Here is a 71681-nt window from a genome sequence, read left to right as displayed (position 1 = left end):
CACTTATTTCATTAAGTCAAATGAAATCTACTGACCATAAGCCTAACCTTTTACATTGGTGAAACACGTTAGTAAAAAAAAACTGAATATAAAGTCCAAGCAGGAAGGTCAGAGCTATGGTTCTAATCCACCACTTGAGTGTGAGGCTGTTGTGCTCCCAGCAGCCTGAACTGCACTTTTTTCTGTTGTACTTGTTGCTGGTACGAAGGTTGACTCAACCTCTAACTTTTCAGAGTTAAAAAAAAATTCCAATTATAAAAATTTTTGATCACACTATAATCATCAACTATAATTATAGTGATTCGATCTACTTAGGATATAAATTGAGCCCCAGAAAACCTCTAGGAACAGTGGAATGCTCAAACCCCTCTTGCATGATGACAGCTCAGGAAGGAATAGATCACATTTGTGATGGAAAATGTTTTGGAATTAATTTGATATATTTTCACATAAAAACCTAGCAGTTGAAAAAGGATATTTAGACTTTTTTGGTTTTTAAAATGCATTCATCCTAATATTGTTGAAATACCAAATACTGATCTATAAAATAAATAGCAGAGTTTATTTGTGAGTTTGTGTGCTGTCTTTTTTACATTAAGCATTGACTACTTTTGTTTTTGTTTTATAATATTTTTCTCTTTTGGGGTTTTGAACAGTCCTGTGGGAACTGTGTCTCATGATCTCCAATAGGTATAAAATAAATGGACCTCTTAAAATTGAAAAAATCTCAAACTGCTTTTTTAGACACTCGTTCCAGAACAAGCAATTCCATATTGCATTAATAAAATGATTCAGAATTTACATTAACTGAAACTAGCTGCTTAGGATTCCATTGGGTTGCTGCAATAAAGACATATCCTCATCTGGAGTGATCTCAGGAGTGATTGTCTCCACTGTTCACGTCATCATCCAGGTGCCATCTACACTGTCACGTCACAAGAGTGTTAGGACAAAGCGGGAAAGAACAGAGTTAAGACAAAAGAAACTTCCAGGACATACTTGGGCGTGGGGGCCAACACATCTTTCCCATGAGTGGATCAGCTCCACCATGGACATTACCTGGCTTGTGTCAAGGTTCTGTACAAGATTCCGGAAGGCTGAAAATCCATGGGCATATACTAACCAGAACTCTTACCCATTGGAAATGATTGGCTGAGATTCTTCAAATCGGTGTAAGCGTGTTCTAGTTCCTGCAACTACATCGTCATTCCATTCCGCAGGCCACACTCGACCAATTCATCAATTGCATGCAATGGAAATGGGTTTTACTCAGTGAGAGAGACAGATGGTGATCCCACCAGAAACACACACACACACACACACACACGCACCCACACACACAGGGAGGGAGACAGCGAGAGAGATATTAGGCATGAACCGACTTGTTGACATGCAGCTAAAAGAAACAAAAATGTGGCTACACTATGTGGGTGTTATTTTAACACATCTTATATAAATGTCTATTCATCTTGTTTCTTTCCCACGCAAACCATTGTGTTTTCATCTTATTTTACAACGGAGTAGTTGTAGGTGTAACCTACATTTAACACAAAGTATGCCCTGACATTCTGACACACTTGGATGGGGTTTGTGTGCATGTGTGTGCGTGTGTGTGTGCGCGTGTGTGTGCATGTGCGCGTGTATGCCTGTGTGCGTGTGCGCGCGTGCGTGTGTGTGTGTGTGTGTGCGTGCGCGCGTGTGTAGGTTTATGTGTGTGCGTGTATGTGTGTGAGTGTGTGCGTGTCGGTTTGCAGTAGAATGTGGGCTTGGCTGAACGCTGTTGAATTATAGACACAGTAACTTGATCCAAGTGAATCAATGGTTCTCTTAGCTAACATACTGCACACGAGCACAGCTGTTCCACTTCAACATGTCTACCCTACAACCGTCCCCATACAATTCTATTGTTCCCACACAATGTTCAAATAAACAACAATAGAGTCCATCACGGCCAAATTTAAACGAACAAAAACTGCAGTGTTGCAAGGTCATGGATGTGAATATTTGTTTTGTCGCAGGTTTACAGTGCACAAATACTACTCCAGCCATTTTTGTAGCATTGAGACATGGGCCCTGGCAGAACCAATTACTTGTACTAAGTTCATCTTGTTTTTTCTTGTTTTTCCTTTTTTCAATCATTTCACTGGTTTCTTTTATATCAAACAAATTATTTTAGATTCATTACCTGACATGTTTCGGCGGTTTCTTTGGCCTGCGAGAAGGGGGCAGGGCGGGGCGGGCTTTCGCCCGACACCCGCCGCAGACCCCGCGACCCACCGCCCGCCCGGGAGGACGACGAGAAAGCACCGGCGCCTGGACCCCCACCTGATGAAGGCGGAAGAAACCGCCGAAACATGTCAGGTAATGAACCTAAAATAATTTTTTTGATATAAAAGAAACCAGTGAAGAAAAAGAACCAATTACTATGAAGCTACACAGCCAGTATTTTTTCATTTTGAGAATTTTGACCTTGACAGAACAGATTACCCAGATTTATATTAGAATGAAAGTTTCAATGTTCTTGTTATACCCCTCCAATGCTGAGAGATAGCACGTTAAAGAAACCACTGGTGTAAAAAATACTAAGCATTGTAAAATATAAAGTCTATGTATTTTGTAGTGAACGGTATATGTAAACAATAAAATAGTGGTAATAAATCCACTAGTGCTCATAATTGTTTATCAATCCTAATTTCAGGGATGCCTCCTTAATTTATAGTTATTACTTTGCTCCCCTCATCACTATTCATTTTAAACTCCTCTTCCCCAATGATTTCTGGTTTTGATACATTAAAAACGGCATGTTTTTGAATAAAGAATTATTGCCCACGTACAGGATCAATTCAGGGTGTGTCTATGTGGAGCAGAATAGCATCTGTTTCCTCTCAAGTATTGATCTGACTGAGTGCTAATGCCGCAGTCTTCTGACAAATGCTGAGTCATAAGAAGTACCTCCACTTCAACATGGCAGTGTAGAGACATCTTCTTTACTGAAAGGATACCCAGCAGATGATGAGCTTCATCCTGGTTTTGTTCATTCATTAAGAATGTCTTCATTCTTTTGATTGACTATTGAACAGACATGCATTAAAGTAGACCAAAATCTTAGACTGGCAACAATTGATCAGTTATGGTTAAAATAAAATGCATAAAAGGTGCAGGCAAAAAATGGCTTATACAGAAAGATTTGTGCTGGAGGCGCTGAGATCCAAGGTCAGAACAAGAGGCTTGTTAGTGGGCATACTCCTTGGACTAATATTTTCAATTCACAGAAATTGTTTTTCTTGTTTGAATTTGAATAGCAAATTAAAGTTGCTTCAAACAGATGGGGTCAAACGTCAGATTAGTACATACACATTCTACAAGAAACTGAAAAATAAAACACTCCATCACTGTTGTGAATGTTGTTTAGCACAGTGGTTTGTATTGAAAAATGTAAAACATTTATAAATGTTTGCAGTTTCGGTAGCTGGTGGAAGTTGTTCATGGAGAAAAAAAGAATAACTTGTACCCAAAAGTATTTTAGTATTCAACACAGCAATTGTAATCATTGCCATGTTGAAACCTGAATCACGTTTGGTTTCAATGGAAGATATCAGAAAATGGTGGGTCTTGTGTTTCAAATTTTAAACTTGCACTCCCATAATGCAAAATATGCTTGTTTAAAAAGAGTAAAGTATGTACTATATAAGAGCTAACTGCACCTGAGAGACATACATATTACAGCTCATTCTCTCAGTGACATTGTCATGGAGAAAGCAGGTCTTTGTGTGTCACATTACACACAACAGAAGCAAGAAGCATGACCTACATAACATGTATGGTGTAAGTGTAAAGAAACACACTCAGACAGACATATAGATTTTTAATATTCGTACAGTCCTATATGTAGTGTACCAATCCAAGTTGATTTAAGTCAATACTTTGCAACAGTTTAAGATCGAGTGATAATGTATGGCATGCATAAATACTGTCCTAAATGCTGCAATGTCTGTATGGAAAGCTCATACTGCTGGTTTTATGCATATAATTCTTCCAATCCAGTGTAGAAAAATCATCGTCATAGCGACAAGCCGTCAACCTGAGAGAAATCTCCTCCCATCCCCCCTCGGTCCTTGGAAACTGACTATAGCAACATACGTAGCATTAGTAAATGCCACATGTTCTCGAATCTAAAGCAAACTAACGATTTAAAATGAAATTTGGCTATAGTGACATTGTTCGACGGAAATGTTAAATATTCTTTTCTCCGGCCATGTTGTATTTGGGTCAGCGGTTTGATTTTGTTTATCCCATCATATCCCATCCCATTTTAACTTGTTTCTATGTTAAATGATACAATATTAAACAGACTAAGACAGCCCACAATTTAAAGATACATTTCGTATAGCTTGACGGTTTTGTTCAATTTTGCCATCTCATCATGGTTGCAGTCGCCTGACTTCTCCACGCACGCAAGCCGGTGAAACTTGGAGAAGAATGATTGCGAGAAATCTGTCCAATGGAGTAAAGCCTAGATTAAATTTCATTGGTTAAGATTAGTGACTGTCAAGATTTTTTTTCAGAATTGTCCAATCAACCATTGACGACTGGTTTTAAGGGCGGGTCTTAACTCTTATAAATAGGGGTGTTCCGCCATTGTACGCGCACTTTCAACAAGCCGAAGAGCAGTTTAGCAGTGTACTTTCTAAATTTGACAAAATGAGGGAAATTGTGCATCTTCAGGCTGGCCAATGTGGAAACCAGATTGGTGCTAAGGTGAGTGACCATTTTCCGGGACTGAAGGCTTGAATTTGTTTTTAAAGTGCCGTTAAAACAGCGTTTCTTCTCCTGTAATTGTTGCTTTGTGCCTGTTGGTGTCCTAGAAACCACACCCTAGGATTATCAACGTGTCCTACTTCTGAGTATTTCTGTATAACGGTAACTAGCTGTCCTCTGAAAATCGCAATGATTTTATTTTTATTAATAAAAACCTAGTCCGATTATATTTCGACGGTATATATATTTTTTCAGTTTCTCCTTACCACCACCCTCCTCCTAGAGACACACGCATACTTTATAAATTTTAAATGGGACAGTTAAATATCGATTAAGATCACTTACGACGTAAACTTTTTCTTGAACAATATATTACACTTTTACCACTCCAACGGAGGAAGAAATAAAATTAGGATGTGCGTTAGCACACCATGTTTTCAGTCGATGAATGTGACTAAACGTTTTGCAAATTAATAAATTCGCGTTTGCAACGTGCATATTTTCTAGGATTATTTCTTGAAGCTCGATGAGGCCTACACCGCATTGCGTCTCGAGCTGGGCCCGGCATTTGCTGGGAGTGGGCTTTCTGGCGGTTGATGACGTAATGCCATATTTTAAAATGGGGTGTCAGCCAATAAGGACCCAGGGCGCGCGCGCGTTCAAGTCCATGGCGGGAAAAGAAGTTATAGCTATTTTATTTTATTTTGACGTGATCTCATTTAATTAATTTCTCCATTAGTGAATTATAGAAACTACTTTTTCAGTTTTAGTGCAAATGTGTATGTGGGTATTTTGGAACTAGAGGTTTATTTTTATTGCCAAATATGTGCAATTAACTGTTAGTTAACCTTTTCCTTTTTTTAGTTCTGGGAGGTGATTAGTGATGAGCATGGCATCGACCCAACTGGTACTTACCATGGTGACAGTGATCTTCAACTGGACAGGATCAATGTCTACTACAATGAAGCTTCAGGTAAGATCTAATATACTTATCTTGTGGTAATAACTGCCAATATATTTATATAAATCACTGCTTTCATAGGTGGAAAATATGTTCCCCGGGCTGTGCTTGTTGACCTGGAGCCAGGCACAATGGACTCTGTGAGGTCTGGACCTTTTGGTCAGGTCTTCAGACCAGACAATTTTGTCTTTGGTAAGATATTGGAACTGGTTCACGCTAACTATTTTTGTGTGTTCTGGCAGTCATAAGTATCGAGCGTTTATTTTCATTTATTTTACAACTCCCCCACCCCTTTTACAGGTCAGAGTGGTGCTGGTAACAACTGGGCTAAGGGTCATTACACAGAAGGTGCAGAGCTGGTGGACTCTGTCTTGGATGTAGTGAGGAAGGAGGCTGAGAGCTGTGACTGCCTGCAGGGTTTCCAGCTCACACATTCATTGGGTGGTGGTACCGGCTCCGGAATGGGCACTCTGCTCATAAGCAAAATCCGTGAAGAGTACCCAGACCGCATCATGAACACCTTCAGCGTGGTGCCTTCTCCCAAAGTATCAGACACAGTGGTTGAGCCCTACAACGCAACGCTGTCGGTCCACCAGTTGGTAGAGAACACAGATGAGACCTACTGCATCGACAATGAGGCTCTGTATGATATCTGCTTCCGTACCCTCAAGCTCACCACTCCCTCCTACGGTGACCTTAACCACCTGGTCTCTGCCACCATGAGCGGCGTCACCACCTGCCTCAGGTTCCCCGGACAGCTCAACGCTGATCTGCGCAAACTGGCTGTCAACATGGTGCCCTTCCCCCGTCTGCACTTCTTCATGCCAGGCTTTGCACCCCTAACAAGCAGAGGCAGCCAGCAGTATAGGTCCCTCACTGTGCCTGAGCTCACCCAGCAGATGTTTGATGCGAAAAACATGATGGCCGCCTGTGACCCACGCCACGGGCGCTACCTGACCGTTGCTGCCATCTTCCGTGGCCGCATGTCCATGAAGGAGGTGGATGAGCAGATGCTCAACGTGCAGAACAAAAACAGCAGCTACTTTGTCGAATGGATCCCCAACAACGTCAAGACCGCAGTGTGTGACATTCCGCCTCGTGGCCTCAAGATGGCCGCCACCTTCATTGGCAACAGCACAGCCATCCAAGAGCTGTTCAAGCGCATCTCTGAGCAATTTACAGCCATGTTCAGGCGCAAAGCTTTCCTCCACTGGTACACAGGCGAGGGCATGGATGAGATGGAGTTCACAGAGGCCGAGAGCAACATGAATGACCTGGTGTCAGAGTATCAGCAGTACCAGGATGCTACTGCTGAGGAGGAGGGAGAATTTGGTGAGGATGAGGAAGAAGAGATGCCCTAATTCCCTCTCCACCCCTTTCTTGCATTTCTTTTGAAAGCTCAATTTCCAATTCCTACTGTTCAAAATCTGTTCCAGTTTTCAGTGTTTTGTCTGCTGTCAATAAAGGTTCTTGTGCATACTCCCAAATGATTTTTGTTGTTGCTTTTGTTCATATTAGTAGGTCTTGGTAATGTGGTTAAAGTAAACTATATGAACAAATTCTATCAGTTAAATTTTACTTTAACTTAAAAACGTGCACCTGATGAAACAAAGGCATAATAAAACTTTATGAATACCAAGCAGATTAACAGTGTAAATTCAAATTGTACTTTGTACTAATGTTTCTGTTTTGTACTGTTTGGCATTTCCTGATTGCATTATGTACACATTTCATAGTGCAATTTTTATAGAGTCAATTAGGGATAAAATGTAAATTCATTAAAAAAAAAACTAAAGAAAAACGTTCTAAGTATCAGACCATAAATTGCTCTTTGGTCCTTGCAATTTTAACACGTCTTGGCCATGGATACAGTAGTTTATGCTTGCAGTACAGTACAAGGAATGATGTCTGTGTTTGCTTCCAGAATTATTCCTCTGTCATTGAGTTATTTCAACTGATGTTCAACAGCTGCATGTGGGCAGTTTACATTGAATTATTTCCCAACTCAAGTGAGAAATAATAGTTTGTTCTCTCCTGCTTGGTAGAATGCATATGGTATTAAAAATAGGAGTAGCATGTGATAGTAGCTGTCGGGTTTTGGTCACTAGGTGGCAGCGTAGGTCAAATTGTCCTAAAATAGTATGTGCCGACATACCTTATTGGCCCGAATGTAAGACGACCCTGATTATAAGACGATCCCCTCTTTTTCAAGACTCAAGTTTGAAAAAAGACTATTTGAACACCAAATTTAATTTTTATACAGAAAATAATTACAGTACATCCGAAGCAAATGATTATAACAATATATTCGAGAGAAAAAGCACGTTATTTTGCCTCATTTAAATCATGCAAAAACTGTCTATCACGTCTTAATATCTGAACATTTAAATATGTAAACTAAAGTGCAATTACATTTGTAAATGAATGGCTTCTGGTTTTTGAAATGTAAATAAATCAATCTACTGTGATAAAACAACAAAATTGCAATAACTGCATTTACCATCAAAGTGAAGTCTAACTGTAACTGTAGTCTTGAAACAAATCTGAATAAAGAAAAGCATTGCAGTAAAATAATGCAAATGGCTACCGCTATTGTTGGGGAGCCTGAGGACTGTATAGGGCAGGCGTTGGGAACCTATGGCTCGCGAGCCAGCTCTTTTGGTGACGTTATTAAAAAGAATACATTAGTACACTCAAAGTATCTTTGGTCTCAATTAAAATACATTTAATTGTTTCTAGCCTATTTTTTTTTTTTTAAATGGTATGGCTCTCACGGGAAATTATTTGTAAAAAATGGGCTTGTATGGCTCTGTCCGCCAAAAAGTTTCCCGACCCCTGGTATAGGGGGTTGGCTCGGACGGTTATGCTCTTTTCGGCCCCGGGTGTCGGTCATAACATAGGAGGGAAGACGTGGTTCACTTTTGATTGCTTTACTGAATTATTGGCAAAAAAGTAACAGGCACTGTGGCTCATAGGGGCATACAGGCAAACTGGCAAAAGGGTATAGGCATATGTTTGGTCGTAAGGATGTGAGAGCAGGTGTGTGTAGTGTACATAGGTGAGTCTTTGGGTGTGTGAATGTGATTCTTGTGTGTGTGATTATTGTATGAAGCATGTGAAGGGTGTGTGGGGTGTATGTGTGTGGTGTGTGAATCTGCAACAGACAAAAATAAAGCACGTAAGTCAACGCTCAACTTCTAAGGTCACGCAGCACTAGTAAACGGCACACTTTACATAACTAACTGCGCGTAACGGTTCCGCTATACTAAATAACCATAAATGAAATACTCTCGGCAACACACCAAACTTAAGTCATCGGGAAAACAAAATACATTTGCTGGTGACCCTTAGTCGCCGTGCCGGTACGTAATGGCTACTCGTATGATGCGAGAAAAACTTAAAGGAGCGCACCGAAACTATCAATCAAACGGCGCATACACGAAACAAACCGTGATCAAACAAACGGCACAACAGTAGAAAGTAGTAATGAAATGTATATGCTCACTTTGTGTTAAAGACACACACGATCACAGCAACATACTCAGTCTATACCAGCAACCTTTAACTTACCTCTGCGCACAACTCCAACAATCGCGATAAGCTGCGAGACTTAAGGCACGGTGATGTAATTTTCCAACATTTTAACATCAACATAGGAACCTTTCTAACAGTTATTTTTATTTCTCTTCTTTGTGACAGGGGTTCGCTTTGGCCTGGGGAGTTAAAGGGCTAGAGACACCGGTATATGTATAAATCGGTTTTAGTTAGCGTATAGGCTTATAAATATAAATTGACGCTCGAAACAACAAAAAGGAAGCTGTTGCTCTGAAAAATATAATTTAAATTTGCCGCACAGACGAGTTTGACTGCACCGAGCCGCCAGCCGGAAGTGACGTCTCATGACGTCTCAAGTTGTACGCGTTTAGCTTCAGTGAATGTAAACAAAAAGAGAAGAGGGGCCAGCGCGGAGACGTCGGGCCAGGTTTGCGGCCAACCCAGCTCGCCTAGCCGTGCCTTCCATTATCCTGGCGTACGTTCGTTCGCGGGACGACAAGATGGGTTGAGTTCGCCTGATAGGATCCACGAACCGGACAGTGCGTGCCTGCTGTGTGCTCGTGTTCACAGTGGCCTGGTTGACTGTCATCTTTCCGGACTCTGCTGTGCATCGGGAGCGGCTTGCGTGCTATCACTCTTATTGTTCATCTTCTTGTTTTAATTTTCCTGTGTTGTTTACTTGTATGTGCGTTGTGAACTCTGTCTTGTCACCCTGGGATAGTGAGAAACGTCATTTCGATCTCTGTGTGTGTCTTGACATGCGGAGGAATTGACAATAAAGGAGACTTTGAGACTTTGACTTTGAAAAGTATGTCGAAGCGTGACGGGAGGGGCACAATTCAAAAAACGTGCTCAGTTCGTCGAAAAAATGCGATTTAAGAAATAAAATTAAAAATGCGCCTAAGACCTAAACCAAACGCTGCAGATGTTCATTTCTCCATGCGCAGTGGTCAACTCGGCACTCTACTCTTTTTACTATGCCAACCTAACCACAGTGACGGGAGAGGCACAATTCAGAAAACGTGCTCAGCTCGTCGAGAAAATGCGATTTAAGCAATAAAACTAAAAATGCTTATAAAACCTAAACCAAACGTTGCAGGTGGTCATGTCTTCATGTGCCGAGATCAACTCGGCACTCTAAAGCCCCCAAGAGCACTTTTTACTATGCCAACCTAACCAGAGTGACGGGAGGGGCACAATTCAGAAAATGTGCTCAGCTCAGCCCAAGTGAACTGCTAGATTCATCATATTCTGCGTCAAAAGAGGTTTCTGAATCGGATAAAATGATGCTAATATTACCGCTACAAACGGAGCTGTCGCTATCATCTGCCATGTTGTTTGGGTTTGTTGACATCCAGATGTACAACTTGTGACGTCACAGTAATGGCGCCGCCAGTTTGGCTTCGTGCGGGACCCGATCGATAAACTGGCATTTCATTTCAGCTTTATTCTTAGTAATCGGTGTCCATTTTTAATTTCCAATGCGGCAAATGTGTTCACTTTATACATTCAATTCCGTTCTAATTGAAAAAAAAAGGGATGTCCCTAGCCCTTTAAGTTCAGCATTCGCTTTAAAGATATCTGGTGCCATCTAGCGTTGTGAATGGGTATAATGTCTAGACCCCGAATGTAAGACGACTCCCACTTTTTCAGTCTTATTTCAATGCAAAAAACACCGTCTTATATTCGGGCCAATACGGTAATATACACATTAATTGGTAAATTATAACTCAGGATTTGTAAACATTAATTTGTTAAAATGTGTACTGTACATTACTGGCTCATTCTTGAATGGTTAATTTGAGGCTACGTATGCAAATGATCTTTTCTAGTGAAACGGTTTACCAGACCTGTACAAAAACCCTCTAATGGTAATGCTCAGTTTTGATTGACAATCACGTTGATTTACGTGCTGTAATTCTGTCTGTTGCAGAACCACACACATACACCCCACAAACCACACACACCCTTCACACGCTTCACACAATACCCTTTTGCCAGTTTGCCTGTATGCCCCTATGAGTCACAGTGCCTGTTACTTTTTTGCCAATAATTCAGTAAAGCAATCAAAACTGAACCACGTCTTCCCTCCTGTGTTCTGACCGACACCCGGGGGCGAAAAGAGCATAACCATCTGAGCCAACCCCCTATACAGTCCTCAGGCTCCCCAACAATAGCGGTAGCAGTTTGCATTATTTTATTGCAATGTTTTTCCTTATATAGATTTCTTTCAAGACCACAGTTACAGTTAGACTTCACTTTGATGGTTATTGCAATTTTGTTGTTTTACCACAATAGATCAGTCTATTGACATTTCAAAAACCAGAAGCCATTCATTTACAAATGTGATTGCACTTTAGTTTACATATTTAAATGTTCAGATATTAGGATGTGATAGACAGTTTTTGCATGATTTGAATGAGGCAAAACAGCATGCTTTTTCTCTTGAATATATCGTCATAATCATTTGTTTCAGATGTACTGTAATTATTTTCTGTATAAAATTAAATTTGGTGTTCAAAAAGTCTTTTTTCAAACTTGAGTCATAAAGTCTTTTCAAATTTGAGTATTGAAAAAGAGGGTATTAGGTTATTCCATAGACCTTATATACCGTATTGGCCCGTATATAAGACGTCCCTGATTATAAGACCGTCTTATAATCAGGGACATCTTATATACGGGCCAATGCGGTATATAAGGTCTATGGAATAACCTAATATAGACTTCTATATCAGGTTACAGAAATAACCACACTTCACACGGATCACGGTTGTTTAAAACAAAGTAATACAATTTCTGTACATTATTTATATAACTTATAGCTGGTTTAGGGTTTAATATTTTATATTTGATGGTGGGGACATGCGGTATACAAAATGGATGGATGTATGGATGGATGGATGGATGTATGGATGGATGGATGGATGGATGGATGGATGGATGGATGGATGGATGGATGGATGGATGGATGGATGGATGGATGGATGGATGGATGGATGGATGGATGGATGGATGGATTTAATATTGGCCTCAGGTTACAGAAATAACCACACTTCACACGGATCAATGGTTGTTTAAAACAAACCATCACAACTTCTGCACATTATGTATACAATTTACAGAATGGTTTTGGGTTTAATATTTCATATTTGATGGATTTAATTTTGTCGTCTGTTTTAGGTCCATGTGTAGACCTAACATAGGTGTCTATTTTAGGTTATTCTATAGACCTAGAATAGACGTCTAAATTAGGTCTATGTGTAGACCTAAACTAGACGTCTAAATTAGGTCTACACATGGACCTAATATAGACGTCGATCAGGTTACAGAAATAACCACACTTCACCCGGATCAATGGTCATTTAAAACAAAGCAATTCAACCTCTGTTCATTATTTATACAACCTACAGCTGGTTTATGGTTTAATAATTCATATGTAATGGATTTAAATTTGTCGTCTATTTTAGGTGTATATATATATATATATATATATATATATATATATATATATATATATATATATATATATATATATATATATATATATATATATATATATATATAGACCTAATTTAGACGTCTATTTTAGGTCTACACATAGACCTAATTTAGGCATTTGCCTGTCTCAAGTCTGGTCTTATAACTAACACTCACGTGCAAAGGGCTTTAATGCCTCTGGAGTGGGTCACCGCCCCTTTCTTTTGAAAGTAAACTACGCTGTTAACTGACACGCCTCTACAACATTGCATGGACATCGGGGACAGTGCCTCTGGATTGGCAGACTGGGGTGGTGGTTCCCCTCTTTAAGAAGGGGGACCGGAGGGCGTGTTCCAATTACAGGGGAGTCACACTCCTCAGCCTTCCTGGTAAGGTCTATTCAGGGGTGCTGGAGCGGAGGGTCCATCGGGAGGTCGAACCTCGGATTCAGGAGGAGCAGTGTGGCTTTCGTCCTGGCCGTGGAACAGTGGACCAGCTCTACACCCTCAGCAGGATCCTTGAGGGTGCATGGGAGTTCGCCCAACCAGTCCACATGTGTTTTGTGGACTTGGAGAAGGCGTTCGACCGTGTCCCTCGGGACGTTCTGTGGAGGGTGCTTCGTGAGCACGGGGCACCGAGCCGACTGATAAGGGCGGTTCGGTCCCTGTATCTCCGATGCCAGAGTTTGGTCCGCATTTCCGGCAGTAAGTCGGATTCGTTCCCAGTGAGGGTTGGACTCCGCCAAGGCTGCCCTTTGTCACCGATTCTGTTCATAATTTTTATGGACAGAATTTCTAGGCGCAGCCGAGGCGTTGAGGGGGTCCGGTTTGGGGACCTCAGCATCGCGTCTCTGCTTTTTGCAGATGACGTGGTGCTGTTGGCTTCTTCAGGCCGTGATTTCCAGCTCTCGCTGGAACGGTTCGCAGCCGAGTGTGAAGCAGTCGGGAAGAGGATCAGCACCTCCAAATCCGAGTCCATGGTCCTCGATCGGAAAAGGGTGGAATGCCCTCTCCGGATCGGGGATGAGATCCTGCCCCAAGTGGAGGAGTTCAAGTATCTTGGAGTCTTGTTCACGAGTGAGGGGAGGATGGAGCGCGAGATCGACAGGCGGATCGGTGCAGCGTCGGCAGTAATGCGGACCCTGTACCGGTCCGTTGTGGTGAAGAGAGAGCTGAGCCAAAAGGCAAAGCTCTCAATTTACCGGTCGATTTACGCTCCTACCCTCACCTCTGGTCACGAGCTATGGGTCGTGACTGAAAGAACGAGATCCCGGATACAAGCGGCCGAAATGAGTTTTCGCCGCAGGATATCCGGGGTCTCCCTTAGAGATAGGGTGAGAAGCTCGGTCATCCGGGAGAGACTTGGAGTAGAGTCGCTACTCCTCCACGCTGAGAGGAGCCAGATGAGGTGGCTCGGGCATCTCATTAGGATGCCTCCTGGACGCCTCCCTGGGGAGGTGTCCCGGGCATGTCCCACCGGTAGGAGACCCCGGGGACGACCCAGGACGCGCTGGAGAGACTATGTCTCTCAGCTGGCCTGGGAACGCCGTGGGATCCCCCGGGATGAGCTGGATAAAGCTGCTGGGGAGAGGGAAGTCTGGGAGTCCCTCCTGAAGCTGCTGCCCCCGCGACCCGACCCCAGATAAGCGGAAGAAGATGGATGGATGGACTTCACTGTTATTGGTTGAGACTGATATAAAATACTTCAGGACAAGGTTTCTCACAACAAAATTGGTCAATTCTCAACTCTTGATCATGCAAATGCAATTGTTCAGATTTATTTACAAGAGGAAAATTGATTTCAGGGTTTAAGGAAATAATTTTATCATCTTTTTTGAAATACTCAGTTCACGAAACAAACAACAAAGAAAGTGTAATTTTGTCAATACATACATTAAGAAGAGCCAGGAGGATTTTAGAGATAAATATTTTACAGAGAATAAAGACTTTTACCCAAAAACATTCATGGTTGGCTGATTGAGCACTCCACACACTCCATATTGCCCATAAGTGTTTGTGATTGTCCCTCCAGCGTGTTCTGGGTGGACATGCCCGGAACATCGCACCTAGGTGCTGTTCAGTCGGCATCCTAATCAAATGCCCGAGCCACCTCACCTGGCTCTTCTCAACGTGAACCCTCATTCGTGAGCAATACCCCACAAAACGGAAGTCCTCCACTTTAGGTCAGGATCTCCACCCTGACCCGGAAAGGCATTCCACCTTTTTTCAATTGAGGACCATGGGCTCAGATTTGGAGGTGCTGATTTTCATCCCAGCAACTTCACACTGAGCTGTGAACTGCTCCAGTGTGAATTGCCACAGAGCTTCTTCGCCACCTCTGTGACCTCAACCCCAGATGTACAGTACCTCACAAAAGTGAGTACACCCCTCTCATTTCCGCAATGTTTTAATTATATCTTGTCACAGGACAACATTGAAGAAATGACACTTTGAGACAATGTTAAGGAGTCACTGTAGAGCTACTTTAGGAAGGCAGTGGTCGTCTTGTAGGTGTGTTTGGGGTCGTTATTGTGTTGGAATACTGCTCCGTGGCCCAGTTCACGGAGGGAGTGGATCATGCTCTGCTTCAGTATTCCACAGTCCATGTTCGCATTCATTGTTCCTTCAATGAACTGTCGCTCCCCATTGCGAGCAGCACTCATACAGCCCCAGACCATGACACTCCCACCACCATGCTTGACTGTAGGCAAGACACACTTGTCTTTGTACTCTTCACCTGGTTGCCGCCACACACGCTGGACACCATCCATGGTTCCAGTAACCCACATCCTTAGTCTACTTGTCTTCAGGATATGGATATAGGTTACTGGAACCATGTCCTGTGGCCTGATGAGACAAAGATAAACAAGCTGAGGGTGGAGGTGATGGACTGGCCAAGCATGTCCCCAGACCTAAACCCTATTGAACATCTGTGGGGCATCCTCAAACGGAAGGTCGAGGAGCACAAGGTCTCCAACATCCACCAGCTCCGTGATATCATCATGGAAGAGTGGAAGAGGATTCCAGCGGCGACCTGTGGAGCTCTGGTGAACTCCATGCCTAAAAGGGTTACGGCGGTGCTGGAAAATAATGGTGGCCACACAAAATATTGACATTTGGGACCAATTTTGACATTTTCAGTTGGGGTGTACTCACTTTTGTTGCCAGCATTTTACACATTCATTGTTGTATTTTGAGTTACTTTGAAGTAACAATACATTTACTTTGCTATCCAAGCTCTACAGTGACTACTTAATATTGTCTCAAAGTGTCATTTCTTCAGTGTTGTCCCATGACAAGATATGATTTAAACATTGCAGAAATGAGAGGGGTGTACTCACTTTTGTGAGATACTGTAAGAGCAACCATATGAGAGTATCCAGGGTCTGCCTCTTCAATGGAAGGCGTATTCGTAGAATTGAGGAGGTCTTCAAAGTATTCTCCCCACTGACTCACAACGTCCCAAGTCAAGGTCAGCAGTAACCAATCTCCACAATACACAGCGTAAACAGCGTACTGTTTCCCTCTCAATATGCTCGATATGATATGCCAAATTTCTCATGACTCAAATTTCAGACACAGCATACTATTTGTGTGGTTAAAATATTTTGGGTCAGTCAAAACACCACAGATGGAGTCTCTTTGCTGTACTATCAAAGTCAAAGTCTGCTTTATTGTTAATTTCTTCACACGTCAAGACATACAAAGACATCGAAATTACATTTCCTACTATCTCACGGTGACAAGACATATTACACAATCAAGTAAACAATACAAAAAGTAAAAATGAGAAGGCACTATTGATCTGACACCTGCTAAAATGGTGCACTAAAGTACGAATTTTAAAGAACTGCAAGATGGCTGTGACGATTGCATTATGGTGGATTCTGGAAGAATCATTTCATGAGACAGATGTGTCAGCAAGACCCCAGACAGATTACTTTAAGGAAAACTGTGACATGAATTCTCTTTTGTGTCCTCAGTCTGTTTTTGATACACTTTATAACTGCGAAGTTCAGCCATTTGTGTAAATAATAATAATAATATGCACAGTGTTGGGCAACTTGCTTCCAAAATATAATTAGTTACCATTACTAGTTACCATTCCAAAAAAGTAGTTTAATTTGTAATTTGATTTTCTATACCGCGGGTCGCGGGCGTACTCCAGCAGTCATCGGGCAGTTGGCAGAGGACACCCCAAACTGGTTGCCAGCCAATCGCAGGGCACAATAAGACAAACAATCATTCACACTCCCACTCACATCAGGGGCAATTTTGAGTGCTCAATCGGTCTACCAAGCCTGTTTTCGGGATGTGGGAGGAAACGGAAGTGCCTGGAGTAAACCCACACGGGCACATGAAGAACATGCAAACTCCAGGAGGGCCGAATTTGGAATGGAACCCGCACCCTCCTAATTGTGAGATGGATGTGCTAACCAGTTAATTATTCCTTCATAAATATAACTTGCTGCTAATCAATCATCAATCATCAATGCATTACATTTTCAAAAACGTTCAATTATGTAAAGAAAAAAAGATTGTTTTAGCATGTCTCATTACAGTTGCATTGAGTAGAACAGCATAGACCAGTACTTGGTTGGATTTTTTTTGCATTGCGCGACGCGTCTCGCTCACTAAATGCAACAAATGCGTCGCTAAAAACCTTGAGAAAAAAAGTGAATGCGAAGCAGCATAAGTAATGTGCCTCATTTCACTGTGAGTAACGGCGACGGTGTTATAACAAATCAAATAGTAATTGAGTAAATCATCGGGAAAACAATAACGGTATTAGTAACAGCGTTAGTTTCAAGGCCGTTAGGGCCAACGCTGATTATGCAAATTATACATTTTTAGGGTTTTCAAGGACTCAACATTCTTTGTATGGTACATTGGGAGGAAGGGCTGTGTTGTTCATTTACATTTAGTTAGGGGATAAACATGTCTAAAAATAAGGGTGATGAAACACTCCTCAAAAACAGAGCTGGGAAAATAGAGATGCTTGTCATTGTCACCCTATCTATACTTTGCAAGAAGTTGTGTACACATTTAAACTTCATATGTTGAATGACAATTTATCTACGGTGACAAATTATCTTTCATGATTTGTCTTTCTGTCCAAATTTACCTAATGTGAAGTGAATACAATGTTATTGATGTATAAGTTGACATTTTGTGGCTGTTTAGAATAGCGATCAATTTATGAAATTTCTCATCCCCTTCTCACTGTGAAGTCCTTTAGCAATCTTTTGATTTGAATTCATAATGCAAAGGTCCACTTTGGCATGGAAGTACCATTAAGTCAGTGAAATAAATTTATCCTAAGGTTGCTGCATATGAAAGTAGATTTAAATACAGTGGAGCCTCGGTTTTCGAACACAATCCGTTCCAGAAGACTGTTCGAGAATTGAATCGTTCAAATTTGCCATTTCTGTCCAATCGCGCAACTGCAGTGCACCGCCGAACGCGCAACCGTAGCGCGTCGCCGACCGCGCAACTGCACTGCGCTGGTCCCATTATTGTAACAGAGCGGTCGCTAAAATTTAGAAAATATTTTTAAAGTCCTAATGTACTTTCCAAAATTTAAGTGGACCTCAGTGCGCAGGGAGCTTAATATGGTCCGATTGCGCAACCGCAGCGCGCCGGGCGCTCAGTGTCGCATTGCTTTAAGAGCGTCTTTGTGTTTTAGGATGGCTTTACTGCTCCCACTTGCTTCCTCTGTAGGCATGATTAGAGTTGATGCAATCCTCAGAGTAACGAGAACGTAATAAAGAACGGAGTCAGTTAGCATGCGGGTCCTCTCGGCTCATCTCGCGAGGTTCGACAACCGAATTTCGTCCAACATCCGAAGCAAAAGAATCTCGAATTTTTTGTTCGAATACCGATTTGTTCGAGAACCGGGACGTTCGAAAACCGAGGCTCCACTGTAATTTGCAAAAATTGCACAAATTTTAATTCCATTTTTTCCCCAGCAGAAAGCAAGTCAGCAGAAAGCAAGTCAGACTGTGTTTGTCCGAGTAATCACAGAACTCTCTACTTGTAAAATATTTTTTTTTAAAAAAAAGCTCAACAGAGCTTTCCAAAGGACACAGTGGTTAAGCACAATGCTAAGCTGCAGCTAATATGTTTCATTCGTATTAAACTGGGGGAGTTATTTTTCTTTTACACAAATATAGGAAGGACTTAACGAGGCCTACAGTTCACAATTTAATTTATTTCAAAGTACGCATACAATTGCACACTGCACTTCTGTTGTGATATTCAATGGATGTAACAAGTAAAATAAATGAAAGATGAAAGCTTTAAATATATATGTTTATAAGCTCTGTTATTTTTTTATGGCTCCCGACAATTTTTGGGGGGTAGAAAAGGGGGCAAATGGCTCTTTTGATTTAAAAAAAAAAAAAAGGAAAGAAAAAAGAAAAGGTTACAGGAGTGACGGCACCAACAGCGACCCCCAAGTGCGTGCTTTGTCTGTCAATCTCAACCATTAACTGCGTACTTTCAAACAAAAGGGGCGGGGTTGCGTTTCAGAGACATAAAACCCATTGCACTCGGGCTTTGTGGGACCAGTCCACCAGTCAGCAGACTATCCTTGAACTTTTGAGACACAGTCTATTTGGACACACCAGCGAAATGAGGGAAATTGTGCATCTCCAGGCTGGTCAGTGCGGGAATCAGATTGGTGCCAAGGTTAGATGTTACCTGTTTTCATTTTTGTCGTTATCTATTAATGTTTGAGGCCTATGTTAATTTAAAACATGATCATTGTTGGTATTTTCCGTCATTAATTTTGGTTTATATTTACTCCGTCAAGCCTGCGTTTCCATTCTAACGGCAAATAATAGTACGAGCCAACGACGCTTCTAGTGCACAATGTTGCTCGGAAATTGCAAATTTTTATTCATCTCAAACGTTTTCCTCCAAGGCTTCAATACATTTAATGTCGCCACTCTTGTAATGGGATCGCTTTGTATGTTTGCAAGTTGGCTATTGTAAAGCATGTGTCATGAGTCCTGGGGTTTGTTTGTAGGCTTTCAAGTGTTCGGTGAACCTTTTTTTTGGGGGGGGGGTATATTTCAAGGCCAGTTCACCCATTAGAATGTTCTTCCTTTAAATGTTACGTAAAGGTGCTATTACGCTATTACGCACTTTCTTATGTAATTGGAAACATGCTTTGAGTTACCAAGATCTCTGTGTCATAACTTTGAAGAAAATACAGCTGTGTTTATGATTTTGAAATTTCTTTGAAGTTTTCTTTCCATGTTTGGTAGCATTATGTCTACAACTAAGGCATGTTTTGTTTTATTATTTTTTTTAAACCACAAACATAGTAAGGGTTGGGAAATGGAGTTCAATGTGTATTCCCTATTTGTTTTAGTGTAGACCAGATAAAGGCAAATTACGGCCCGCGGGGCTGTTTAATCCGGCCCGCCAACCCTGAATAAATTGTATTATTAATTTTTTGGGGGGTCATTTCCCCTGCAATTACTATGTTTCTCCAGTAGATGGGGAAGCGCCCGCCCGTGCATTTACTCCCGGGAGCCGTGTCAGAAAGCACGGTGCACACTCACACGTGCGTGCGCGTACTCAGTAGTACGGACGCGGCGCACTCCGCGCTCTACTTCCATAGGCTGTGACGTCAGTATTCTCGTAATTCGCGCACTGAGCTTTCAGATACAGTTTTACGCTAATGCCAGCCACAAACCTTCCCCTGGAATCCTTTCATTAAAATGACTGGCCCGACCGACACCTCGGCTCTATCCTAAGAATTACCACAACAAATTTTACTCCAGACTATGATGCACTGGCAAAAAAGCGAAACCAACAATACTATTGGTTTCTTTATTACTTTATTTAGATGTATTCTTTCACTGATTCTTCAAGATAATGTATTTGGTCAGAATGTTTGCTGTTGGATGTGATTTCGCCTCATTAGATAAACATATTTCATAAATCTGACCTGCAGGCGCTGAAGTGATGGAAAATGTTATTCATCATAACAGTGGCGTATTTAATAAGAATCGCTAAAGTGATGGAAAAGATTATTCATCATAACAGTGTCGTATTTAATAAGAATCACTGATAGTAGTTTTTGGGTGAATTTTTTTGGATGCTGTTAATAAATGCAATTGTTTTCAAAACGTTTTTTTTAATATCCATGCTTTAGTATCTACTAAAAGTAAAAACCTTTTATGCAATGACCTTTACATGTCATTTTTACTTCACACAAACACTACATCCATCTGCTCCTGGTTCGGCCCCCCGGTCAAAATTTAGAACCCAATTCGGCCCGCAAGTCAAAAAGTTTGCCCACCCCTGGTGTAGACACAAGAAAGATAATCAAGACACGTCCTGCAAAATGGGACCGTATCCTGGTTTTACGAGTGTTCATGTCTTGTTTGTCTTTAGTTTTGGGAGGTGATCAGTGATGAGCATGGCATTGACCCAACTGGCACATACCAAGGTGACAGTGACCTGCAGTTGGACAGAGTCAATGTGTACTACAATGAAGCTTCAGGTAAGATGTATTTAACTTGTGGGTGGTAATGACAGCCAAAATATTTACACACCTCACTGCTTTCATAGGTGGAAAGTATGTTCCTCGGGCTGTACTGGTTGACCTGGAGCCAGGCACAATGGACTCCGTGAGGTCTGGACCCTTTGGTCAGGTTTTCAGACCAGACAATTTTGTCTTTGGTAAGATATTGGAATTGTTTTACGCCAACGCTATTTTTATGTATTCTGCTCAGGATGCTTTTTCATGCTTTTTTTCATTTATTTTCCAACCTCTTACAGGTCAGAGTGGTGCTGGTAACAACTGGGCTAAGGGTCATTACACAGAAGGTGCAGAGCTGGTGGACTCTGTCTTGGATGTAGTGAGGAAGGAGGCTGAGAGCTGTGACTGCCTGCAGGGTTTCCAGCTCACACATTCACTTGGTGGAGGTACCGGCTCCGGAATGGGCACTCTGCTTATCAGCAAAATCCGTGAAGAGTACCCAGACCGCATCATGAACACCTTCAGCGTGGTACCTTCTCCCAAAGTATCAGACACAGTGGTTGAGCCCTACAACGCGACGCTGTCTGTCCACCAGCTGGTAGAGAACACAGACGAAACCTTCTGCATCGACAATGAGGCTCTGTACGATATCTGCTTCCGTACACTGAAGCTCACCACACCCTCCTATGGCGACCTTAACCATCTGGTCTCTGCCACCATGAGTGGGGTCACCACCTGCCTCAGGTTCCCCGGACAACTCAACGCTGACCTACGCAAACTGGCTGTCAACATGGTGCCCTTCCCCCGTCTGCACTTTTTCATGCCTGGCTTCGCACCCCTCACTAGCAGAGGCAGCCAGCAGTACAGGGCCCTATCTGTACCTGAGCTCACCCAACAGATGTTTGATGCGAAAAACATGATGGCCGCCTGCGACCCACGCCAAGGGCGCTACCTGACTGTTGCTGCCATCTTCCGTGGCCGCATGTCCATGAAGGAGGTGGATGAGCAGATGCTCAACGTGCAGAACAAAAACAGCAGCTACTTTGTCGAATGGATCCCCAACAACGTCAAGACCGCAGTGTGTGACATTCCACCTCGTGGCCTCAAGATGGCCGCCACCTTCATTGGCAACAGCACAGCCATCCAAGAGCTGTTCAAGCGCATCTCTGAGCAATTTACAGCCATGTTCAGGCGCAAAGCTTTCCTCCACTGGTACACAGGCGAGGGCATGGATGAGATGGAGTTTACAGAGGCAGAGAGCAACATGAATGACCTGGTGTCAGAGTACCAGCAGTACCAGGATGCTACTGCTGAGGATGAGGGTGAATTCGGCGAGGATGATGAAGATATGGCTTAGACTGTTTTTTCCCTCCAGCAATTTAATTCATATGACAGTTGTTCCAAATCTTCAGGTTTCATTGCTGACAAATCATATATTGTGAATCACTGAAACAAAAGGTCACTTTACATAGTGTGGCAAGATTTTTGAAAATTTCAAGTTTTCCCTTAACACAAACATATGTGGTATATTTACTATCAATAAAACAGTAAAATGATTGAAATAAAAGGCGAGCTTCTTTGGGTCAAGCAAATTTGTCTACACACAATCACCAAGATTAGTTGGCAGTACATTATTTTGTTAGTAATGTCGAACTGAACTATGTTGACAACTCAAATGCAACTCAAATGCAACTCGATGCAAAATTCATAAACTACTGTATGGCGAGGCTGACGCTGAGGAATTGTAACTTCGGCAGTGGTCAGTAGGTGGCAATGTTGGCAAAAACTTTCCAACATGGCGCAAGTAAGGGCCCTTGAGGCAAACGCGAGTACGTACGGGCACACTTCAAGCAGCTGACCCCAAATCCAAGCTTTCTTTTCCTCCAGGTCGTGATGTACAACCAACTTTGGCAAAACGTGGAGCATTCAAGGCAAGCGGAATCTTCTATCTTAATTTTGACATTGTCTTGTCTATGTGTATATGAAATAGACTGGCCTTCAAAACAATATGTGACCGGCTTACTGACTTTAAACATTTTATTGAACCAGACTCCAGTGCTGCTCTCAATTATAACCAGAAATTCGATTTTAGACTGACGGAGGATCATTTTTGCCTTTATACTCCTATATGGGTTTGTACTTTCAAGTGTAGATATTTTGGGGGTTCCATAAAACATGGTCTTCCATGAATGTGCTTTTGTTTAAAAAAACACATCATATTGGATCGAAAGTACTTTAAATCAATGGCTGCATGGAGTCTGCAACCAATAGACATGACAGAAATTCCGCTTCCTTGAGATGAATGGTGCCCTTTGTACGACCCTGGGGCCATTGACAGCTTATTAAAAATACATTTGGACATGGCCTGCAGGGCTCGTGGTATGTAGTATGATCAAACAAACCAAAAATCTGAAGACCAAAATAAATATATTTTCTTCATATCTAAACAGATTTGTCAGACAGCAATATTTCAGCTCTTTACACTCTCTCTGACAAAAGAAATTTCTCCCCAACAGTAACACATCCACACATACATCCATACTCAATCATCTCATAGACAGACTTGCAAACCTGTCACTGGAAATGCCTTCCCTTGAATTGTTACTTGCACAGAGCTCATTCTCATAGTCCCAAAACAAAACAGTTCATAAACAGTCCTCTAGGATCTGTGTGTAGTCAGCAAATAGTCTGTTAGGAGTCCATAACTGTCCCTATTTCTGGTCAACCTGAGGCTCACGTCTGTTGAAGCACATGAATCAAGGATGGCTGAAGATATAAAGGTGTGACAACCCTGATGGTAGGCTTTCTGCAAAGTAAGCAGGTGACAGGGATGGTGAAAGTTGAATACTGCAGCAGGAAGAAACACAAAGCTGGTCGTAGGTAATAGGTCATGGCCTTTCCATTTGTGGCAGCTGGTAAGTCAACTTTCCAGGGTCATCATCAACAGTGTATGGAAAGGCTCCTGACGATGTCAAGTCAAGTCAAGTCAAGTTTATTTGTATAGCCCTAAATCACAAACAGTCTCAAAGGGCTTCACATAGCCAAAAATTGACAATTATTCTCAAAGCATCCCCTGATCATAAGCTCCCAAAAGGGCATGGAAAAACTCAAAAAACCCCTGCCAGGGGAAAATGAGAAACCTTGAGAAGGGACCACAGATGGAAGGATCCCCCTTTCAGGATCACCAGGTTATAATGGATGCAGAGAGTGCACAAGTAATACATAATATGAAAATCAATGAAAAAATGGATGTCGGAGGTGCCCTCGGTTATCCTGGCCATGTCTTCAAGGGGGTTGAGCTGCAGTTCCTTCATCTTGAATTGGTCCCCGAGAATCCAGCTAGCCACGATCAGCTTTCCCCAGCCGGGGAGGGGGTGGGCAGAGAGAACAAAACAAACTCCGGCCAAATCGGCCATCACAAGTTAGTTAAAGGCCATCTCATAGAAATGTGTCTTTAAACGTGTCTTAAATGTTTCTACTGAGGTAGTAGTTCTAATATCCATTGGTAGGGCATTCCAAAGCTCTGGAGCCCGAATAGAGAATGCTCTAGACCCTGCAGACATTTTCTTGGCCCTCGGTATAACTAAAAGACTAGCGTTTTGCGAACGAAGGTTACGAGACGGAACATAAGGAACGACTAGGTCGACGAGATATGAAGGCGCTAAGCCATGCAGTGATTTATAGGTTAGTAGAAGAACCTTGAAGTCACATCTTAAATGGACCGGGAGCCAATGTAATTTGGCTAATATTGGGGTAATGTGATCAAATTTTCTTGCCCGTGAGAGCATCCTCGCAGCGGCATTTTGCACTAACTGTAGACTTTTGATACTGGACTTAGGAAGACCAGAGAATAATACATTACAGTAGTCCAGGCGCGACGTAACGTACGCATGTATAATGGTTTCCGCATCCCCGGTCGAGAGGATAGGACGAATCTTAGCAATATTACGAAGGTGAAAAAACGCAATCCTGGTTATATTCTTAATGTGTTTTTGAAAGGAGAGCGTTTGGTCAAATATTACCCCGAGATTAGTTACCGTATCACTCTGAGTGATAGTCCGGTTATCTATAGTTATAGTGGTTTCCTTAAATAAGTGTTGATAACGAGTAGGACCAATTATCAACATCTCAGTTTTATCTGGGTTAAGACGAAGGAAGTTGAGAGACATCCATTGCTTGATCTCCGCAAGGCACGCCTCGAGATTACAACAGTCCCGTGGATCTGTCATCGATAACGGCATATATAATTGGGTGTCATCCGCGTAGCATTGAAAGCTAATATTATATTTACGTATTATGTCCCCAAGCGGAATCATATAAATATTAAATAAAATCGGTCCGAGTACCGATCCCTGTGGAACACCACACGTAACATTATAAAGCTCAGAGGACGTATTACCATGGACCACTCGGTGCGTCCTGCCTGATAGATAGGAATTGAACCAGCTGAGTGCTGACCCTGAGATACCAACACAACTTTTAAGACGCCCTAATAAAATATCAAAGTCTACAGTGTCAAAGGCAGCACTAAGATCGAGTAGTAACAATACAGACGACGTATTTGAATCCATAGCTATGAGGAGATCATTAGTCACTTTAGCAAGTGCTGTCTCTGTAGAATGATTAGCTCTAAAACCAGACTGAAAGGAGTCATATCGATTATTAGCGACCATGTAATCAATAAGCTGCTGCGCTACTACTTTTTCGAGAAGTTTTGCTATGAATGGGAGGTTTGAAACTGGCCTATAATTACTGAGACAGTCCGGGTCAAGATTTGCTCGCTTAAGTAGTGGTTTAATAATAGCGGTTTTAAAGGCTATTGGCACTATCCCAGAGGAAACAGACAGATTGATTATATTTAAGACGGACGGTCCTAAAATTGGAAATAATTCTTTAAGTAGTTTGGCTGGAAGCGGGTCGAGTAAACATGTTGTTTGTTTAGCCGTAATAACCAATTTTGTAAGCATTTCAAGGGACACGCTATCAAAATTTGAGAGGGTTATTGCATGATCCCCAGCGCTAGTAACCAGCGGAGCGATTGGCATGGTATTCTTGATCTCGTCCCTAATGGACTCAATCTTTTGAGCAAAAAATTTCATAAACTCGTCAGCTGAGTGGAAGGAGCTATCGGGGGTCGGCTGGCGCAGAGTTAGCTTTGCCACTGTATCAAATAGGTATTTAGGATTGTTTTTATTAAGATTAATGACTTGCGAAAAATAACGAGTTTTTGCTAAAATTAGCGCATCTTTATATTTCAGGAGGCTGTCCTTCCATGCCTGATGGAAAACCTCAAGTTTGGTTAAACGCCATCTGCGCTCATGCTTTCTACATAATTGTTTAAACGTACGTGTTTCATCTGTGAACCACGGAGTTGGCCATCTACGGCGAGTTTTCAGACGTAGCGGTGCCACAGAGTCGATGGCTTTTAATAATGTCGCATTGAATTCATTTGTAAGATTATCGATAGAGCCGCTGTATGCGGGAAACATGGCGGTTGCCGGCGACAGTAACTCAGACAGCGCAGTTGCAGTCATGGAGTTAAGATTACGGCTGCTATAATTCCGATTGCTCTCTTGTCTTTGACAAGGAACTAAAATTTCAAATTTTATTAAGAAATGATCAGACAGAACAGTAGTGTATGGCAGTACTGCTATATTTGAGGTTGCTAGTCCCCGGGATAATACCAGATCTAAGGTATTTCCATTCTTATGCGTTGCTGCTTGTACAGCTTGCGTAAAACCACACGTATCGATTAAAGTTTGAAATGCCGAAGTCAGTGGTTCTGACGGTGAATTCATGTGGATGTTGAAATCACCCATGATAACTATATTATCTGCATTTGTCACTAGATCAGCCACAAATTCTGAAAATTCATCCAGGAAGCCAGAGTAAGCCCCGGGTGGGCGGTAAATAACAACAAGATAGAATGACGGTAACGCAGTGGATCGCACAATGAGAACTTCAAATGTTTTAAATACGTGAATTGAGCGAGGCCTAAATCTAAGCTCAGAATTTGAGATGAGGGCGACACCCCCACCCTTTTTTCGAGGACGTGCCACATGCGAGCTCACAAAATTTGGAGGCGAGGCCTCGTTAAGTGGCAGCAATTCATTAGGTTTTAACCAGGTCTCGCAAAGACCAAAAACGTTTAGATTATGTTCCGTGATAAGGTCATTAACGAGAACTGCTTTCGTATGAAGTGATCTAATATTCATAAAACCGAATTTAAGTGTAATCGGTTGATCAGGGTGCGTATCTATCGAAAGATTTTTAAACGGGATGCGAGTAAAATTGTGTTCTCTAGGCCTAATATCACCTCTCAAAAGTTTATTAGGGCGGTGGGATGAAACGACCGTGGGAATTTGATGATGAATATTTGTTACACATGTGAAGTTATCTAAAACAGGCACCGTTTCATCAGCAAGACCGGTCGGGACGGAGTGATTGGATTTGTCTACTACCCCAGTAGAAAGTGTGTTTATGTGTATTGCAGCACTATTTAAACTGTCGCGCTCTAGTCTACACGAGGAGCTATGTGTATGCTGAAAGTCTAGCCTAGCGCTAGTTAACTTTAACTTATCAGACTCCAAACCCATCCTCACAGGTGGTCTAATCACCTGTGCCCTGGCCTGCTCTAGAGTGACCTGTCATGAGAGGCTCAAACAGTAATCTATATTCCTAGAAAGAGTGAAGGCGCCTTCACGGTTAGGGTTAGGGTTCATCAGAAGAATGTGCAACAGGGACACTTGTTCCTTCATCAGCCTAGCTCTCCAAAGATGTGTCCAACTCACATTCATGTTTCACGTCCTATTAGTGACTGCTTTAAAGGCTCTCAAGCCAAACCTGCGTAAGACCTTTGCACAGACAAGTCAATGTCAAAATTGTTAGGTTAAATTATTCCACTTGCTTTTAATGCTACATTTCTGTTTTCTTACAGGTTGGTTGTGTGTTATGCTTGGCAGTGGGGGTAGGGGGTTAGCTGCACAAAGTGTGACTACTGGCTTTTGCCTCAAGCGTCCTTTATTGCGTCACGTGGAAAAAGAAGTCAGCCAACATTGCCACCTACTGAACACTGCCAAATTTACAGCTCTTCGGCATTTCCCTGGCCGCGCACGGTCCTTCATGAATGTGTTGTATACATTTATAGTTGTTTAACCTTAGGAACAAATTAATGCACTGTCAACTAATCGAATGATTGTGTATGAACAAATTTACACTCCAGAAGAATGGCTTTTATTTCAATTAAATTTCAGTTTATATTTAAAGTCCATATTAACCAAATGTTTCCGGTAGGGAAAAACGAACGTTTCCAAATATAGCGACACTATGTAAAGCTTTTGCTTCAGTGATACACAAAATTTGACGAAAGTGAGCTTTGTCAGTGATACAATTTGACTTGTCAGCAATGAAACCTTAAGAGTCAGAACAAGTATCAAATCAAATTAATTGCTGGGAAAAAATAAATAGTTTAATCCATATCTTTATCCACACCGAATGGTCCCTCATCAGGTGGAGTATCCTAGCACTGCTGGTAGTCTGACACCAGATCATACATGCTGCGCTCTGCTTCTTTGAACTCCTTCTCATCCATGCCCTCACTTGTGTACCAGTGGAGGAAAGCTCTGCGGCTGACCATGGCTGAAAATTGCTTGGACATGCGCTTAAACAGCTCTTGGATGGCTGTGCTGTTGCCAATGAAGGTGGCGGCCATCTTGAAGCCACAAGGAGGAATGTCACAGACTGCGATCTTTATGTTATTGGGAATCCATGCGATGAAGTCGCTGCTGTTTTTGTTCTGCGTGTGGCGCATTTGCTCAGCCACCTCCTCTATGGACATGCGGCCACGGAACATGGCTGCAGCGGTCAGGAAGCGCCCATGGCGTGGGTCACAGGCAATCATTTTTTTGCCCTTAAACACGTAAAAGGTGAGCTCCGGCAAAGTGAGGTCTTTGTACTGCTGGCTCTCTATGGTTGTGACAGGTGCCAAGCCTGTCATGAAGAAATGCAGACGGGGAATGGGCACCATGTTGAGAGCCAGTTTGCGCAGGTCAAAGTCGTCCTGTCCGGGGAACCTGAGGCAGGCCGTGACACCGCTCATGGTTGCAGAGACCAGGTGGTTAAGCTCACCGTAGGAGGGAGTGGTGAGCCTGAGGTTACCGGCGCAGATATTGTACAGAGATTCATTGTCAATGCAGAAGGTCCCGTCTGTGTTCTGTATAAGCTGGTGGAGCAACAGCATAGCATTGTAGGGCTCAATCGGCATGTTCGATAAATTAGATGGCATCAGGCTGAAGGTGTTCATAATGCGGGTTGGGTACTCTTCACGGATTTTGTTGATGAGCAGAGTGCCCAATCCGGAGCCGGTACTACCTCCTAGTGAGTGTGTGAGCTGAAAACCCTGCAGGCGGTCACAGCTCTCAGTCTCCTTTCTCACGATATCCAAGACAGAGTCCACCAGCTCTGCAACTGCTGTGTTATAACCCCTAGCCAAGTTGCCACCAGCACCACTCTGGCCTATAAGCCCGGTTGTAAGATAAAGTAAAGAAATTAAAAACTGCGGTTAACACTTATGACTGCCAGATCACATGGAAATAGGGTGAAACAGTTCGCATAACTTACCAAAGACAAAACTGTCTGATCTGAAGACCTGACCAAAAGGTCCATACCACACACAGTCTATTGTGTCTGGATCCAGGTCAACCAGTACTGCCCGGGGAACATATTTTCCACCTATGAAAGCAGCAGTGAGGTATATAAATATATTGGCAGTTAGTACCACAAGATACATATATATTAGATCTTACCTGAAGCTTCATTGTAGTACACATTGACCATATCCAACTACAAGTCATTGTCACCTTGGTAAGTGCCAGTTTGGTCAATGCCATGCTCATCACTGATCACTTCCCAAAACTAAAGACACCATTTTGCGGCACCATTGTTTTGATTATCTTTCTTGTGGCATGCACTACTCTAGAACACGTTGGGGAATTTGCATAAAACTCAATTTCCAAACACTTGGTTTGTTTGTGGTTAAAAAAAAAAAAAGCCTCATTATGTGGTTAAAAATATTAATCTCAAAATAGAAGATGCCCGAGTTGTAGACAAAATGGTACTTCAAAGGAACTTCCAAGAAAGTGCAAAAATAGTTGTCTTTTTCTTCAAAGTTGACATACCTCTCACTCTGTAACCCAAGCTACATTGTATCAAACCCCATTTACAAGTGTGGCTGCATTAATGCAATTGAAGTCTTGGAGCAAAACATTTAGTTTGGAACGAATAAAGCTTTAATCTAAGATTTCGCTCAAAGCTGGCGTTTCCCGGGGATCACGGACAACAAAGCAACAAAGCTCTTCCCAATGTCCCACTGTCGTTTAAATAGAAAGGCTGGCTGTAAAGGCTTACAATTAAACCCAAATTAATTATACCAAAATTGTGGAAAATGATCATCTTCGTTTTAGAGAAAAAATGAATAGAGGACCAAAATCACATAAAACGTCAACAATGAAAACAAGTACTGACTAACCTTTGCACCAATGCGGTTTCCACACTGACCGGCCTAGAGATGGACAATTTCTCCCACTTTGTTATGTCCAATTAAACCGCGGGAAAAAAACTTTTGTCTTGCCTATGTGTGTGCAAATGCATTTTAATGCCTTTGAAGCGCGGCCCCACCCCTTTCTTTTGAACGTAAACTGCGATTATTGGTTGAGACTGACATAAAGTACTTCAGGAAAGGCTTTGTCACAGCAAAATTACTCACGTTTTGATCATGCAATTGTGATCGGTCAGCTTTAGGAAACTGATTCAAATTGAGTTTTTTAATAAATTGTCATATCAATCGTTTTTGGAATACTCAGTTTTCAAAATTGTCAGGTCTAAATCCAATCAGACATTAATTCACACACTGAAAGCAAAGAGAAGAAGACAACCAGTATTCATTTTACTCACTAGGAGAATGGCAGCGAGAGTTTCAGTTACAAACTCTGTCAATTCTGAACTCTTAGTCTGCTGTTTCCTCTTTTTATTTTGGGTTAACCTGGTTACAAAGGCGGTGCTACGCTAAATGGACGGGAGTTATTTGCTGTAGCAACACTGTCTTGCTAACGAAACGAGCCGACATCCCTTGGCCTGTTCCTTGACCCCGCAGCAGACGTCCCGTTCCTCGCAGTCGGTTGTTGGCTGCCTTCTCGAACCGTGTTGAGTGCTTTCCCTCGGAGGAAATGACTGTGGAACAATGCAGCTAAACCTTCTTTTGTTAAGTTTATATTCTTGTCAAACCAACACAACACACAAATAATAATGAGTAAATAATTAGATACCTTTTGTGCAAGCCCTTCAACAGAGTTTAAGAAATGTGAGCTAACTTGTATGGAGTTACTTAAAAAAACATTGAGTAAACATGGGATAACTTATATGCGACTACTTCAACATGTATGGCTTTTCTATAACACTTAACAAGGAAGAACAATCCGCTCAACAACAATCTGTGGATAAAAACTACAGGGTTAAATAAAATTGAAAGAAGTTTTTTGTGCTAAACAGAGTGCTTTTGCAAAGACCACACTGGATTGAGCTATAAGACAGACAGAAAACTATGCTGGACCAAGGGGATCCTACTTGTAAATTATAAGGCCCTTGGCCAGACTGATCAGTGCCTCATCCAAATATAAAAACAAAAACGTGCAACAGACACTAAATTTGTTAAGACATGCATTAAAAAAAAAAAAAAAAAAAAAAAAAGAGCCTGGAGGGTTTTAAAGATAACTGGCCCAAATATACGACGGCCCCGATTATAGGACGACCCCCTCTTTTTCAAGACTTTTTGACCAAATTCAATTTTTATACAGAAAATGATTACATCTGAAACAAATGATTATAAAAATATATTCGAGAGAAAAACCATGTTATTTTGCCTCATTCAAATCATGCTAAAACTGTATCACATCTTGATAGCTGAACATTTAAATATGTAAACTAAAGTGCAACCACATTTGTAAATGAATGGCTTCTGGGTTTTGAAATGTAAATAAACCAATCTACTGTGATAAAACAACAAAATTGCAATAACTGCATTAACCATCAAATGCAAATGTGCTCGATTTGGTTCCCCCGTGAGATTTTGTTCCCCCTGCCGCGGGAGCGCGCACGCCTTGTTTGGAAAGCGAAAAACCGATGCCGTACGGCGTCGTACGGCGTCAGCACTATGTTGTTTTCAATAAAAACATGAAGAACTCACGTTTGCGTCAGTCAATTTTAATTTTTATAAAGATTTATTCTCATTTGATGTCTTTAAGTTCATCCGCGTTCTGCCATTGAAGCGGGGTGCATTCAAAGACCAGTGGTACAGACGGAACACTCATGCACTTCACCAAAAAGCAACGATATTATTACGTGAGCTCTTTGCATAAACCTCGATGGAAAGAAACTCCTCCTTTTGGGTACCGTTACATGCTACAAGGAGTATATATTACAAATTGTAATCATTATTCATCCATCCATTTTATTACTCAGGTATTTCCAAAGCAAATTAATATTGTTGCATCTATCAATTTGCTTTAAAATGACAGCGCAATATAATTAAAAGCTGACACTATAGCAATGTCATACATTTAAGAAAGAAGAAAGATTTGATCACAAAACGTGTGTGGCTTTTACACACGTTTTGTGATCAAATCTTTCATAACGAGAATGATTTGAGTGAATTGATTTGAATGAATAATTGAGAAGAAATTTCAGTTCTGAAGCCTCCTTTTGTTCCAAGCAAAGTGACAGGTGGTGGGGAGGGGGGATAAAAACTGTAACAGGAACTCTTTAAAAAATGTCAAGCCGTGAGAATTTGCGCCCCCCTTCCATTTTGAGAACGGTGAGTCCTGGTCATCGACTGGCTTTTTTTCTATCTTCCTGGGGATCTGTTCAGGTTGTGTAGCAAATTTGAACAGGTTCCCTCATTCCTTGGCCAAATTACAGGGGGGGAACACATCCTCATGGCGGCCCCGTGAGGATATGTCCCCCCCCCCCCCCCCCTTATTTTGAGAACAGTGAGTCCTGGACTCCGACTGTTTTTTTTTTCTGTCTTCCTGGGGGTCTGTTCAGGTAGTGTGGCAAATTTGAACAGGTTCCCTCATTCCTAGACCAAATTACAGGGGAGAACACATCCTCACGGCGGCCCCATGAGAATATGTTCTCTCTCCCCCTCCCCCCCGTTTTGAGAACGGTGAGTCCTGGACTCCAACTGTTTTTTTTTTCTGTCTTCCTGGGGGTCTGTTCAGGTAATATGGCAAATTTGAGCAGGTTCCCAAGCGGGGCGCATTCAAAGACCAGTCGTACAGGTCTTTGAATGCACCCCGCTTCAATGGCAGAACGCGGATGAACTTATAGACATCAAATGAGAATAATTCTTTATAAAAATTAAAATTGACTGACGCAAACGTGAGTTCTTCATGTTTTTATTGAAAACAACATAGTGCTGACGCCGTACGACGCCATGTGTCGAGCTCATAGAGCGAAGCCCCGTGTTGGTGCGCGTATCGCTTTAAAAAAGTCACGTGACCGAACGAACAGCAGTATAGTCTGTCAAGGAAGCGCGCCAAAGCTCTGTTAAAGGAAGCGCATTATCAACGGGATGGATCTGCTAAAACAATGTCTGATCTTTTGCGGTTCATCGTCGAAGTTATCAAGAATTATGGAGCAGGCCCAAATCAGATACTGGAACACTACAGTGTAGTGGAACTGGACCCACTACACTGCACTGCAGCCTCATCCGTGCCGTGTGAGTGGGTGTTTTCAACGGCGGGAGAAATTGTGTCCAAAAAGCGAAACAGGCTCAATGTCAAAACATTGGAAAAACTATCTTTGTTTTAAATAACAATTTGTATATATATAAAAAAATAATCCCAGTGCACAAGCATCCTCATTCACCTCACGTTCACTTAGATTTTCATGTTATGATACATGTTCACATTATTGACTGTAACTAAAAAATAAAATATATTTTCAATTTAAATGAATGTGAAAGAATACAATATAAAATATAATTACTGAAATTAATTAATGTATATACTAGGTCATCAAATCAGTGCCAGTCGAGTCTGTCAACTAGGTTGCCTGTAGTATTTTTAAGGTCCAGCGGGTGTCAGCAGTCAGCCACACAGTATCGACACAGTGTCAATACAGTTTGCCAATGTGTCGAAGCGATACACGACGCCTCATGGACCCATCACTAGTTGACAGACTCGACTGACACTGATTTGATCAATTTTTATTATTTAGGTATTTTCAAAGGAACTTAATATTGTTGCATTCATTAATTTGCTTTAAAATGACACTATAGCGATGTCAAACGTGTTAATTTAATAAAAAGCCACAAACGTTTTGTGATGAAATCTTTCATAACGAGAATGATTTGAGTGAATTGATTTGAATGAATGATTGAGAAGAAATTTCAGTTCTGAAGCCTCCTTTTGTCCCAAGCAAAGTGACAATTTTAGAGAAAAATTAATAGAGGATCAAAAAATCATATAAAAGATCAACAATAAAAGTATTTACTAACCTTCGCACCAATGCGGTTACCACACTGACCAGCCTAGAGATGCACAATTTCTCCCATTTTTATTTATTTATTTATTTTTGTGTATAATAACCTCGTCTTGTCCAATGAAGCCGTGTCACAAAGCGTTTTGTCTCGCAATGCCTGCGTGTAATGGGTTTTGATGCCTCTGAAGTGCAACACCCCCCCTTTCCTTTTTTAAAGCAAGCTACATAGTTGTTGGTGGTGAGAATTCCTTATTTTTTTGTTTCAATAGGCAAACACTTTTTAGGTCAAATAAATTGATATTGATAATGATACCGTTTATCGTCTATATCATGAATATCCATACATCTATTTTCTATACCGCTTGTCCCCACGTCGGTTGCGGGCGTGCTGGAGCCAGCCCAGCAGTTATCGGGCAGTCGGAGGGGGACACCCTGAACTGGTTGCCAGCCAATCGCAAGGCACATAGAGACAAACAACCATCCGCACTCACATTCACCCCTACGGGCAATTTGAGTGCTCAGTCGGCATACCAAATATGTTTTTGGGATGTGGGAGGAAACCGGAGTACCCGGCAAAAACCCACACGGGCACGGGGAGAACATGTACCGTATTTTCCGCACTATTAGGCGCACTTAAAAACTTACATTTTACTCAAAAAACCACAGTGCGCCTTATAATGCAGACCGCCTTATATATGGATCAATTGATGAATTTGTTGATCCATACTGGTTGTACACAGTGCTCTACCAAAATGTTTCAGTACGTTTTAGTACGACTAGTAAATTACAAGGTCGCATCACTTCCCAACATTACAGCAACTGTGGTCAGGGGGCGTTACCGAATAGCTGTTGTACCCTTGAGGCTATTTCATTTCAGAATAGGCTGCTCTGTTAATGTTTCGAGTAAATTTACGGATTGATATGGAAGGAAAACATAGGTAAGCAGTACCAATGTGTTAGATCGAACTTTAGTCAGTTCCGATCATTTTATAGGAGATCGTTTGAGAAACACGATTGTTTACACTTTGCTGAGGCTCATGGGGGTCTGCGAGCTGAGGCTCATGGGAGTTTGCGGGTGGCTAATGCTATAATAATAGCTGCTATACGCACGAGGCTATTTCATGTCAAAATAGGCTGCTCTGTTAATGTTTCGAGTAAATTTACGGATCGATATGGAAGGGAAACATAGGTAAGCAGTACCCGTGTTAGATCAAACTTTAGTCAGTTCTGATCATTTTACAGGAAATTGTTTGAGAAACACGATTGTTTACAGAGGGCTCATTGGTTTTTGGCTAGTAGATGCATACCGCAACCCTAGTCAACCTCAGTTTGTTGCAGTATAGCTTCTATTTGATGCGCCTTTTAATCCGGTGCTCTCCATATATGAAATAATTTCTAAAATAAAAAATTCAATGAGGGTGCGCCTTATAATCTAGTGCGCCTTTTGGTGCGAAAAATACGGTATACTCCACACAGGGAGGGCCGATGGAATCAAACCCACAACTTCTGAAATGTAAGGCAGACAATGCCTCACCGTTCCACCCGTTTGCTGACTGTTTTGCAAACTGAACATTACAAAAATGATTGATTCCAGCACACCTGCGACCCCCATGGGGACAAAGCGGTACAGAAGATGGATGGATGGATGGACGGATGGATGGATGGATGGATGGATGGATGGATGGATGGATGGATGGATGGACGGACGGAGGGACGGATAAAACTTTCCTAAAACCCCGAACATGAATCAGTTTTCTGAAAAGTGACCAATTGCATTTGAATGATCAAGACTTGAGCAATTTTGTTGTGAGAAAGCTTGTCTTGAAGTACATACTCAACCAATAAAAAGATGATAAAATTATTTCCTTAAACCCTGAAATTAATTTTCCTCTTGTAAATAAAGCTGAACAATTGCATTTGCATAATCCAGAGTTGAGAATTGACCAATTTTGTTGTGAGAAAGATTGTCCTGAAGTATTTTATTTATTTATTTTAGTCTCAACCAATAACAGCGTAGTTTACTTTCAAAAGAAGAGGCATTAAAGCCCTTTGCATGCGAGCGTTGCGAGATCAGACTTGAGACAGGCTTTTATTGGGCACACATAAAAAAAAAATGGGAGGAATTGTGCATCTACAGGTTGGTGAATGTGGAAACAGCATTGGTGCGAAGGTAAGTCAATACCTGTTTTCGTGTTTGACGTTTTATATGATTTTGGTCCTTGATTCATTTTTCTCTAAAACAAAGACGATGATTGTCTGCAACTTTTATATAATTCTTTTGGTTTAATTTTAATAGCTGTCAAGCCAGCTTTTGCATTTCAATTGAAAACTGTGATGTGGCAGTCATAGGTGTCAAGCGCGTTTTTTCATTTTTTTTTTATTTTAAATTTCTTATAAAACGCACGCCCCTTACAGGCTGGAGTAGTACCGGTGGCAACTGGGCTAGGGGTAATTACACAACAGGTGCAGAATTGGTGGAGTCTGTCCTGGATGTGGTGGTACCGGCTCCGGGCTGAGCACTTTGCTCATCAGCTAAATTCGTGAGGAGTACCCAGACCGCATCATGAACACTTTCAGCGTGGTGCCTTCTAAAGCAGTGTTTCCCAACCTTTTTTCAATCACGGCACACCTTTTCATTGGAAAAAATCTCGCGGCACACCGCCAACAAAAATCTGTTAAGCTCCTATATTAAAATCAGTTATATTACAACGAAACACGTACAGTCCTATTCCTATATATGTATGGAGAGTCGAATAATTTAATAGAAATAAATACTAAATATTCTTTAAATTGTATTCCTTTTTTTAAATAAAAGTGACAGTTTTTTAAAAAGGTTTTAGACGGTGTAAGAAATAAACTATTTAAAGTGATTGTGATTAAAATAAAAGAATCAACGTGATTTTGTTTACTGTTTTAGACTAGGGCTATAAATATTGCAACAATAAGAACAAAGTCACTTTTAAAGACGCTCTGCTGTTCTGACAGCAGCTGAGTGGCTATCATAGTCGAGGAATCTCGACTTGACTGCTTATTTTACGTATGTGAAAAATAACCAATCCAGGTTCTCCGGTTGAACTGCATGCTCTGATTTCCATTGGACCACAAACTGCGTTTTTTATATATTGGACTGCGTCGTGAGCTCGGACTGCTCCGTCCTGGAGCATTGTTGGGATGCGTCGGCAGCGGGTCTGCGAGGCAGCGGAAGAGGGGCCAGCGCGAAGACGTCGGGCCAGGCTTGCGGCCAACCCAGCTCGCCCAGCCGTGCCTTCCATTCTCCTGGCGTACGTTCGTTCGCGGGACGACAAGATGGGTTGCGTTCGCCTGATAGGATCCACGAACCGGACAGTGCGTGCCTGCTGTGTGCTCGTGTTCACAGTGGCCTGGTTGACTGTCATCTTTCCGGACTCTGCTGTGCATCGGGAGCCGCTAGCGTGCTATCACTCTTATATGTTCATCTTCTTGTTTTATTTTTCCTGTGTTGTTTACTTGTATGTGCGTTGTGAACTCTGTCTTGTCGCCCTGGGATAGTGAGAAACGTAATTTCGATCTCTTTGTGTGTCTTGACATGCGGAGGAATTGACAATAAAGGAGACTTTGACTTTGACTTTGAAACGCACCACAACCGTCATAGTGTCTGTCACTGTTAGCAAAAGCACACAGCAACACACATAAACTGAATATGTGCCGATGCAATACAATCAGATCGACACAATATGAAATCTCAAGATTCTCCGATTCTCCACACATGCACGATTAGCAAGTGGCTGACCAGGCCTTGCGCGAACTGACCAGTGGTTTGGCGATCCTGTTTACAATGCGCTCCGTAATTAATATTGGACAATCCCACGGCACAGCTGAACGTCTCTCACGGCACACCAGTGTGCCGCGGCACAGTGGTTGGGAAACACTGTTCTAAAGAATACGACATGCAGCTTGAGCCCTACAATGCTATGCTGTCGGTCCCCCAGCTGATACACAACACAGACAAGACCATCTGCTTTGAAAATGAGTCTCTGTACTATATCTGCTTCCGTATACTGAAACTCACCACTCGCTCCTACGACGATTTTAACCACCTGGTCTCCACCATGAGCGGCGTCACCGCCTGCCTCAGATTCCCTGGACTCCACGACACTGACCTGCGCAAACTGGTTGTCAACATGGTGCCCTACCCCCGTCTGCACTTTCTCATACCAGGCATTGCACCCATCACAAGCAAAGACAGACATCAATACAGGGCCGTCACACTCCACAAGCTAACCCAGGAGGTGTTCGATGCCAGAAATATGATGGTTGCCTGTGACCCACGCCAAGGGCGCTTTCTGACCGCTACTGCCATCTTCCGTGGCCACATGTCCATGAAGGAGGTGCATGAGGAGCTGCGCAGAGTGCAGAACAAAAATAGTAGTGACTTTGTCGGATGTATCCCCAACAACATCAAGACCGCAGTGTGTGACGTTCCCTCTCGTGGCCTCAAGATGGCCTCTACCTTCACTGGCAACAACGCAGCCATCCAAGAGCTATTCAAGCGCATCTCCAAGAAATTTACAGCCAGGTTCAGCCGCAAAGATTTACTCCATTTTTACACAGGTGAGGACATGGATGAGATGGATTTCATAGAGGCAAAATGCAACATGAATGACCTGGTATCAGAGTACCAGCAGTACCAGGATGCTAGTGCTGAGGATGAGGGCGAATTTGATGAGGATGATGAAGATATGGCTTAAACTTTGTCGTCGTAACCCCCACCCCCCCACCCCCACCTCGCTCCCAGCAATTTAATTCATGACACTTGTCCCAAGTCTTTAGGTTTCATTGCTGACAAGTCAGATTTTGTGTATCACTGAAATAAAAGCGTGGCGAGATTTTTTGAAATGTTCGAGTTTTCCTTTTTTTCCAAGCGACCCCGAGCGACCCGGCGAGCGACCCTGCGCAAGGTGGCTGTGTGGCGCACTGGGTAGCACGTCCGCCTCACAGTTAGGAGGGTGCGGGTTCGATTCCACCTCCGGCCCTCCCTGTGTGGAGTTTGCATGTTCTCCCCGGGCCCGCGTGGGTTTTCTTCGGGCACTCCGGTTTCCTCCCACATTCCCAAAACATGCTTGGTAGGCCGATTGAAGACTTCAAATTGTCCCTAGGTGTGAGTGTGAGTGCGATTGGTTGTCTGTCTCTGTGTGCCCTGCGATTGGCTGGCAACCAGTTCAGGGTGTCCCCCGCCTACTGCCCGATGACGGCTGGGATAGGCTCCAGCACTAAGCAGTTCAGAAAATGGATGGATGGATGAAGTATTCCTTTAACACAAACATTTGTGGTATATTTACTATCAATAAAAGCTGCGTAATGTGATTAAAATAAAAGCCGTGCTTCGTTGGGTCAAGTTAATTTGCTTATACACAATCACCAAGATTAGTTGGCAGTGCATGCAACTCAATGCAACGTTCATTAACTACCGTGCGGCGACGCAGACGCTTAGGAATTGTAATTTTGGCAGTGGTCAGTAGGTGGCAATGTTGGCAAAAACTTTCCCACATGGCACAAGTAAGGACCCTTGAGGCAAACGCGAGAATGTAAAAGCACACTTTAAGCAGCTGACCCCAAGCTCTAAGCTTTCTTTTCCTCCAAGTCCTGATATACAACCAACTTTATCAAAAATTGGACCATTCAAGGCAAGTGGAATCGTTTAGCCTAAGTTTGACATTGTCTGTGTGTATAACTGGCCTAATTGATAAATTGTTTGATTGAGCAGCTCAGAAAATGGATGGATGCCTTTTTCAATTTAGAATTGTTCAAATCCGCAGACTTTGGTCTTGTCAACAATAAATACCCTGTGTTCAATGAAAGCAGACTGATTTGATTTACTTTGGAAAACCAAGACCAACATTTTTTGCCCGTTGACTAGTTATTTTGTCACAGACAAATGATTTAGGTTGTTTTATTTACCTGATATGTTTCACGTGTAGGTCTGACGTGTCTTTATCAGCTGTTGAATGATTCAACAGCTGATAAAGACGCGTCACCAGTGATACTCTGATGAAGGCGCAAGTACACGCCGAAACATGTCAGGTAAATAAAACAACCTAAATCATATGTCTATGATAAAAGAACTAGTCAACCAGCGTTCCCTCTAATTTCTCAAGTGTCTGTGCAAACACACCACTGTGTGCAACACCAGATTGGATGACTGAATGAATGAATGACTGAATGGATGGATGGATGGATGGATGGATGGATGGATGGATGGATGGATGGATGGATGGATGGATGGATGGATGGATGGATGGATGGATGGATGGATGGATGGATGGATGGATGGATGGATGGATGGATGGATGGATGGATGGATGGATGGATGGATGGATGGATGGATGGATGGATGGATGGATGGATGGATAGATAGATAGATAGATAGATAGATAGATAGATAGATAGATAGATAGATAGATAGATAGATAGATAGATAGATAGATAGATAGATAGATAGATAGATAGATAGATAGATAGATAGATAGATAGATAGATAGATAGATAGATAGATAGATAGATAGATAGATATTGTCCATGAGAACTTTAACATGCTCGGGGCCGGATTTTTTTAGCGTGACAGCTCGTTCATTTTCTGTCGATCTTTTGCGCTCTCTCGCAATAATGTACCGATCCCCTGTCCCATCGTGAGTCTTTGTACAATTTCAACAGCAATAACATTTCTGCTTAATGTGACTCTTGAGGTAGTCCAATTTCCATTTCTTCCATATTTTTCCCTTCGTAAACTCGCCCGCCACTTTGGCTTCATTGCATGTTATGGAGAGGAGACCTTTCTTATTCGAAAAAGAAAAAATCTCACCCAGTTTCACCGTTTCCTCTTGTAGTTGCACACACTCCGACAACCATCCAATGTCGCTGCTCATTTGTTTCTCCATGATTAGCTAATTTAGCATTTGCATCGCTCGACTCCGCCGCACTGGCGTTAGCTAGCTAACCTGCGCGGCACGGATGGTTATCCATATATGTATGACTCATACATATATGTAGCGTAAGTGAACCATATCATATAATTGGCTGGACACTTATCAATTACTGATTTATCCTACAAAAAGGCACTGGAAGAAAGTCAATCGTCCACTTAATTAGATTACGTCTAACATTAGATATCAATCAATTTATACTGAATTTTATTTTGTGCGCGGAATGGAGTTTCTTGTGCGCAAAGTCTGCGCGACCAGTGCGCAATTGCGCAGCTGAGCAGCTTAGAGGGAACACTGTCGTCAACTAATCTATAAGTGAAGACTAAATGAATTTAATACAACTAATTGACAGATTATTTGAGTAATATAATCGGTAGCTGCAACCTGACTGATTTGAATTGCAAATGCAAAGGTCCCCTTTGGTATATGGAAGGACCTTTGAGTCAATTAAGTTAATTTATCCTAAGCCTGACGCATTTAAAAGTTGCCCAAAGTCGATTTGACCATCTTCTAGCAAGTTTCTGCACCGACAGATTCACATCAGTGAGGACCTCTCCTGGTCCGCAAACACCGCGTCACTGGCAAAGAAAGCTCAGCGCCGCCTGTACTTCCTGCGGAAGCTCAGGCGTGCATGTGCTCCTCAGGCAGTCCTGTCTACATTCTACCGTGGCACCATTGAGAGCGTCCTCACCAGTTGCATCGCTGTCTGGGGTGGTAACTGCACTGAACAGAACTTGAAGGCCCTGCAGCGCATAGTGAATACGGCTGGTAAGATTATTGGTGCTTTGCTCCCCTCCCTGAAGGACATTTACACCTCCCATCTCCCCCGCAAGGCAACCTCGATTGCCAGAGATGTGAGTCACCCGGCTCACTCTTTGTTTGACCTTCTGCCCTCTGGGAAGAGGTACAGGAGCCTGCGCTCCCGCACCACCAGACTCGCCAACAGCTTCTTTCTCCAGGCTGTTAGGGCCCTGAACTCGCTACCCCCTTCTGCGTAGCGTGCGGCACTGTTGCGCTATTTTCGGGACTGTCTGCTGTACGCGCACTTGCTCCTTTTTTTTTTTTTTGCTCCTCTTATTTATTTATTTATTTGTTGTGTTATTTATTCATTATTTATTCAGCACGCTTTTGTTATACTTGTTTACTTGTTTGTCTGTTGTGAGCCATGTCTTGTCACCGTGGGATAGGGGGGAACGAAATTTCGGTTTCTTTGTGTGTCTTTGGCATGTGGAGAAATTGACAATAAAGCTGACTTTGACTTTGACTTTGACTTGGTCCAGCAGAGTCAGTCAGCTTTGTGTCGCTTGACAATGGCCCAAAGGTTTTAAATGACATTGTGGTCAGGCGAGTTGGCCGGCCATGTAAAAATTTCAAGATGTTTTTTGCCGAACTAGTCTTCGCCACCACTGCAAGATGGAATTGCGGATGAAGATTGATGAACAATAATGTGAGTACAGTGTTTTACTTAGTAAGAGAATAAAGTACAACTGAACTCACTGTCCTGCTCCTGTTACCATTTTTGTATACTCTGTTTTATCATGCATGCACTCAATATGCTGAGCGCCATATGTGTGCCTATTTAAGTACAGAAATAGCCTCCATAATCGAGTCTGCTTCTTTTAACCAGAAGCATCTTGTGGGGTGGAAAATACAGTAGTTTGTTTACAATGGCTAAAATTCCTAAATATTAAAAACCATTAGAAATTTGGAGCAAAGATTGAGGGCCCTGTTTTGATGACTGACGTAAATCCTGTACAAGCGTGTGGCATAAATCTTTGCGGAGGTGGGGAGGACCTAATGTTGGGAACAAGGGCAGGCTGGCGGATGTGCGAGAGTGAGTTGTGCCGATGTGGGGATGGTCATGACTGACTTCAATCATGAAAGTGGCTCTTCTCAAGATGGCAGAATCACATCTATACCATCAAATGGGCACTTGTACACTGCCTCCACCTGATCATCCATTGCCTACCCTCATATAACCCTCATTGGAATGATTTAAGAAAATAATACAATGATTCAGAGTGCTTGGTGCTCGCTCGCTCGCCCTTTCAATATTTACGGAGCAGCCGTCTTACTCCATGTCAGTTTTGGCCGTGGTCTAGGCAGGCATAAGGTTAGATTGACTTTCTGCCTCCAAATTGTCGCATCTCATGACACTCCTTCTGCTGCACTTGCCCGCCCAGCTTGGTGGACACCGGTCTGCCAAATTGGTCATTGCGCAGCGAGCCTTAAAATCTGCACCCCGCCTCTGATAAAAGAAAAGATTCCACTTCAAGCACATAGTAGTTGTTGGTGCCAAATCTGTTGTGGGGGTTGTTGTTATTTTTTTTCCAGGACAAAATTAATGAAAACTTAATGTGCAAATACTGGACCTCAGCGTTTGATTACGTACTACAAATGTGCTCTATGAGCAAGAATGTTCAGATTGTCAAAACATAGCCATCTTTCCCTTTCTCTGATATCAGGACAGATGACCCCCTTCACATAAGCACCCTCACACTCAGCTGAGGCATAACCACAGCCATGCCATTCTCATGGCAATTCAAGACCATCTGGCCACATAGAATATCTGGCGTCACCCCCTCGGGCTTAATGGGGAAGAAATGTTCATCTAGGATCCTCATGAGTGTAGGGCAGGCTGTTTTCTCCGTCAGATCCTGGAAGACACATGGCCAGCGCCTAAAGAAGATGGGGAAGTGTGTAAGGAGCATATCCCTAGCGTGGCGAAGGGATTTGGGGCAGGTTCCATGGATCGTCTAACTCGCCTGTGATAATATAGTCTGATGTTGACATAGGCTACCAAGATGGCTTCACTCACTCCTTAGGCCAGCCAGGTCTGACCTCTTCTTTCTCTGACTGCACGGCAGCACCAGCGGTAGCGGCAGCGGCAGTACTGGCGGCAGCAGCGGCGGCAGCTGCAGCAACGGTGGCACCAACAGTGGCAGCATCAGCGGCGGGAGCGGCGGCAGCAGCAACAGTAGATGAAAAAGTACAGGGTCCAGTCGAATGTATCTGGATGTTGTCATTACACCAAGTCACCTTGGCCCCCTGCTAGCTAAATATAGATCTTTTACTGACAGGCCTCTCAAATGTCATGTGCACAATAATACCCATGCTCCACATCTCCTTTCGAACACATGCAGAAAGAGGCTGAGTTGGGGATAGATTTGGAATTTTTCCAATGAATTGTTCACACAAATTCAAGTTTGGGAGGACTAGAAAGGTCTTTGTCCAGATCTTGATGAAAGAACAAGACAGGGTTTGGGATGATTATGTAAGCCTACTAATTAGGGAAATAATAATACATTTGTTGAATCCGCCATGTCTACGTTGCGATCCAGCTACAATGAGAACAGACTCATTTACGTCAATGGCGGCCCCACATCGACACAATCATCAATTGATCTAATCAATATAATTAATGAGACAATTTTTGACTCAAATTTTCCAATACATTGTCAATTTTATTCATTTGAATGTTAAATTTAGTCAACTTTAATTTGTTTTCCCTCGTATACATTATACCCACAGCTCGAGGGTTCCGCAGATATACGTTAAGCACGCAACCGAGACAATAATGGCGACAAGGAAGAGTAGATGTGATGACGTAGTGTGTTCGCTTTTGTGGGAAAGGAAAAGAAACGAAATCGTCGTGACGAGACAGTGCCATTTATAGCTGTTGCAAATGCCCAGTGAAATATAACGAGAACACAACAATTTTGCAATGCAATTCCACAGTTATTATGCCAATGTTGTTAGCCCTGCAGCAGCAGGCCCGGCACACATTGAATGTAACATTACTTGCATGTTTTTATTTAAAGACACAAAGAATACACATTTAAGTCTTTTGATTTTTGGTTTTATAAATAAGGGAATGCAAAAAAAGGTGCATGCGTTATGCAATAAATCGCTGCGTGTCGAGGCAAAAGAACTACACACACGTTGTGCAATTTACTCTAGGTGCGTTTGCTGACCACTCACACAGAGATCTCCATACAAATACTCATTCGTTGCACCAAACAGCGATGACTAGTACATGAGCACATTGCAGGGGGTACATGGATTTTATAATCTATTTGACCCACCAAAATCAGAACACAGGGGAAAGGGGAATAATCTTTCTTGAAGTTTTTTTTTTATTTTTTTAACTACACTACACTATAGAGCAGGGGTGGGCAATTAATTTTTACAAGGGGCCACATGAAAAACCTGAGTTGTGTCAGAGGGCCACACCTCCGATAACTTAAACCTGCTCAATTTTCTTCCATTGTAAAATGCACTAAATTATTTATTTTAAATAGTTGGTACTGGTAATTAGAAGAATACAATTATTCTGTTTATATTTATATTAAGCTATGTGAAATTGTGGTGTAAAGGTCAAATAAAAAAAACAATTATTAATCACTACAATTTATTCTTAACTTCTTTAACTTTTCCTCAAATGACAAAGCCGCTCCATCTCTGGGTGTGAAGTTTGATAAAAAGTCCTTGTTGGGCTTGCAGTTTTTGCTAGCAATGCATCAGTCTCTGATGCGCCCTGTTTATCAGACAGATGTATTTTTTTCTCATGCTTGGTCGTGTAATGGCGACTCAAATTATATTCTTTAAACACAGCGACCAGTGTACCACAAATCAGGCACATGGCTTTAGCTTTATTTCTGTAAAGAAATACTTGGCAGTCCATGTCTTGTTGAAAACACGGCGCTCCTTGTCAACTTTTCTTCGCGTTAGCACACATTTTGAGGGCAGCATTACTTCGCGCTGTTCACCTACACGCACAGCTCACATGCACGCACGCTACATGGAAGTGCGACGCCTTTCAAAATAAAAGCGAAACAGTTGTATTGTACGCACGACACAATTTTTATTTTTTTTTTTTAATTACGATTGGCCTCATGCGGGCCGGACAGGGACGCACAAAGGGCCGGATTTGGCCCGCGGGCCGTAATTTGCCCAGGTTTGCTATAGAGGTTTGCTGCCAGACAACATGTAGACTAGCTGAAATATTTTTTAGAATATGTAACATAATATTTTACAGAACAATTACAGCAGCAGGATAATTGTGAGAATATAGTTTGCTACTTATATACATATCTTTTGCTCCACAAGCGTTTTTTTTTTTTACATTGATGTTTTAGTGCATAAAAGGAACTCTTATTCTGATAAGAAAATTAGAGTATAAAAAAGAAGTTGCTATTTGTGTTGCACTTTATGCTAAAGTATAAGGCAAGGCTCGAAGGCAAGCGTCTGGTGGCCGGGCCTTCGCCCATGGGGCCCGGCCGGGCACAGCCCGAAGAGGAAACGTGGGTCCCCCTTCCCATGGGCTCACCACCTGTGGGAGGAGCCAAAGGGGTCGGGTGCAGTGTGAGCTGGGCGGCGGCCAAAGGCAGGGACCTTGGCGGTCTGATCCCCGGCTGCAGAAGCTGGCTCTTGGGACATGGAATGTCACCTCTCTGGCTGGAAGGAGCCCGAGCTGGTGTGCGAGGCAGAAAAGTTCCGACTAGATATAGTCGGACTAGCCTCCACGCACAGATTAGGTTCCGGTACAAGCCCTTTCGAGAGGGGCTGGACTCTCTTCCACTCTGGAGTTGCCCACGGTGAGAGGCGTCGAGCAGGTGTGGGTATACTTATTGCCCCCCGGCTGGGCGCTTGCACATTGGGGTTCTCCCCGGTGAACGAGAGGGTAGCCTCCCTCCGCCTTCGGGTGGGGGGGACGGGTCCTGACTGTTGTTTGTGTCTATGCACTAAACGGCAGCTCAGAGTACCCACCCTTCTTGGAGTCCCTGGAGGAAGTGCTGGAGAGCGCTCCTTCTGCAGACTCCATCGTTCTACTGGGTGACTTCAATGCTCACGTGGGCAATGACAGTGAGACCTGGAAGGGCGTGATTGGGAGGAACGGCCCCCCCGATCTGAACCCGAGCGGTGTTCTATTACTGGACTTCTGTGCTCGACACAGACTTTCAATAATGAACACCATGTTAAACATAAGGGTGTCCATGTGTGCACTTGGCACCAGGACACCCTAGGCCGCAGTTCGATGATCGACTTTGTAGTCGTGTCATCGAATTTGTGGCCGCATGTTTTGGACACTCGGGTGAAGAGAGGGGCGGAGCTGTCAACTGATCACCACCTGATGGTGGGTTGGCTCCGATGGTGGGGGAAGATGCCGGTCCGACCTGGCAGACCCAAACGCTCTGTGAGGGTCTGCTGGGAACGTCTGGCGGAATCCTCTGACAGGAAGAGCTTCAACTCCCACTTCCGGCAGACCTTTTCCCACGTCCCGGGGGAGGCGGGGGACTTTGAGTCCGAGTGGACCATGTTCCGCGCCTCCATTGTTGAGGCGGCTGACCGGAGCTGTGGCCGTAAGGTCGTTGGTGCCTGTCGTGGCGGCAATCCCCGAACCCGCTGGTGGACACTGGCAGTAAGGGATGCCGTCAAGCTGAAGAAGGAATCCTATCGGGCCGTTCTGGCTTGCGGGACTCTGGAGGCAGCTGACAGGTACCGGATGGCTAAGAGGAACGCGGCTTCGGCGGTGGCTGAGGCAAAAACCCGGGCGTGGGAGGAGTTTGGCGAGGCCATGGAGAATGACTTCCGGATGGCTTCGAGGAAATTCTGGTCCACCATCCGGCGTCTCAGGGGGGGGAAGCAGTGCAACATCAACACTGTTTACAGTGGGGATGGCGTGCTGCTGACCTCGTCTCGGGACGTCGTGAGTCGGTGGGGAGAATACTTCGAAGACCTCCTGAATTCCACCTACACGCCTTCCATTGTGGAAGCAGGGCCTGGGGACTCTGAGGCAGGCTCTCCAATCTCTGGGGTTGAAGTCATTGAGGTAGTTAAAAAACTCCTCGGTGGCAAGGCCCCGGGGGTGGATGAGATCCGCCCGGAGTTCTTAAGGGCTCTGGATGTTGTGGGGCTGTCATGGCTGACACGCCTCTACAACGTTGCGTGGACATCAGGGACAGTACCTCTGGATTGGCAGACTGGGGTGGTGGTTCCCCTCTTTAAGAAGGGGGACCAGAGGGTGTGTTCCAATTACAGGGGAATCACACTCCTCAGCCTCCCTGGTAAGGTCTATTCAGGGGTGCTGGAGAGGAGGGTCCATCGGGAGGCCGAACCTCGGATTCAGGAGGAGCAGTGTGGCTTTCGTCCTGGCCGTGGAACAGTGGACCAGCTCAACACCCTCAGCAGGATCCTCGAGGGTGCATGGGAGTTCGCCCAACCAGTCCACGTGTTTTGTGGACTTGGAAAAGGCGTTCGATTGTGTCCCTCGGGAGGTTCTGTGGAGGGTGCTTCGGGAGTACGGGGTGCCGAGCCGACTGATAAGGGCGGTTCGGTCCCTGTATCACCAATGCCAGAGTTTGGTCCGCATTTCCGGCAGTAAGTCGGATTCGTTCCCAGTGAGGGTTGGACTCCGCCAAGGCTGCCCTTTGTCACCGATTCTGTTCATAACTTTTATGGACAGAATTTCTAGGCGCAGCCGAGGCGTTGAGGGGGTCCGGTTTGGGGACCTCAGCATTGCATCTCTGCTTTTTGCAGAGGACGTGGTGCTGTTGGCTTCTTCAGGCCGTGATCTCCAGCTCTCACTGTAGCGGTTCGCAACCGAGTGTGAAGCGGTCGGGATGAGGGTCAGCACCTCCAAATCCGAGTCCATGGTCCTCGATTGGAAAAGGGTGGAATGCCCTCTCCGGATCGGGGATGAGATCCTGCCCCAAGTGGAGGAGTTTAAGTATCTTGGGGTCTTGTTCACCAGTGAGGGGAGGATGGAGCGTGAGATCGACAGGCGGATCGGTGCAGCGTCGGCAGTAATGCGGACTCTGTACCGGTCCGTTGTGGTAAAGAGAGAGCTGAGCCTGAAGGCAAAGCTCTCAATTTACCGGTCGATTTACGCTCCTACCCTCACCTATGGTCACGAGCTATGGGTCGTGACCGAAAGAACGAGATCCCGGATACAAGCGGCCGAAAAGAGTTTTCGCCGCAGGATGTCCGTGCTCTCCCTTAGAGATAGGGTGAGAAGCTCGGTCATCCGGGAGAGACTCAGAGTAGAGTTGCTACTCCTTCACGTTGAGAGGAGCAAGATGAGGTGGCTCTGGCATCTCATCCAGTTGCCTCCTGGATGCCTCCCTGGGGAGGTGTTCCGGGCATGTCCCACCGGTAGGAGACCCCGGGGACGACCCAGGGCGCGCTGGAGAGACTATGTCTCTCAGCTGGCCTAGGAACGCCTTGGGGTCCCCCGGGATGAGCTGGATGAAGTGGCTGGGGAGAGGGAAGTCTGGGAGTCCCTCCTGAAGCTGCTGCCCCCGCGACCCGACCCCGGATAAGCGGAAGAAGATGGATGGATGAATGGATGGATGGATGAATGGATGTTTGGCCTTATATCACCATGTATTGTATCAGTCAAAAACCGTATTATTACACCCTCACTAGTAATCACCAGTTGTATATAATATTTATCATCTTACAGGCTGACATGTTTCACCACCATCTTTTAGCTACAAATACCCAAAGGAGACAAATCACCAATTCACCATTCGGTGGCATGACAAAAATTCAAACTTTTGTAAGAAATAAAAATTTGAAAACTGTTGTGTCCAAAAGTATTCTGTACAAGACAATTTTTCAAATCATAGAACTGACTTTTGGCTTGTATCGCTACCACAACTGTGAGGCAGACATGCTAACCAGTACCCCACCGAGCCGCCTCGCTACCACCTTTTAAAATTACAAAAATTATCACTGTATTGTACAGTATCTTGGGGTATCAGAGTAAATGGGGGTGATACTTTTGTATGCCAAATTATTTACATTTATATTATTAATAAATTGAAACGGAACCATTTTTCTCTCCCATATTCTTCTGTAGGTTTGTGTCAATCACAGAAAATCTGAATAAAATGCATTTTCCAAATTACGATAGAGGTTTTTATGTAACACAATTTGCAAGAGGTCAAGAAATATGAATATTTAGCGAGCCACTGTGAATAAAATGTCATGATCAAACACTTATTTTCATTGCAAGCCACACCACAGTTGGGGGCCTCTAATAATGATTACTATTTACTAGAACTTTAATTGTATGGCAAACAGGGGCGTACGGTCAGAGGAGGCAAGGGAGGCCGTGCCTACCCTGCCATCATGAAAAGGGGCAAAACAAATTCAATTGTTTTTATTATAAAGTCATTTTCCTTTTAATTTCAGTAGTATTGTATTATTTTGAACCAAAATCGCAGAATTTTTATAGTTATGTTAAACCGAAGACGAGTCGCCCGGAGGAGGCAACTTCCTGCCTTGCCTCCTCTGAGGATTGCGTAAACACACGGCTGCCTATGCTCCGTGAGCCAGAATCAGAGCTGTTGTGTGTTTGTATTCTTTCGGCAATCATTGGTCACCCACATAAACTATTAATGGGTGCCCTTGAGTTTAAGACCTGCCTAATTAGCCACTAAATTTGTGTGATGAATTAAGATGCTAAAGAGAAATTAAAAAGTTATTATTATTAATTATTATGATGATTATTATGATTATTATCCATCCATTTTCTGTACCGCTTGGCCCCGTGGGGGTCGCGGGTGTGCTGCCCATCCCAAGTCATCGGGCAGTAGGCGGGGGACACCCTGAAACGGTTGCCAGCCAATCGCAAGCACACAGAGACGAACAACCATCCGCTCTTGCACTATGGGCAATTTGGAGTACTTAATTGGCCTACCAAGCATGTTTTTGGAATGCGGGAGGAAACCGGATTGCCAGGAAAAAACCCACTCCGGAACATGCAAACTCCACACAGGGAAGTGGAATCGAACCCGGACCCTCCTAACTGTGATGTGGACGTGCTAACCAGTACCCACCCGTGCCGCCTTTATTATAATTATTTACGTATATTATTGTCATTTTTGTTATCATGCGTCTTTTTCTTACATTGTTTTCAACTTTGATTCTTTCAAGAAATTAGCACAAATGGCTGCAATACAGAAGACGAATGTAATAGTGGTGTTTGTGCACGTCGTCTCTGTCAAATTGCTCATTCTCCTCAGAGTTCCTAACCACTTGTTTCTAGAAATGTTCAAAATGGAAGCAGCTTTACGAAGCAGACCAATTAAATCCCCACATGGACAGCAGCAGTGTAATGTCTTAATAAACAAACAAGATGTACACAGTAACATGAGAGCTATCATAAATTGAGGATAATGTCTGGGAGATCTCTCCTGTCGACCATCAATCAGGCACGCACGGCTAAATCTACAAGGTCCTCTGAGTGTTTCCTCTCTTTTCATGAAATGGCTTTATGTGTCACATGGGGATCAATCAAACTGTATGTATGACATGTGTTCATTGTTAATATACTGATTTATAGTACAAGCCAGACATGATCAAGTGGTGCCATTAGTGACTATGTGTTGTGTGACCATCTGGTGCAGCATACATTGTGAGTGCGCATGAAGATAAGACTAACCATCCAGAAAGAATCCCATCCCCACCCCCTGCGCTTGTACACACACAAAAAACACACATGCACACACATCAACACACGTTCTGACATAGTCCCGCATATGTGACTTCCTTTTAATTTTTAGAGCTTCATGTTCTGGCAGAGTCTCCACCTCAGTTTTTTGCCCTAATTATTTGCTTACAGACCTGCTTTGTATCTCTAAAACAAGCTCCCAAAAAAATATTATCCACACGTATTGATGTACAGTTGCCCTTTTTTCGCACAAAAATGCAAGTGCACATGGGACTCTTGTTTACTTAGACATTTCAGAAATGACCATGCTTAAAATTTTTTGGAAACATTATGATGAAGATGATTTTCCAGTATAACTGCTATGTAAAGCAAGACCTGAAAAGGTATTGTCTGATGAATATGAGGTGGAAGAACCTGGTTGGCCCATACAAAGGATTTCAGAGTGTAATTGTTGAAAACTGTGAAAACTGTGCTGCACTAAACGATTAAAAAGATGCAGAGACAAACACCCATGATGGAGGAGAATGAGGGGCTACACTTTTTACCTTCCACCAAATTGTTGTTTGGCATGGTTAGAGACACATTCTGTTCAAAACAAGAATGAAGGAACCAAGAAAAAAAATACTGCAGCAAAAAAGTGGAGTTCCATATTGGAAAAATTATAGAAAGGACAGCACCTCATAGTTCCTGATTTTGACGGTGGGAAAGCATTTGCTTTATGTAGAGCTTGGTCAAGCCAAGTGTGTATGATGCAGTGGAAATAAAATTTTTTTTTTTTTAGGGATTTGGGTTCTCACACACACTGTATTTAGTTGAAGGTTTTGCAATTGTGACTGAAAGCTACCATACTAGTAAATAGACGGCAAAAATCCATTGTTAAACGTTTGTAGTTTTGGTTTCTGAATTGATAAAGTGTCCAAATATTCATGTCTTATGTATGTCCTTGGCTGGGGAGCAAGGGGAGTAACATGATTGATATAGGTTTCTTTCAGTCCTTTCGTATGTTCATGTTGCAAACTGTGCAAGATCGGGGAGGACGAGACTATTGTCGGTGTAGAGGTTTCTGATGTTGAGATACATAGCTGTAAATGAATAGAACTTTTTTTTTTTTTTTTAAATGTGTTTGGTTCCGCACTTTGGATACAGCCGTCAATCACCCACAAGCTGACGTGTGCTGCTGGACCAAGATTGGGTGGCGGCTATCAAAGGGCTGGGCCAGGAGGCCACAGCAGTCGAGGCGACGGGACCGCAGGGCAGCGGCTGTTGATGCGACGGAACCGCAGGTCGCAGCGGCTGTTGAGGCGACGGGACCGCAGGTCGCAGCGGTTGCTGAGGCGACGGGACCACAGGTTGCATTGGCTGTTGATGAGACCGGACTTGCGGCTGCAGCAGCCAAGGCAACGGACCAGAAACCTGCAACTGTCGAGGCAACGGAATTAGAAGATGCAACTGTCAAAGGGACGAGACAGGGATCTTTAGCTGTTGAGGAGACGAGACTGGGAACTGCAGCTGGTGATGCAACTGGACTCAGGACTGTAGCTATCGAGGTGACTGGAGTCAGGACTGCAGCTGTCGTGGAGACTGGACTTGGTGCTCAAGCGGCCGAAACAACAAAACAGGTGTTTGCAGCTGTCCAAGTGATAAGACAGGGAGCTACAGCTATTGAAGCAACGAGACAGGGAACTGCAGATGTCGAGACAAGGAACTGCAGCTGTCAAAAGGATGAGATCAGAGACCGCAGCAATCGAGTGAACAAGACCATAGGCTGCAGTTGAGTCGTCGAGCGAACAAGACCATAGGTTGCAGTTGAGGCAAAAAGGCAGGGAACTGCAGCTGGCGGGGCAGCGAGAGAGGCCCAGAGGCTGCAGCTGTGAAGAAGACGGGTCCAGTAACTGCATACGAAGCCATCAAAGGCAGCATGTCACGTTCAGGCAGGAGTTGTTCAGGTCAGGGGGAGGCGGAGGGGTGGCTAAACACTTAAGCCTTTAGAACTCGGGCCAGCCCCTGGGACATGTTGCTCCACTAGCTGGACCAATGAACTGAGTTATCCAGAAATCTGGCTGACGCCTCTTCTCAGTACGGTCAAGGCGGTTCATGGCAGAAAGTTTGTGCGGGCAGTGTTCAGGAATGGTTGGGCAAACAGGTAAGCAAGGTCGACAATGGGAGTCAGAACGGGTATAACAGGCAGATTGCCGAAACAGGTAACAAACCGACAGTTAGTAAGCCAGACGAACAGACCAGAAGTGACGGGAACGTAGGGTTTAAGTAGGAGAGTTAATGAGGCGCGAGCAGGCTAGTGATGAGTTGGCATCAGGCAATGAGCGCTGATTACTTTGTGGGTGTGCCTGTGAACAATGTAAGCAGGAGTGGGGCGCTGTCCAAGGCACTGGAGAGCAGACACGTGACATGTTCATGTTTGCAGCCAGTGACAAAAAAGGGGACTCCTAGCGGCAAGGTGACAGAAAAAAGCTGAGCAAGGCAGATGGACAAAAACCACCCCCCTCCTGCTCCTCCCCACCAACCCGCAGTCAAACAATCGCGATCTCCATGCCTCTTTGTTCAGGCCTCCCATCAGCCTCTCAGTTGGCGGTGTGGGCAGAAAGAGGAGGAAATTGCTCTGAATTTGTGGGTAATTGAAAACACCTATACCCCCCATCTCGTCTTGCTTTAAAAACCTCCACTCCCCATTCACCTCCCAAGCACCCACCTTCTATACCAATGCACTTCTAATGGCACCCCTTCCCCATCGTGTCCTCCATCTCCCACAGGTTTCAATTGATGCAAACAATTGCGCACCCATTTACTGTCTAGAGGAAAGCTGACCCACTTGTGTGATTTTGGTTGATGTCTCTTCTGTTCTACCTTCTCCCAATTGTAGGTATTGATGCTCCACCATTGTTTCTCTCTACCTAGGGGGCTAGAGTGGTTTGTGGGAAATTTGGGGGGACCCCCTGAGGTGTTTGACAGTGTTTATCGATTCACACCAGACTCTAATTTAGCCACTGCTTCAAGCTTTTGAGATAGACGCAATATCTCCAGATGCTACTCGTGTTGAGTGCACTTGTCATTAATATATGCTGATATGCTAGGCAAAAGGAAAGAAAGGAAACATTTGCATTTCCTCCATCTTTCAAACATGCTGTTATCAAAGCAATGTGGTTTGTCCCCCAGAAACATATGTTTTTTATTATCTGTGTTTCATTGTGTGATATATCTGTAGCCGTCACTGCTTACTACTTGTCTGGTGAATGCATTTCTACATGTCAAATGTTATATATATGTTATATTTTAAATTTGATTCACCAAGGAAATAAAGAGACTGTTGTCTGAAAACTCCAGAAGAAGCCATACCATAATATTTTGGGCCCTATTTTGATGTTCAGCACGTCTAGCACGTCTGCAGTCTAACTGTACGCGTGCTTGTGATGTCACAATACCAGAATTTCTGTCGTCGGTACCAATACCTGTGATTTACCACAATTCTCGATACTACCATGGTAAAAAACAACAAAACAACAGAATCCACATTTAAAATCACTAATTTATTTAAAACTGCTTAAACCATATAGTAAACTTTATACATTAAAAAAGAGCAGCACTGACATAGCGCCTTCAAGTCGTACATCTATGAAAACAAGCAAGACTGTTAATAAATAACAATATTCAACTATATACATTGAAAAAGAGCAGCAGTGGCATGGAGCCTCTCAAGCCTCAAACCTCTCAAGCATTTTTTGCACGTTGGCTTGTTCGAATCTATTATTGCTCCGGTTTAGTGTGACCAGACGTCTTCTTTTTGCCAAACATGTCCTACGTTTGAGAAGCTATCTGCTGCTCGCATGCGTATACTGCCTCCTTCAGTTCCGGCAAGAATCGAGTGAAAAGTTAAATACTCGGTAGTTGGTACCACAAAAAGCAGGTATCGGTGTATTTTTTGCGTGTTGATACCGAATTGGTACAGAAAGTAGCGGTTCTTTTGACAACACTAGCACATGCCACTGTGAAGTGGGGACTTGACAACGCAAAAAGACTAATCATGCGTTTAATGAATTAGATTTTATGAATTAGAGGGCTCAGTGCACCCTGTTATCATATTTATAAATAAAATACAATGACATCCACCACAAACATCTGCTGACGTCAGAATCTGATGGCCTGCACCTCGATCAAATCCGCCCAAATTGCACATGTACCTACATTTTCCTGATCAAAAATCCTGTCTACTTTCTGTCACCTAAATATCAGATGAGCCAGCAGCATGTAAAAGAAAATGCCCTTGGTCCACCAGAGCACCCTTGTACCTTAGTGCAGTCTACCAAATTCCCAAACATGTCGTACAAGATTTCACCCCAGAATGAAAATAAGGATGTGACAGTGTTTACGTCAAATGTACCATGCTGTCTACAAAAACAGGAACCTGAGTGATAAAGTAATGATGTTCAATGTGCAGCTTCACACTCGCAATTTTTTTTCGTCATAAAATTGTCTAAAATGACTCCATATGAATGCATGCATCAAAGCATGTAGCAAGAAGACAAGGAAGAAAATTAAGTTTGTTCAATCGAACCATGCCCATTGAAAGCTTGTGTGCTAACTAGAGCTTCATTTATGTTCCATTAATACCAATGTTAAACTGTGGTGTTATTGGCTTAATATTTCAGCAGTATGACCACATCAAACACACTAATAAGGGCCAGAATGTTAGAGTAAAGAGCATAAACCGCCATCCCTGCAACTAAATGAATGAACAAACGAACGAACAAACACACAAATGAACAAACAATGAACAAGCGAACAAATGAACAAGCAAACGAATGAATTAAATCATCCAGTTCAGGCCCATTTTAGGCCGCATTATTCATGATTACAGATCTGCTTTTAAGAAGTAACTCGGCTCCATATTTGCATTTCTCAATTCTGCCTGTTGGAAAATCTTCCTTACTGCCTACAAATGGAAGGATGTTGTAACTTTCCGGTTACCGTAATTGCATGCATTGTGGGAAAAGTAGTTCTTGGTCAATGCATGTGACTTATTTATTTTAAGGCAATGAAGTCTTTTAAGCCTCCCCTTGACACATTCAATTACATGGCAGACCACATTTGGCCTACAGGCCTTTAAAGCCAGCACTTTTGATGAAGTATTTTCTTTTATGTCTCAAAATATCTCTTCACTGGACTTTTTGATTTTGCTCGGTGAATTTTGTGTGAACAAAATAATTTGAACAGCAATAGCCACACAACTGGAGACACAATGGTGTGCACTTACAGAAATCCGACATTCACTGAAAAAAAAGTGGGTACCGGATTTTCCACACTATAAGGCGCACCTAAAAACCTCAAATTTTCTCAAAAGCCGACAGTGCGCCTTATAATCAGGTGCACCTTATATATAGACCAATATTGAGCCACTACAGCAGGTGTGTCCAAAGTCCAGCCCGTGGGCCAAATGTATATATCTTATAAATTGACAAAGTTTTAAAATGGGCCATTCATTGAAGGCGCCCCTTATAATCCGGTGCACCTTATATATGGACAAAGTTTTAAAATGGGCCATCCATTGAAGGTGCGCCTTATAATCCGATGCGCCTTATAGTGTGGAAAATACGGTATTAGTACCGCTGATTGATCTTTGTGATGTGTAGAGCATAATTTTAGCAATGAGTGCCTAGCACCAAACAAAGTGACAATGAGGTAAAATATCGAGCTTGTAAATAACTTCAACAACATACAGAAATAGTTTGAGACTGTTGTTTTTAAGGAGAGGTGAGATGTGAATTGACTCTCCAGTGCAAGGTGCAGTTTCTCAATGCTGATAACCATTTCTTTATGTGCACCCCTCTGACTGCAGCTTTCATCCACCACTACATATATATATCTAATAATATTTTTAAAAGCATGCTCCCTGCTCTTTAAATAATTCATTTCCTATTTGAGTTTTACCTTACCATTTATATAACAAAAGCCTCTCTAACCCACAATGCAAGGATGCAAATTTATTAAACCCCCCCCCGACCACCACCAACACACACAGGTACACACCAGTTCTCACTCATTAATGAACAGTCACATGCAGTACATGTATTGCATAAACAAAGTCTTTTTGGTTTCTCACACTTATTCTTTCTCTTACGCATAACTGGTTTGGGGATAATGAGATCAAAAATGTATTTTTATCTGGCAGTTACCAACAAGTGATGTGTTACCAAAACATTGTCAATTACAAAACTGAATGAGTAAGGAATTACAGTAATCCCTCATTTATCGTGGATAATTGGTTCCAAAAACCACCGTTGATAAGTGAAATCTACGAAGTATGCTCACCCTCTCATCTGTTAATTTTTTTTCTTTTTTTTATTTGTACATTTTTGTGTGTGTCAATAAATGTATATAAAACAATTTAAGTGCAAATTTTATTATTAGAACATTAAATAATTGTTTCAAACGTAAATAATACAGTAATAGTATAAATAACACAGAATTTTTTATAAATATTGAAAATATAAATATTATACATGTGTGCACATAACAAGAAGTTAGCGGAAAGATGCTAATTCAAAAGTGTCATACATTCTGGATTCATTATAAATCAACTGAAATATTGCAAGCCTTTTATTATTTTAATATTGCTGATTATGGCATACAGCTTAAGAAAACTCAAATATCCTATCTCAAAATATTACCAGCAAATCGGTGTGACTTCTGCTGTTGCCTTTGCAAGACCAGTTCAGATATGCGTTATCACGAATTTACACGACATTCAGGTGTGTTCGGCCATCCGCGGACGGGGGGGCGGTGGGGTGGCGGGGGGCGGGGCAATGACACACCAGCTCTGCCGAACCCCTGAAGCCGACTCGCCGAACCCCTAGGGTTCGATCGAACCCAGGTTAAGAACCACTGCAGTGGACCAAACCATCGCTGACTGTGGGAACTTCACACTGGATTTCAAGCAACTTGGATTTTGCTCCTCTCCAGCCTTTCTCCAGACTCTGGCGCCTTGACTTCCAAATGAAATACAAAACTTGCTTTCATCTGAAAAGAGGACTTTGGACCACTCTGCAACTGTGCAGTGCTTCTTTTCAATAGCCCAAGTAAAACGCTTCAGAAGTGGCTTGACCATGGGAATACGGCTATTGTAGGCCATTTCCCGGACACATCTGTGAACAGTGGCTTTTGATACCTGGACTCCAGCTTCAGTCCACTGTTTTTGAAGCTCCCCCAAATTCTGGAAGCGACTCTTCTTCACAATGCTGTTAAGGCTGCGGTCATCTCTCTTGGTTGTGCAGCGTTTCCTGCCACATTTCCCTCTTCCAACAGACTTTTTGTGAATGTGCTTTGAAACTGCACTCTGTGAACAGCTTGCTCTTTGAGAAATTTCTTTTTGTGTCTTACCCTCCTGATGGAGGGTGTCAATGATGGTCCTTTGGACAGCAGTCAGATCAGCAGTCTTCCCCATACTTGTGATTTAGTTTACTGAACCAAGCTGAGTGGTTTTCAAGGCTCAGGAAACCCTTGCAGGTGTTTCGAGTTAATTAGACAATTCAAGTGATTAGTTGAATACCCTACTTAGTAAGGTAAACTAGTAGGGCCTAGTAGTTTACTTTTTCATGATATTATAATATTTTGAGATAGGATATTTGAGTTTTCTTAAGCTGTATGCCATAATCAGCAATATTAAAATAATAAAAGACTTGCAATATTTCAGTTGATTTGTAATGAATCCAGAATGTATGACATTTTTGTTTTTTTAATTCCATTACAGCAAATGAAGAACTTTATCACAATATTCTAATTTTCTGAGACAATCCTGTATATGTAACATTTGTTATTTGTGTGATTAATTTATAATTGGTCAATGCTGTTTTGGCGTTGGCTTGTATTGATATTTGAGGTGTTACTTATGCGTTTGATCAGTGAATGTAAACAAAATTACTACAGATATGCATCACTTTTACATTGTTCGTGTACGTAAATTGAAATTGTTTTTCTTTCTTGGTCCTCATTGCACATTTTGCACATTTCTAATTCTAAAATTTGCTGTTTTGATTGTGTTCTTAAGATTCTGATTAATATTGTTTCCATTGCTGTGCATTTTCATTTTTGTGAACCAAAGTAATCAGTTAAGTGAGATCCATCAAGAAGCACTACGTTTTTACTTCACTTACAATGGACTCACAGACGCACCTACAAATTTTGATCAAAATGGACGCACAAAGGCCCCCACCAAATCTGATAGAAATGGCGATACTTTTACAGTAGACCACAAGTCCCCACCAAGTTAGTGAAATGTTCTGAAGCAACTTTGATGAACTCGCTGCTGCCAGTCCACAGAACATAGGTTGTGATAATTTGTTCAGCACAATGATAAAGTATTGTATCGGGGTTGGAAAGCAAGCTGTGCAAACAGAATGTGCTGGGATTGATCTGATGCTAAAGGTGGGGATGTGGTGCCAACAGGTCTGGAGCCCACAGAGTGGAACCAGTCAAATTGACTACTATTTGAGTTTAAACTAAGCAAAGGTTAATAGCATTTGTGACTTTGGGAATGTGTAACTGTAACCCTGTGACAAAGTTAGGGTTAAAGAAAAGACAGAAATAGGAAACTAATAATCAATTAAAACATCATCATACTCTTTTCAGTATTTAAACTATTTTCTCATTATTTATTATCCTGAGAAAAATCACTCTTTGAGAATTGATAAAAGATGACATTTTTGACATTATTTCTCTCTCTCCTTAATTCCCTCTTTCTTTCTCTTGCTCTCTCTCTCTCTCTCTCTCTCTCTCTCTCTCTCTCTCTCTCGCCCTTAGAATTCGCAGCTCAGTGAGAGATACGAGCTATATTAATTAAACATGAATTCTCCTTTTTTTGTCTTTTTTTTTTGTTTAAAGCAAGACATCATCTTTTTAACCTGACTTTTCCATTGTGCCACCTGCTTGCTTTACTCAATCACTCGTTCCACTCACAAATCTGTCCCGTTTGGTGTTTTGTGAGTGTTTACTGAGTGTTTGTCCGGCAGTTTTGTGTGTGTTCGTTTCGTGTGATACGTCGTGCTACTAGTGCGGCGGGCATGTTCTGCTCAACATCGGCGGTAGTGGGTTTTATGGCGTTCTGGACTTTGGTGCGGAGAGATTAAGGGCGCTCGGACTGCTTCGTCATGGAGCGACGCCGGACTGGCCTGCTCTTCCTCCCCCGGTTGGACTGCGTCGTGAGCTCGGACTGCTCCGTCCTGGAGCATTGTTGGGATGCGTCGGCAGCGGATCTGCGAGGCAACGGAAGAGGGGCCAGCGCGAAGACGTCGGGCCAGGCTTGCGGCCAACCCGGCTCGCCCAGCCATGCCTTCCATTCTCCTGTTCGTTCGCGGGACGACAAGATGGGTTGCGTTCGCTTGATAGGATCCACGAACCGGACAGTGCGTGCCTGCTGTGTGCTCGTGTTCGCAGTGGCCTGGTTGACTGTCATCTTTCCGGACTCTGCTGTGCATCGGGAGCCGCTAGCGTGCTATCACTCTTATATGTTCATCTTCTTGTTTTATTTTTCCTGTGTTGTTTACTTGTATGTGCGTTGTGAACTCTGTCTTGTCACCCTGGGATAGTGAGAAACGTAATTTCGATCTCTTTGTGTGTCTTGACATGCGGAGGAATTGACAATAAAGGAGACTTTGACTTTGACTTTGACTTTGATATGGCTGGAGTTAAAATGTGCAAACATTTCTGTATATACCTTTACTGATGCAAAGCTTGTTTCAGCAAAACTACTGAAAATCATGTGAAATTATAGAAGGATAATTGTACTCACATCAACTCCTTCAGGCTTCCAAGTCAGAATGGGGCAAGTTTTTATTTTTTAATGAGCCACCCATTAAAGGAAGTGTAGGAGAAGTGTAGTTTAGGTTTCACGTTCCTCTTTGGTGGTCCCTGTGTTTTGCAAAGTTTTTGGCTGGGAATTGCGAGCCCGCTACCTCCCTGAACAGCAAATGAACCACATGGCCTATTAGCACTGTGCTCGGAACAGAGCGTTACTGATTCACCTAGCATTGGGCTTATTGCAGCTTTTATGAGAGCTCAAGAGAAACCTAGTGATTGCTAAGTTGGGGCAACAGGGAGATTTGTGTTTGACCCCCAAATCGTCTATATTTTATATTGAAACACAAAGGGATAAAGAATATTAGCTCTGATAATTTTTTCCCTATGATGCACTGCATAGGGTCTCACATTATGCTAAAAACATGACACTACTCTATAATATCCTCTAAGAAGAACAGAAAACTTCAAAAGACAATCTCCTTGTGGAAACATGAGTGTCGGGTTACTAAAAGTGGGACAGAGTCCTCCTCGGGAATGCTGCCTTTGCCTCCCCCTTCTCCATACCGCTCTTGCTCTCCTCTAATCGTTCCCTCCATCACTTCCTTGGCCTTTGCATGACTCCGTCTGTGATGGTCCACTTCACTTAACCGATAAACAGTTCTCTCAGTTCCCTCCGCACCTTCATATTTGTGTCTGTTTACAAGCTCAATGTGTGCCTACCTGCAAGTTATATTGAACCTTTCAACAGTAATTACGTGAGGGGCTTTAGCACAGCACGATGTTTCCCTCATTCTTGCTCATCTCAGGTTAAACAGTGATGATTGAACACTGCAGAGAAAATGAAATGCTCATCATACATAATGAACCATTAGTCGTTGGTGGGAATAAAATAACTTATTTGTTGTCTTAACACAGACGGCAAAAAAGATTCACAGAGAACATGAAATTGAAATAAAACAGCCACTGTAAAAACAGTTTTTCATCATCTAATCATCTCAAAGAGCTTTGGAACTTCTGCCTGATAGGTGGAGCGAGTAGTTATGGGCAGTTCATATCCAGGAGGAATCACAAGTCTTCTCATATTGCGTGCTCTGTTGCAACACACAAGAGTCATCATCATTGTGATGTGGTGTTACTCAAGTTAATTCAAGATTCAGATATGGTTTGATGTCATTCAGAAAGCGACAATATAACAAACAGGGACTCGTAAATGAGTCAATGGGGTATCAATGACCATGTTACAAAGCAGAAATCACAGAAAATCTTCACTCGCAACGTCTTTTTCACTAGTGTTGTTTTGGACTTTTTTCCCTTGAGGAGGGGTGTTCCAGGGAAAGTAGTTTGGTAGAATGACATGTCCCACAGGCCAAACACCAATGACAGAATCGCCTCTCAAAGAAACTCTTCCGTATAATTGTGTCTACAATATCTATCAACACCACCAATCCCAACTAGAGCGGAAACACGGAGCAATTTTCCCGTTTCAGCAGTAGCAGAAAATGAGGGAAGGACAGAGAGGAAAGGGAGCTCTGGTTCTCCAGAGAGAAGTACAGATGGCTTCATCCGCAAGTTCAAAAACACAGGTGGGAGGGATGGGGTGAGGGGCACGACACACTCGCAAACACTGATGATGTCCTTGTGCACAGATACTCAGTTCACAATTTATGCACTATGACAACATGCAATCAATTAGCATTTAACCTCCTTTCTGATGGGTTTCAAGGCCACGCTTATGCACAACAGTGCCATGCGGGATGTCAAGTGATTGAGATCATAGCGCTTTCAAACTACTGCCTGCTTCAAAACCGTGTGTCCCATGGTAGTATATCACTACACTCTGCAGACATTCACATTTTTAAATTTCCCATATTAGCACAGTGAATTACACTCACCTTAATGACAAGTGGTGGCTTGTGAGAATGCTGCCTCTATGTGATTCAGTACTTCATAAACAGGGTCCTGATAAAATCTCAGAGATCAGAATCCAACTTGAGCTTTACTGGCATCCCTGCACCTACAAGATCAATTTATGTACTGGCTTTCTTGTTCTTTTTTGTTGTTGTTGAAGAATCATAGCTCCCAAGATACTCAGGCTCCTGATACAGTAAGTGTTTCATTGTGTGTATGTAAGTGAGGTTGGTCATACAAAATTCTCCCCTTATTATCAATGCAGACATCTTTTAAGTGTCTGCTGTCTGGCTCCACTCGGCTTATCAGTCCTCATTGGTTTACGCAATTACAGAAAACACACACGTGCTTAAATACATGCTCGTACGCGCACGCACACACACACACGCACACACACAGACGAGCAATCGGGCATTATTTAGCTGCCCACATCCTGAAAATTCTACATATATATATATATATATATACTCTGAAAGCTGGCCAGTTGTTTGTCCTAAGCGTTTTTTAAACGCTAAAATAGACAATAACAACCGTTTGCTTTTTACTAAAAAAAACAATCAATCATGACATTCACCTCTCAGCACACACCTGCACCTGTTTCAGTGCAAAAAATGGGGCCGTAGATTAGAGGTGGCAGTTGCGTGGATGATCTCTTAACCAGCAGTACCTTTGCTAACCTCCACTAAGAAAAAAAAAGGAAAAAAAAGAAAAAAAACTCTTCAAAAGCAATTGTCAAAGGCAGACTAATACTCAAACTTTTAGGTTGGAAAAAAATGGTCTCATTTCGTACTGAAGCACAATCAACTTTGCTACCTGGTTTACAGGACACTAGTTCCTTCCTGCCATTGTATTTGTCTTCCACCAACTCAACTCCACCCTCGGAGACACATCACTGGTCTCCCATTGTGTGACTGTGCAGGTGCATGGGTGCTGATAAGAAGCGTGTGTTCCCTCGTGGTTCAGTGAGGTGAGGCTGCAATGGGCGCCATCTGCCCTTAGCCCCGCACTGGCATTTCCAAAAGGCGTAAGTTTTACTGAGGAGGGCAGAAGCAGCCCTGCTTATCAAGCTAGGAAACCAGGACCAGACACTTGGCGGAACCACAGGGACCCCCGACCCCCCCATCATCTCGCCTAATATTGTCTCATGGCAGGGCGCAGGTTGAGTCAGAAAACCCACAAGCGGCACTGTTTGAGAGAGGCTGGATGGACCCCGCCCTCTGCAAACGTGCACTGTGCACCTCTCACCCGCTGCACTGATATCTCTGTCTGAAATGCCAAATCATTCTCTCCCTCTCTTGCCCGTTCTCTTTCACTCTCACACACACACACACGCACTCACTCACATACGCACTCTCACACACAAACCATCTGGCATTTCAGCTTGATGTCTACCAATGAGCACATTCTTCCTGCTTGTGCACTTGACTCTTTCCAAGTCAGAGATGTTTGAGTAGTTTTCCTTACATGGAGAGGGATATGTTTTCTCTGACAAATTAGTAACAAGCCACAAGTCAACCAATCAAACAATCAATTGCAACCATTAATAATCAAAGTCAAAAAGTCAAAGTCAGCTATATTGTCAATTTCTCCACATGCCAAAGACACACAAAGAAACCGAAATTTCGTTCCCCCCTATCCCACGGTGACAAGACATGGCTCACAACAGACAAACAAGTAAACAAGTATAACAAAAGCGTGCTGAATAAATAATGAATAAATAACACAACAATAAATAAATAAATAAATAAGAGGAGCAGGAAAAAAAAAAGGAGCAAGTGCGCGTACAGCAGACATTCCCGAAAATAGCGCAACAGTGCCGCACGCTACGCAGAAGGGGGTAGCGAGTTCAGGGCCCTAACAGCCTGGAGAAAGAAGCTGTTGGCGAGTCTGGTGGTGCGGGAGCGCAGGCTCCTTCCTGTACCTCTTCCCAGAGGGCAGAAGGTCAAACAAAGAGTGAGCCGGGTGACTCACATCTCTGTGAGATTATTATTATTACTATTATTATTATAATAATAATAATAATAGTAATAATTATAATAATAATAATAATAATAATAGTAATAATATAATAATATGACAATTGTTTTATATGCAGTGTTTTTATTTGAAATGCAAACCCATGTTGAACTAAATGCATATAATGTAGGCTTACAGTTTGGGGGGATTGTGGCCCCACGCTGAGTGCAAACATAATGACGCCCCCCTCCTGTTCTCTCATTTTAGAGGCTTCGATTAGAAAACAAGGCTGGGATGTTGCAAGTTAACTTTAACGGCCAATTAGGGGATAGTGACTTTAAAGCCCAGCCTTCTGGTCAAAAGCAGTTGGAAAACTCACATGGTGCACAATTGCAAACGATTGGTCAGATTAGGAAACTGATGTGCTTTGGGAGGTGTGGTCTGCAAACACAGAATGAAACATACTTGATTTCCATGATTCAAAAGCTTGTCTGTAAAAGAAAAGATGAGACATGACATTTTGTACAATATCAGTTTGGTCAATAAGCCATCCGTTCATCCATTTTCTATAACGCTTGTCCCCACGGGAGTTGCGAGCGTGCTGGAACCTATCCCAGCAGTCATCAGGCAGTAGGAAGGGGACCCCCTGAACCGGTTGCCAGCCAATCACAGGGCACACAGAGATGAACAACCATCCGCACTCGCACTCACACCTAGGGGCAATTTGGAGTGCTCAATCGGCCTATCAAGCATGTTTTTATGATGTGGTTGGAAACCGGAGTGCACAAAGAAAACCCACGCGGGCACGGGGAGAACGTGCAAACTCCAAATAGGGAGGGCCGGAGGTTAAATCGAACCCGCAACCCTACTAACTGGGAGGCGGACGTGCTAGCCAGTGCGCACTGTGCCTGGTCAATGACCATTTAAATATATTTTGGATTTATGTTCAGAAAAAAGGCTTGGCGATTCAAATTTAAAGCTGAATTATTTAGATTACCGTACCACAAAGGACTATAAACTATGCATAGAACTATGGGGTCACACAAATAAAAAGAGAAACATTATATTAACATGTTTAAATTTGAAAATAAAGCCACATTTTGGTGGTGGGCAGGGTGACTAAATTTCACGATTTTACAAGAAAAAGGTCATCATTCACTTATGTTGCTTGAGAGACATTGTGACATGAAAGGTATTAGAGAGGATCTTATTTAGCTTTTATTTTGTCATATTTATCAAATTTCTCTCCACATATCACGGACGTACTATTAAATAAGTCTTCTTAATATATATATATTAATTTATATAAACCGCGCGGTCTGTGGAACACGAAAAACCTCGACCAATCATTGTCGGCATATAAACGCCAAGTCTGGTGACATCACATCAAGTGATCGGAGTCCACAAATTCTATTTCGGTTATGAATTTGTCATGTCCCCTCAAAGGAGTGAACGAATTATCACCCATTTGTGCACAGCTATATGAAATAGTCAAATCCCCCTGGAAGAGCTGGCCTTCTTTGTCTAGCCTTCTCTCCTATGACCCACCCCGGATAAGCATGAGAAGATGAATGGATGGTTAATTAGTGAGCAAAACCAAAATATTTCAAGGCATATTAAAGTTTCAGGCCTGTCATTAAGACAAGGAAACGTGCCACGACAGTTTGTGTGTTCCTTCTAAAAGCATAGTCAACTTGTGTGTTTTTTGTGTCAAAGACAAGCTGACAAAACTTCAAACTGGCCCCCAAATTGAACATATTTCTGATGCCTTCAGCTTGCCTGAATCCACTTCCTGCCAGACAAAAATAGTCTGACATAAAGGGAATGATATATGATCCTAGTCATTCATCTAAATTGGACAAATGAGGCCCACACATCTTAGCTGAGAAAGACCCTGTCCTGATAGCGCAAAATGAATGGGCCAGAATTTAGATATGCGTCGGTTTATGTGGCGGTTCCACGTTCTGTGCAAATTTTGCATGTTCATAAATTTAAATACATGTTAGAATTGTAACCATGACCCTTCTTAGCGTCACAGACTAAGTGGTGTATTTTCACAGCATGTGTATCTGCCAAAGTTTTTGCGCGCATGTGTGTGCGAGAGAAACGGGGGCGGGGGTAGCGTGAGAGGTGGCATTGTTGCATCTGCTCCTCATTAAAGGGCGCTAATGAACGCACGTGTGTTCCACCTGGTTTGATGGAGTGGGGGGTTGACGAGGGTCTGGCCTTTCCCAGCTTTCACAAAAACTGTCCCAAGACAAACAAAGCAGCTCCATCCCAAGACGGTCATCTGACAACAGTTTGTTCATTGCTTCTCTAATGATAAAGGTGATGCCTGCCAACAGCCCCCCTTTAGCAATACTCATACTCCCATGCAAGCTAGAAACAAGTTAAAAGGTTTTATTAGCTCTTAAATAATGCATAAATGTGTATTGAAAACTTTGTATCATACCAACTGAATTGAAATGTCATTAATTTTAAACTTTTGGCTTTGAGCAGGAAAGCGATCCATGTCTTTTCTCAAAAAATTAAACAATCACCTGCTATCTTAATGACAAGACTTTGATATTGAGGGGTGCTGGTTGGTCGCTGTTACTTTTTTTCCTTTGTCTTTTTGTTTTGCTTTGCTTTGATGGCTTTTATCTTTCGCACTTTCTGGCTTTCTTTGTGGTGCTGTTGTGTGGCAGCCTTATTAAAGCCTATTGAGCTGCGCTCATGCCATCTGTATGTCTTTTGTATACCCGCTCTGTGGTATGGATACTGCTGGGGCCTGAATTTCCCCACCCCTGGGGATCAATAAATGTTCAATCAATCAATCAATCAATCAATCAATCAATCAATCAATCAATCAATCATAATGTGTTTTTGTCAAAATGCCCCAAGGATCAAGAATCACATCATGATTTATACTCTTTTTGAGCTTTGTAGTTCCATGTCATGCAAATGAGCTACTGCTCATTCGTCCCTCTACTGTGAGTGAAAAAGTGAGGCCAATTTTAAGACTTTTTCCCAGTATTCAGACCGCTCTAGAGTAACTATTTTTCCAAAGAGCCAAGCACAACAAGTCTAGTGACATTTTCTGCGCCTGACACCTGAGGAGAAAATTCACAGTGGTATTCACATTGGAGGGAGCACTTACTTACACTTGTCAATTTATTATGCAGATCCGTACACGTTTGCACGCAGCGGACACATTTTTGTGATGTTTAAATTTGGCAATACACAAAATGGCTTCACAGACACATTTCGGAAAATAGGCAGTTAACAAAAGAGTAACTCAGCTCCAGGCACTCCAGAAACAAGCAATTAAAATGTCAACTCCATAAAACATCCCCTGATGGAAGACACAAGGATCAGTAAGCTCCAGTTTTGGCCATGCGGCCTGTGAGGTATGCATGAAAACTAACGTTTTTTTTTTAAAGGGATGGATGGATGGATGGGTGGATGGATGGATGGATGGATGGATGGATGGATGGATGGATGGATGGATGGATGGATGGATGGATGGATGGATGGATGGATGGATGGATGGATGGATGGATGGATGGATGGATGGATGGATGGATGGATGGATGGATGGATGGATGGATGGATGGATGGATGGATGGATGGATGGACGGATGGACAGACGGACGGACGGACGGACGGACGGACGGACGGATCAGTTGACGGCTCCGTCGACAGATCGGTCGACAGATCGGTCGATGGATTGATAGATAGGAGACTGTTTCCCACACAATCTCATGTGCTATCAACTGTATGTTATCATCACACTTTTCTATGTTTCCATCCCTGATATTTTTCACCCAAAACATAAAGAAGCCATAGACACATTTGTCAAGTTAAACCCAGGTGATCAGTGACCTGAGTGACTTTGGTTTACTGGCTTCAGATGAATAATATTCAAGAAAACTTTGGTTGGGGGGGGTCAACTTTGGAGTTTCTTGTTGTAGTGTATGAATGCAAAAATAATAAACACTGTTATAATCCAAACAGTTCCAGACCGAACACACAAAGGAACACTAAACCGTAGATGGTTGTAAAGTTGGGGTATGCTCTTATTCCATTTGTTTTCCCATGCGACAAAATGACTTAAAATGCTATACAAGGCAAACAATAAGCCAAATGAAAAAGTGATATAAACACAATGATAAAAGTAATAGTATATAAATCATAATCCAATAAAACAAAGAGCAAATAGTGTGACAATCCGCAAAATGATAGCAATCAATCAACCATACATTTCTGGGGGAATTCACAGAAGCTGGCAGTCTCTCACACATAGCTGAGGTTTGATTTATGAAACTCTTCTTTGGACTGTTTCGAGGCCACCAAGTTAGTATACATACATATGTATGTACCTACCATACCTACATACATACGTACATACGTACATACGTACATACATACATACATACATACATACATACATACATACATACATACATACATACATACATACATACATACATACATACATACATACATACATACATACATACATACATACATACATACATACATACATACATACATACATACATACATACATACATACATACATACATACATACATACTTACATACATACATAGTACATACATACATGTTGCATCATTGTGGACCACATCACATGGGAGTCTTTTTCAGTCATGTTGTTTTTTTACTTCAACGTTGCATGTTGAAAATTCTTGAGAAACATGATTCCATCATTGTATTTAAAAGTGGGTGGGATGTTGTTACACAGACACAGTTTGTGATGAGAGGAATTCCCTCAAGGCTCTTCGAGACTCTGCCAGATTTGACATTCAAATTAATGCCCAAGCGCACACTTCCCGTGGGCATACAACCTTTTAAATGTTCCGATGTAGCCTGGCCTCTTGACAGTGTATAATAATTTTACTTAATGAAGCTTCAAAATCATTTGAACGCTGCTCAAACAAATGGGTTCTTTGAAACGACAAATTTTCTTTAATGCTGAACCAACCCATACACTTCTCATGCAGTCAAGTCTAACGTTGCTTCAAGCTGAAATGAATCATTTTAAAGTCTGCAAAGGCAGTTCTACACTATCAACTCCTCAGTGAAGCGTGGTGGTGGTAGTGCCAGGGTGTGCGCATGAATGGACGCCAATGAAACTGGTTCCCTTTCATTTATTGATCACATGACTCTCGTGGAAAAAACAACAATTAAATCATTTCAGGCAACATTATATATTAGCATATTATATATTGGCATATTAGGCCAAAAGCTTCAGAACTCATTTGCTGGTGCTTCACAATGTGGATGGACAATGATGTGAAGCATACTGAGAAAATAACAAAAGCATGCATTTCACTTGCCGAGGACAAAATTGAAGGCAAAATGCACCAAGATCAAGTAAAGAAAGAAAGTTGCAGTTGAGGCCTGACAGTATATCACCAGGGATATATTCCAGCGTCAAGCTTTAATTGACCGCAAAGCATTTGACACCAAATTGCACCCAAGTCATGATTGTTAATTTTACTGTGAATGGTTGTCTGTATGTGTCATCTATGTGTGACCTGGAATTGGATGGTGGCCGATTTGGGCTATATATATTTTGAATTGCTATTGCGGCGACCCATTATCAGTCGGGTAAAACTAACCTGGCATAGACAGACATCGACACAATAGACATAGAATAACATTAAGACTCTACAGGCAACACCAATCTTAAAACTTTAAAAACGTTAAGTGTATACACACACACATATATATATATGTGTATGTATATATATATATATATATATATATATATATATATATATATATATATATATATATATATATAT

General features: G+C 42.7%; 4 protein-coding genes across 12 annotated transcripts; 3 read left to right on the top strand and 1 right to left on the bottom strand.

The window, feature by feature from the left end:
- Positions 1 to 4600: 4600 nt before the first annotated feature.
- LOC148398395 (tubulin beta-1 chain) lies at positions 4601 to 7206 on the top strand. The gene is made up of 4 exons (XM_088376524.1): positions 4601 to 4758; positions 5623 to 5731; positions 5801 to 5911; positions 6020 to 7206. Exons 1-4 carry the CDS (start codon positions 4702 to 4704, stop codon positions 7078 to 7080), a joined length of 1338 nt encoding a protein of 445 aa, XP_088232650.1. The 5' UTR covers positions 4601 to 4701; the 3' UTR covers positions 7081 to 7206.
- A 12069-nt stretch (positions 7207 to 19275) lies between these two features.
- LOC148398394 (tubulin beta chain-like) lies at positions 19276 to 22814 on the top strand. The gene is made up of 4 exons (XM_088376580.1): positions 19276 to 19440; positions 21160 to 21268; positions 21337 to 21447; positions 21547 to 22814. Exons 1-4 carry the CDS (start codon positions 19384 to 19386, stop codon positions 22602 to 22604), a joined length of 1335 nt encoding a protein of 444 aa, XP_088232706.1. The 5' UTR covers positions 19276 to 19383; the 3' UTR covers positions 22605 to 22814.
- Positions 22815 to 28457: 5643 nt separating this feature from the next.
- On the bottom strand, positions 28458 to 32430 carry LOC148398393 (tubulin beta-1 chain-like). 6 transcript variants are annotated; one of them, XM_088375167.1, is made up of 4 exons: positions 30774 to 32430; positions 30052 to 30160; positions 29867 to 29977; positions 28458 to 29761 (listed from the first exon to the last, which is right to left on the bottom strand). In XM_088375167.1, exons 2-4 carry the CDS (start codon positions 30080 to 30082, stop codon positions 28767 to 28769), a joined length of 1137 nt encoding a protein of 378 aa, XP_088231293.1. In that variant the 5' UTR covers positions 30083 to 30160; positions 30774 to 32430; the 3' UTR covers positions 28458 to 28766. The 6 variants fall into 6 exon arrangements, with proteins under 6 accessions (XP_088231293.1, XP_088231294.1, XP_088231295.1 ...); XM_088375168.1 differs by having other exon boundaries at positions 30052 to 30105; XM_088375169.1 differs by having other exon boundaries at positions 30052 to 30088.
- Positions 32431 to 35456: 3026 nt separating this feature from the next.
- LOC148398392 (tubulin beta chain-like) lies at positions 35457 to 46615 on the top strand. 4 transcript variants are annotated; one of them, XR_015858468.1, is made up of 3 exons: positions 35457 to 36953; positions 42387 to 42510; positions 42576 to 46615. XR_015858468.1 is itself a non-coding variant. In XM_088375171.1 (2 exons), the coding sequence occupies exon 2, from the start codon at positions 38710 to 38712 to the stop codon at positions 39508 to 39510; it is 801 nt and encodes a 266-aa protein (XP_088231297.1). In that variant the 5' UTR covers positions 35457 to 36953; positions 37845 to 38709; the 3' UTR covers positions 39511 to 42267. The 4 variants fall into 4 exon arrangements, 2 of the variants coding, with proteins under 2 accessions (XP_088231297.1, XP_088231296.1); XR_015858467.1 differs by having other exon boundaries at positions 42276 to 42510; XM_088375171.1 differs by lacking the exons at positions 42387 to 42510; positions 42576 to 46615 and adding an exon at positions 37845 to 42267.
- Positions 46616 to 71681: the final 25066 nt, after the last annotated feature.

The sequence above is a fragment of the Syngnathus floridae genome, chromosome 5 (assembly GCF_059516105.1).
Source record: "Syngnathus floridae isolate MCC-2025c chromosome 5, RoL_Sflo_1.0, whole genome shotgun sequence".
Lineage (NCBI taxonomy): Eukaryota > Metazoa > Chordata > Actinopteri > Syngnathiformes > Syngnathidae > Syngnathus > Syngnathus floridae.
Note: the sequence above shows the minus strand (reverse complement) of the source record. Positions and strands in the feature narration are given on the sequence as shown.

Excerpts from the sequence above, each read along its gene's own strand:
- LOC148398395 (XM_088376524.1), top strand. The coding sequence starts at position 4,702 with ATGAGGGAAATTGTGCATCTTCAGGCTGGCCAATGTGGAAACCAGATT. Across the intron at positions 4,759-5,622 it reads GAAACCAGATTGGTGCTAAG|TTCTGGGAGGTGATTAGTGA; the intron begins GTGAGTGACCAT and ends TCCTTTTTTTAG. Across the intron at positions 5,732-5,800 it reads CTACTACAATGAAGCTTCAG|GTGGAAAATATGTTCCCCGG; the intron begins GTAAGATCTAAT and ends CTGCTTTCATAG.
- LOC148398394 (XM_088376580.1), top strand. The coding sequence starts at position 19,384 with ATGAGGGAAATTGTGCATCTCCAGGCTGGTCAGTGCGGGAATCAGATT. Across the intron at positions 19,441-21,159 it reads GGAATCAGATTGGTGCCAAG|TTTTGGGAGGTGATCAGTGA; the intron begins GTTAGATGTTAC and ends GTTTGTCTTTAG. Across the intron at positions 21,448-21,546 it reads ACCAGACAATTTTGTCTTTG|GTCAGAGTGGTGCTGGTAAC; the intron begins GTAAGATATTGG and ends AACCTCTTACAG.
- LOC148398393 (XM_088375164.1), bottom strand. The coding sequence starts at position 30,035 with ATGTATCTTGTGGTACTAACTGCCAATATATTTATATACCTCACTGCT. Across the intron at positions 29,762-29,866 it reads ATCAGACAGTTTTGTCTTTG|GCCAGAGTGGTGCTGGTGGC; the intron begins GTAAGTTATGCG and ends CCGGGCTTATAG.
- LOC148398392 (XM_088375171.1), top strand. The coding sequence starts at position 38,710 with ATGCAGCTTGAGCCCTACAATGCTATGCTGTCGGTCCCCCAGCTGATA.